The sequence below is a fragment of the Dermochelys coriacea genome, chromosome 10 (genome assembly GCF_009764565.3).
Source record: "Dermochelys coriacea isolate rDerCor1 chromosome 10, rDerCor1.pri.v4, whole genome shotgun sequence".
Lineage (NCBI taxonomy): Eukaryota > Metazoa > Chordata > Testudines > Dermochelyidae > Dermochelys > Dermochelys coriacea.
The window spans coordinates 16,478,227-16,533,590 of NC_050077.1; the positions used below are offsets into that span (position 1 = coordinate 16,478,227).

At 43.1% G+C, this 55,364-nt stretch overlaps 1 protein-coding gene and 1 non-coding gene across 9 annotated transcripts; one reads left to right on the plus strand and one right to left on the minus strand.

Moving 5' to 3' along the window:
• Positions 1-225: 225 nt before the first annotated feature.
• Positions 226-42,535, minus strand: EEF2K (eukaryotic elongation factor 2 kinase). Of its 8 annotated transcripts, none has more exons than XM_038418946.2 (18): positions 42,049-42,535; positions 33,744-34,068; positions 24,990-25,090; positions 23,200-23,260; positions 22,226-22,263; positions 17,896-18,067; positions 16,543-16,692; positions 14,321-14,453; positions 13,322-13,449; positions 12,607-12,802; positions 12,222-12,289; positions 11,508-11,585; positions 10,535-10,597; positions 9,061-9,195; positions 7,660-7,848; positions 7,055-7,179; positions 4,255-4,433; positions 226-1,780 (listed from the first exon to the last, which is right to left on the minus strand). In XM_038418946.2, the coding sequence occupies exons 2-18, from the start codon at positions 33,987-33,989 to the stop codon at positions 1,671-1,673; spliced, it is 2,172 nt and encodes a 723-aa protein (XP_038274874.1). In that variant the 5' UTR covers positions 33,990-34,068; positions 42,049-42,535; the 3' UTR covers positions 226-1,670. The 8 variants fall into 8 exon arrangements, with proteins under 8 accessions (XP_038274874.1, XP_038274873.1, XP_043349375.1 ...); XM_038418945.2 differs by having other exon boundaries at positions 42,011-42,348; XM_043493440.1 differs by lacking the exon at positions 42,049-42,535 and adding an exon at positions 39,601-39,690.
• Positions 42,536-51,520: 8,985 nt separating this feature from the next.
• Positions 51,521-51,602, plus strand: TRNAL-UAG. Its single transcript has one exon. It is a non-coding gene; the product is annotated as a tRNA-Leu (tRNA).
• Positions 51,603-55,364: the final 3,762 nt, after the last annotated feature.

Below are 55,364 nucleotides of genomic sequence, written 5' to 3' on the forward strand. Positions count from 1 at the left end.
CAGGTGTGCAACTACAGACTGTGAATCACTAGTACAACAGAAGATGAACTTTGTACCTTTATGGCTATTATTTAGAGGATCAGTACACTCAAATTTTATTGAGCTGCTGAACAGATTATTAAGCAAACAGCTTAAATCTTTTGTACAGTAATTATAGTCCGAGTGCTTTTTACATAACTTACGCACAAAATTATTTAGAACAGAGGGGTAATAAATGTACATGCATGTCAGTTTCTCTAACCTCTTTAAATGTCCCTATTTAGAAATGGTTGGGAAGGGTATTTCCTAATGTTAAGTGCACTGCGAATGGAGATTTCACTATAAGAACTAAATGATACCAAGAAATCAGTATACTACAGACTTTTTTAAGGTACCTTATGGGAAGCAAATCATAAGTCCAGTAGGGTGATATGCAACTTAAGACTATTGTATTAGGACAATAAGATACAATACAAAATGTTGCAAAAAAAATTTCCATTTACTATTGTGCCTGGTCTACAAATGAAATCAGCTTGACCCAGCTACATCAGTCAGGAGTGTGAAAAATCCACACCCCTGACTGATGTAGTTAAGATGACCTAGCCCATCGGCATAGGTAGTGTCTACAACGAAGCACTACAGCAGCAGTTGTGCCACTGTAGCATTTCAAGTGTAGACTAGCCCTCGGTGAAATGTTGGCCCCATAAAAGTCAATGGCATTTTGCCAGAGATTTCAGTAGACCCAGAATTTTACCCTAACACTTTTAAAGTACAGGTCTACTACATAAAAATTGCACTCCTATATTCAATGGACCTGCTCTCTCTGTGTGTATTCAGAGTTATGACTGAAATAAGTTTTTACTTCTTTTCAGAGGCCATACAGATATGGGAAAGGAAGCTGGAATGCCTCATCAAGAGAATTGTTAGCTGAGTTCTGATTGCGGAATTTGCATTGTTGGTGATGAGCGACCTAAAGAGAAACCATTTGGACTTTCAAGTCCCAGCTTGATTTTCAGGGCGAGTACTTAGAAAAAGCATTTTTTCATTTGCAAACTGAGAAGACAGCATCTGGAATCAGTAAAGGAAGAAAATAAACATGGTGCCCCCAATGATACCATTTTTATAGAGAAGTGCATTGTAAAGAGTATTATTAGCATAATTCCATTCCCGATTGCTGCGGTTCTTGGGTTTATTTCACAAGGGGAATTAAAAAGGAATTTCTGCATGTATGTTTACATGGAAAATGAAGACGTGTCTGAAATAAACCAAATACTGATGTAAAAGTGCTTTGAACTTAGAAATGCGCGTTTTTTGTGGGGAGTGGAAGAGGAGGAGGAGGAGTAGTAGTAGAAAGAAATAAACACACTGATACTCTGCTACATAAAACAAAAGTATGCAATGCAAGCTGACATCAGCTTCATTTTTCTGAAATTAATCAGGCTCCTCACATCTAACAGTTAAAAGTTATAAAAGATCAAGTTCGTAGATACTGCAGCTTTGAAGTATAGGTAAAAGTACATTATAGCGCCCCCAAAATACAGCCTACATTTGTATATTTTTTCCCCTCAGAATAAAGTTAGAAATTAAAATATGAAAAACATAAATCAGTAACACAAAAATACATTTTTTTTTTCAAAGTAACAGTCCATAAAAAATTATTTTTATATACAAGAGCTGCCTCATTTGAAGTTTCATTCCTCCATCATTGCCCAAGCTTCTTCAGCTTTCTGGTAGTATTGATTTGCCAGTCTGCCCTTCATGGCTTGTATTGCCACTTCTGCTGCTTCTGTATACAACTCTCCTAGGAAAAAAAGTGTGAGAGTCATGTCAGTAGGCCAAAGAAAAAAAGTTTCTTCCTCTCTACAAACAGAACAGGTGCCGGAAGTTGAAGAAAAAAAAAGAAACAGAGGTCAAGTTACAGGGCCAGACCTCAGCTGGTATAAATCCAAGTAGTGTCACTGACATCAATAGATTATACTGATTTATACCAGTTAAGAATCTGCCACATAATGTTAAAGTTCAGAGACAGGGCTAACTACTAATATGGCAGCAGAGTGACATTTTCTGATGTCCTTACAAGGATCATAAATGCAACAGGCCAGTAACCAGCTAAGAAAAGTCTTATGAATTTTATTTGCAAACATCAAGATGACACACAACCAATTCGAATGTCATGCACCGAGATTCAAATGTCTGCTCCTGCGAGGTGCTGAGCACCCCAAACTCCTACTGAAGTCAATGATCTTCAAGGAAGCTGAGGGTGCTCAGTAATGCCAAAAGGGATTTGCCACACTGGACCGAACCAGCTCTGATCTTCCACTGTCTAAGGTATCAGCAAAATATCACTTGCTAGTTTTGCCTCACATTAGCTGGAGCCATTACAGTTTCACCTATAATCCTACAGCAATGTTCTTCACTGCAAGGCCCACGAGCCAGTGGCGGCTCCCATGGACCCTAAATCCAGATCCCTGTCGATCGCACTTTCCGGTGGCAGTAGGCCTGCAGCTAAGGCAGGGGGTGTTGGCTCTGGGAGGGGGCTCAGGGCTAGGGCAGGGGCTTAGGGTGCAGGAGGGGGTATTGGGGGCTGGCTCTGGGAGGGGGCTCAGGGCTGGGAAAGGGGCTGGGGTGCAGAAGGGAGTATTGGGGGCTGGTTCTGGGAGGGGGCTCAGGGCTGGGGCAGGGGCTGGGGCTTGGAGTGCAGTAGAGGGTGTGGGGGGCTGGCTCCAGCAGGCTGCAGGTTGGGCGGTGGAAGAGCTATTCAGAACCTGACCATTGAAGGAGACGGCACTTACTTCGGGTGGCCCCGGCCTCACGCTGCTTCTGGAAGGAACCAACGTGCCCCTGCGGGGACATGTGGCTCTGCGCTACCCCTTTCTGCAGGCACCACCCACGTAACTCCCATTGGCCACAGTTCCCCGTTCCCAGCCAATGGGAGCTGCAGGGGCAGTGCTTGCAGGCAGGAGCAGCATGTGGAGACTTCTGCTCCCCGCCCCATATCCCCCTGGGGGTGTGCTGGCTGCTTCTGGAAGCAGCGTGGGGCCGGGAGCATACCCCTTCCTGCTCCCCAAGCCCCTGCCCCAGCCAAGCCCCCTCCCAGAGCCCACGCCATACCCCCTGCGGCACCCAAACTCCCTCCCAGAGCTTGCATCCCTCACTCCCTCCTGCACCCCAAGTCCCTGCCCCAGCCCTGAGCCCCCTTCCAGAGCCACCTCCCATACCTCCTCCTGGACCCCAAGCAATATTACCAATAATGGTAATATTACCATATCAACCAACAAAGAACTCGGAGTGTTCAACCACCTGTGTTGGGTTGACGTGGCTCTCACATTGAAGGTTTTTTGCCAAAGTAGCCCCCACTTCAAAAATTGCAAAGAGCACTGTCCTACAGCATTGGCTAACACACAACTGTTTTATAAGTTGAGAGTAAGCCAGTTCCTAAGTGGTTTTGGGGAGCTGGTAGGAAGAAAGAAAGTTGCTGGCTCCAGGAACCAAATCAGGATTCTTGCCAGCAGTGAGTCCTGACTGAATCTGCCTACCCATTACTGGCACGCTCTCTCTGCGAATGGCTTCCCTTTCTTCTGTGCCCAATCTCCCACTACTACAGAGAAGGGGACACAAATGAGATAGAGAGGAACCAGTTTAGAACTCAGAATAACTACATGCAGGGAGAAAGGCTGCCGGGCTGGCGGTGTGAAGTTGCTGGGCTGCTTGGGTGAGGCCTGGAGCAGACAGTTGGCCCACTCCACAGGGATCCACCAGTGTTCAACAGGGCAAGGTTAGGGATCATTCAGGTGAGAGGGGGATGTGGAATTCCTTCTGGGTGAGGTTGCAGATGAGGAAAGGGACTTGATGCTCAGCTCAGGGCTCAGAAGACCCTGGAACTTGAGAGATCAGCTTCTGCTCCACCACAGAGTTTCTGTGTGTGCCTCAGCTCCCCATCTATAAAATGGGGATAATAGCATTGCCCTACCTCACAGCAGTCTGGGGAGGATAAATACATTCAATACAGTGAGTTCCTCAGATACCTTTGTGGGGGGGAGGGGGCACATAAAAACCTAAGATGGATAAAGAGCTTAGAGCCCTCAGGATGAGTATTGCATTTTAAGGCCTAGCACAGCAAATCCATGTCCCCTAAACCCAACCTTCAAAGACCTTTGCAATGGCATGTTAAACATCACCCAATGTGTACCTAGATTCATTCACATATTAAGGAAAATGGACATACATGGCACTGCCACAGCACACCAACAGAACTGGACCAAGTCAACATCCTACCTGATCTTTGTGGATCCTTGGCCAGGTGGAATCCTCCTGTCATTAACATCTCAGCTTCCCTTGCCAGGAGCAGATACCGGGGCTCGTCCTGAGTTCCATCGTATTCACCCCCTTCGTCATAATCGGTCATGTTTAGTGCAGCATTGTACCAGTGCAGGGCTTCCTTCCAGTCTAGGATTCTGATTTTTAAAATAATTTTTAAAACAGGTTACCCTGAGAAATGAAGAAGTTTTAATTTGGAGCTATAGAGCTCAATCCTGCAAAGTGCAGAGCACACTGACCCAATCCAGCAAAGCACTTAACCATGTGCTTACATTTAAGCAGGTGATTAGTCCCACTGAATATGCATTACAGGATCCAGCCCCCTAGTGATGAATGGGGCTAAATTCACTTTACATCCATTGAGGATTCACAGGGATGAAATGATGGATTGCAATGGCTCGACAAGTTCATATAGTTTTTGGAGGCTGCATTCTTGTACTCTAGAATCTCAGCTTTCTTTAAGAAAAAAGAAAAGTAAGTCTCTAGCCTGTATGCTTGTAAAGATAATATTAAAACTGCAAATCAAGTGAAAACTGATGTCTGTCTGAGCCTTAAGAAATAGCTGTGGTGTGAATTGCCCCATTCATTTCAATATGGTATTAATTCTTAAGCCTAATGATAATTTTATATCAGTTTTGTTAAGTGTTTCATTGCTGATCAAAATATATAAGAAATAAAAGGGATTATTATTATTAAAAGGGATGATTATGAAGTTCTGTGCAATCGACTGAGTGGCATCTTGTTTTGGCATCTCAAGTGGTCAGAGTTTGGTTTGAGGTTGGATCTTGGAAGAGTATCACAAATACACACACATGATCTCCCTGGATTCTGAATTGAATGGCTATATTAATATGTCCCATTCAAGACGGGCATTATTAATAAGACAAAAGGAAGAAGGGTGTAATCCCTTATCCATCACCTGGTGTGTTTGGTACTTAGGAAAATTAATCTAATGTTGTAATTTTTTAAAAATTATGTCATTTTAAAATATACAAAATTAGTGAACAAGATGTGGTGTAGTTCTTGGCAAACCACACCTTGTATTTTTGAGTCACAGCCATCCTGTTGTAATTTTGACTATATCAGCCTTTTCCATTATAAACTCTGAATTTCAGAAGCTTGCTTAATAGCCTAGCTATAAAAATTGTAATTAAACTGTTCCAAAATGAGACCAGCCATTTTAAAGTTACAATTAGAGCAGTGGTTCTCAACCAGGGGTACGCATACTGCTTGGGGTACGCAGAGGTCTTCCACGGGGTACATCAACTCATCTAGATAGTTTCCTAGTTTTACAACAGGCTACGTAAAAAGCACTAGCAAAGTCAGTACAAACTAAAATTTCATACAGATAATGACTAATTTATACTGCTCTATAAGGCTCACTGAAATGCAAGTACAATATTTATATTGCAATTGATTTATTTTATAATTTTATGGTAAAAAAGAGAAAGTAAGCAATTTTTCAGTAATAGTGTGCTGTGACACTTTTGTATTTTTATGTCTGATTTTGTAAACAAGCAGTTTTAAGTGAGGTGAAATTTGTGGTACGCAAAACAAATCAGACTCCTGAAAGGGGTACGGTAATCTGGAAAGGTTGAGAACCACTGAATTAGAGTGCTTGCCACTTGAAAAGAGATTTGCCAGTTTAAGACATTTTTCATACATCTTAAAACTTCAAATCATCCTTGATTTAAAACAACACCATCAACTTAAAAATCAGTCTTCTCTGACATCTTTTGCTATCATTATTAAAAGTAACTAGAATGACAGTGACTGAGAGTGATTAGAAAAATTATTCTTCTTCTATCTTTTTCAACGTATTTACTTTGTACATTTTAGAGCACATTGTTTACAGGCAGTTTCAGTACTTCCCCTGTGTCAGCCTGTCTGTTTCCCATGTTGTTTGGGTCTTTCACAACAGGGAAGGAACAATAATGTTTTTTAAAATAGGAAAATGCAATAGTAAAACCTCACCTGAAGTGACTTTTAACTCAATTTTTAAGCGACTACATTTCACACTGACAGTTTCTTATAACTAATTTTTTCACTGACCCTTACTTTTTGAGGGCTTGGCTCTACTCCCATTAAAGCCAATGGCAATTTTACCATTGACCTCAGAGGAGAAAGCCTCAGGCCTTACCATAAGTAAGGGGGAAAGTCGCTATAGTGCAGCGAGCTTGTGCAAGCCTCACATAAGCCTTAGTGGAAAATCCTGCCTGCTCCTTTATGGCGAGGAGTGCCCCATAAAGCAGCAGAAGTGGTATGGTTCCAATGTGCAGGGACAATTAGATTGCTATGTGGATTCATGAGCCATTGCCCCGGAGAGTGACGATATGCATCCCAGGGTTGCTACAGCTACACTGAGGTCTGGGGACAGCAATCTCTTAGCCTTATTCACATATGTACCAGTGTGACTTGAATATCAGGGCCAAATTCAAATATGCACACACAGCTCCCATTCACATCAATGGGACATGCAACACAAGTATCCAAGAGCAGGATCTGTCTCTCAATCTGTGTAACTCTTCTCTTCTGTGGTGATATAATATTATAGTCCAAATTCTGTTCTCACGTACACCAGTGTAAATTTGACGTATCTCCATAAAATTCAGTAAATAATCATAAATAATAAGAAGCACTCATGTAAGTGAGAGCCCTGCAATTAAAAAAAAATCTTTTGCATGGGCAAACATTCTAACCTACAATAAGTTATTCTCTCTCTCTCACAATCACACACACACACACACACACACAGTACCTGTTTGAACCAAGATTTACACCTGTGTCATATGCTCTTGCTACCAGAATCATGGAAGGCCGGTCTCCAGCTTCTGCTGCTCTCAGTAAATAATCAAATCCTTTTACTCGGTTTTCCTCTGTGTTCTTTGAGAGCAAAAGCAGAAACAAATACTAAAATGGATACATCTAAAATTCCATCATTCCTTCCCTTAGTTGTAGGTACAACCCCCCACAACCCCAAATGAAGTCAATAGGAGTTGCAGGTCTTCAGCACTTTTTGAAAAATCAGGTCCAAGGCCTCCAAGTTGGGCACCAAAAAGTGAAGGACCCAAAATCAGAGGCCAGTTTTGAAAATATAGGCCTCAGTAACTTATCTAGAGCCATGAAATTAATCTGCGGCAAAGACAGAAATAGAAGCTGGCTATATTGTCCCTAGTTCTAGGTCTTAATCACAAGACCACCCTTCTTCCCTCCAAATGCATGCCTGGGATTGTTGGATATCTCAGTGAATATAATATTAGTATTATCACTGGGCAGGATGATTTGCTGCTCCTATTCTAGACAGGACACAGACAATCCTAGGATGCTTTACTTTGTATTTTGGTATTTTCAGTATTTCTATACCTCTGAAGTGACCTCTGAAAGAATGTGATGTGGCAGCTGGGAATATATGAGTCCTAACCCAACGATGGCTTCCAGTTCTCCACAATCAGCAGCATGCACCAGGTGAAAAAGAGCGGATTCCTGATCCCACTCCTGATCCTTCTCACAGAAACGTCCAGCTTCGTGGTAGCGAACCATGGCCAGATGGACCTACAACATAGCATGAGTGACAATTTATTAAGAAAATTTAAACAAACAGTCATACCAACTGTGGCTCTACTGCAGTGGTTTTCAAACTTTTTTTTCTGGTGACCCAGTTGAAGAAAATTGTTGATGTCTCGATGCAACGGAGCTAGGGATGAGGGGTTTGGGAGGCGCTCAGAGCTGGGACAGATGGGTGGGGTGCGGAGGTGAGGGCTGAGCCCAGGAATGAGGGGTTCAGACGGAGGTCAGGACTCTGGGCTGGGACAAGATATGAGGGGTTTGGGGGGAGGCTCAGGGCTGGGGTGCAAGAGCAGGTCATGGCTCTGGGCTGGGGGTGCAGTCTCTCAGCTAGGGATGAGGCATTTGGGGTGCAGGAAGGGGCTCTGGGTCTGGAGGGGCTCAGGGCTGAGGCAGGGGCTTAAAATTAACCATGTGCTTAACTGCTTTGCAGACAAAGTATCCGGGGGTGGGGGGGAGGAGGAGATGAAGAAAGCAAGTGATTGTACACGAGAGTGAATTTAGTGCTTGTGAAGGGAGCCAGTTCGATAATCCCGAGGACAAATAGACTCTGTTTTGTCTATAAAACAGACATAGGCTGGCCAGCAGCAACTGTAAACCCCACTTACACAGTGTCTTCCTCTAGTGGCTAGACCACATAGCAGTTTATGAGTCTCTACTGCCTGAGCTAAAAGACCAAGGTCTGCAAGAAGGCAGTTGTCACAGAAGCTTCCACCACCTTGCCTCATCAATGTGCCTTTAACTGTGACCTGGTGGGACTCTAACAGAGCACTGGGCCTTGGAGTGCATGTGCATGTCCTAGTGCACTTATTACGGCCCTTGGGCCCTTTAAAACAGGGAGCTTTGCTTGCAGGGTACATGACTAGGAGAAAGCACTGTCCTACAGGAAATCAAATATAAGGCTTTTTGCCTTGTATGTAGGGGCAGCAAACAGGAGAGGCCCTAGCACAGAATCTCTAGTTTGGAACACTATAGTAGCTAAGAAAGGTCTATCTGGGGAGGGGAGTGCAAAGGAGAGGGAGATGCGTCATCCCCCTCCGCATCTGCAGAAAGTGGGAAAGGTCTCTTACCAAGGTTATCAACATTGCTCTTTGCCTGTCTGCACAGTTGCCCCCTCGATGAGCTGGCGTTTGTTACTATATAAACAATAATAAAATATACTTCAAGTTGAAAAGAACAGATTAAAAAAACCATTAACACCTTCCCAAGGATGGATTTCCCAATTTTCTTTTCAAGTTCCAGTGCATTGAGTCTCTGAACTTCCACTGCAACACAGGATGGTCTATGGATGTGGACTCTGGAAGAGTTGTAGAGATTCCACTTCTCCACACTGACCTAATAAAACCCACAAACTTGTATTTTAAATAAAACGGTGTCAAGTCATTTAACTATGTTACCCCTCAGAAACTGAAATGTCTGTTAAAGCTATAGTTTGCTAGCAAATCTTTTAATTTAGGGTACTGATTTAAAAAGGCATGTTAATAGTTACCCAAAAATATAATCACTTCTCTCACAAAAATCTCAAAGCAGCTTTCCCTTTCTAAGCACACTAAGGCAGTAAACAAAATTACCTTCACATTTTGCAGCCTTAAAATCACAGCAGCTAAAACAAGGCACCACAGTTAGGCCCGTTCCAGCAAAGCCTATGCTTAATTTCAAGCATGTGAACAGTCCGTTGCAGTCAATGGGGCTACTCATGCTTAAAGGTAAGAATGTGCTTAAGTGCTTTGCTGGACTGGGGATTGAAATAATAGCATTTTAGATATGGCTCATTCTCAGCAGTATCGGGGAAAACTGAAAACATCTCAATCAAAATGCTATGGAGCTTGGGCAAACGTGTGTTGGTGTTTGCTGGATTGGTCCAATGCAAACTGTAACTCCATAGCTGTAATGCTTCTTAATAAACTGCGTTTTTCAAGACCATGGGTGGATGGGAATCACTAGCACAATACAAAACCATGCAAAATTATCCCTATTAAAGAAAACCTCATAATACATGTTTTATGTAGAATTTCAGTCCATTAAAGTTGTTTTAATTTCCTCCAACTAAACACATTGCAAAAACTCTGAATTTTTGATTAGAACCTTTAAAGTAATTTTTGATTGCTGTCAAAAATCTCTTTTCCTTTTTCTGCTCGGTATATGACCTTGGTTTTATTTCCATAACCACAGAATACCTTTAATAAACGGATTATTCTAAAAGTTACATTTTTAGAAAGTGTGAAAACAGATACTTTTTTTAATCACAGAGAAAATGCATAGCACTGACAGCTATTTCAACATTCTTCAAGAATTGTAGGCTTTACAAAAAAAGATCATCCAACCATGTTTAGGGCACATTGCAACAAATATAGCACAAAAAGGAAATACATCTTGTTATGTAAAGGAAACAAAAACATAATAATTGTGTAAGTGAGAAATTCAGGCAGAATCATTAGTTTACTCAAGGGACTGTTTTTAGTGGTCACAGAGGGTTTATTTACAACTGTGTTTTTCTCTCATTGAAAAATTTAGAAAAGGGAAACAACAGATGAAAATTATTAATATAAAATTTTATTAATCAATTAAAAGGAAAGAAAATTAACTTTTGATGTAGTCATGTGAAGTTCGGTGACAGATAAAAATTAGGCCAGAATGGTAAACTATTGTCTGCAGAGATTTCTGCTCTATTTACCCTTGCAGAACTTCCCAAACTGTCTTCATCAGATTCACGTCTTCGGTTGTAGTTTGAATGGCCCTATGTTAATGTAAAGATTTGTATCATTTAATTTATATCTGGTGTGGTCCGTCCATTGCTAAGGAATAATTTTTTTTTACCAGCAAAATCAACAGTGACTATGATGAAAAGAACTTATTTTGTTTTCCCCCCAATTATGTTGCAATCTACGACAGAAACCTGTTGAATTGATAAAACTTACAGTTCCAAAACTTTAATCCTATAAACTGAATTATTCCATTAGACAGACAAAAATGTTATCTTTGTCTCCTCAAAGAAGACATTTTTGTTGCAAAAGATCTGACAACATTTTAAGCCCAGTCATATTTGCTCTGCTCTCCACCAATCAAAAAGCTATTTAAAAAATTTAAGACAGGAATGAGCTGTAGCTCACGAAAGCTTATGCTCTAATAAATTTGTTAGTCGCTAAGGTGCCACAAGTACTCTATTTCTTTAAAAGAAATCAGAGTAACCAACAGCCCCACAGAAATTCTGAACAAGTATGTTAATAGTTGACTGCAACATTAACCTGTGTAATGCCTCAGGTTATATAACATGCAGCAGACCTGGAAAGCAGGTGGTCTTTGAAAGTGAGCCATACTCATAGATCTTCATTCTAACAGGTAACCTTTCCCAGTGCATGATTGTAAAGCACAATACAGAGCACCTCAAGAAACAACATGCAATCACACGGAGTATTTTTAAGGCGATACTGGAAATGCTCTTTCCCTGCAAGCAACTGCAACAACACATTCGAGTTGCACAATCTATTTTAAAACATATGGGAACGTCTTTCCAATTGTTGTCCATTCACTCATTGCACAGGTCAGATCAACAGGATGAAAAGGAAATGCAAACTCTTTTACTAAACTGCCTTCAATTGGGGTGGGGACCCAATGGGCCTCGTTAAATCCAAAATAAAGATCTTTACCCTTTCTCGATGATCCATATCTTCCAGGTCACTTCTCTTTTCACTGGGGCACCCACTGTCTCCACCATTTTCAGAGTCCTACAGAACACCAAAATAAAGGCACAGCATCAGAATATCAGTACATTCTCTTGTAAGGGTCTCATCCTGCAGACCCTCACTCAAGCAAAACTTCCACTAACTTCAATGAAGGCCAAGAGGGAGGTTGACTTTGTTTTTGTGTGTCCTCTCTTGGATACTTTGTGTCCAGTTAAGGAGGAATAGCAGTCTCAGTGGTGAAGGCCCTGCCTAGATTAGGGAAATACCCTAAAAAGCCTATAGTTGTTCCTTCAAGTGAGTTTTTCTAACTGGCATTCACAGAGACAAAATCCATGAGGCTGTTATCTGGCTTTCATACCACAGAAGCATGCACAAGCCCCTGAAAGATGACATTGGTGCAAGGAAATGGATAGACACCTTTACTTTGCATTAAAATGTGTTGGACACAAATGAACTTCTAGAGGAACAGAGAATAAATGGTCATATTTTTGATTAAAATATGAAATGTTCTCCCTTTATTATGGACAGCTGGTGCATACAGCTTATGTGGCTTACTACAGCACTGAGGACAGGCACATAGCTTTTATTGTTTTTACTGAATGATGCCCACAGGCAGTCCTTTAAAGAGTCATTTACTGAAGCAAATGCAAACTTATCCTTTTTCAGAAAACCACTTACCCTTTGGTTATCAAGATGGTCGTGGTCTTTGTGAACCATGTTATCCACTTCATTGAACACCGGCCAGTCTAAGAAGAATAAATTTTTGTTTGTTACTCTGGAAATAGATGATGATGTGTCAGGAAGGAGCTCTGGGTAATGTAATCTTACTTCTATTAAAGGGTTTTCACAAAAACTCCTCATTAAGATGAAATACAGACATATTTTTGGGTCTATTATTATTTAGCAGAAATATGTTTAGACGTGGCAATGGTGGAAGAGGAGCTTTTAGCATAAATAAAACTTGACACTCAATAAAATTAAAATCAGTTTTTGTTAAAACGCCCAGGAGCCCCAAACTAACTTTCACAAAGTTGTATACAGAGAAGGCAGATGGCTCACTTACGAAGCATGTCCATCTTATATGGTGTTGCTGAGGAGGGAGAAGAGGGTAAGGAGTCAAATGCCACATCACTCATGCTCTCATCTCCAGAATTTTCAGACAGGCGGAAAAGCAGAGGAGGCCGACTACCAGAGATTGTTCTCACCCGGCTACTGCCACATTTGTCCTCTGTGCCACGTACAATTGTCTGAGCAGATTCCTTGGTAAAGGAACATGAAAATCCTATCACTCACACCTTCCTTCACTATATTCTGAGTATGGTGTATATAAGAACACACACAAATATTTAGTAATGGGCTCATAATATAAATATATGTATATATGTGCATGCATATATGTATGTATAAATGAAAAACACACAACTGATGAAATCCTAGCCCCACTGAAGTCAATGGGAGTTCTGCTATTGATTTTAGTGGGGCCAGAATTTCACCCCAGAACTACAGTCCGGATTCTGCAGTCCTTAACCAAATAAAACTCCTGTAGAAAACATTGGAGTTTTGTTCAATTAAAGAATGAGCAATTTGCATCTTTGTTCCCATAATTATCTGTTGTCACCACGATCTTCTGAAACTATTAATGGTTTGGGTGCTTTAAAATCTATTTTATGAACATGCTATAGGGTTTTATGCTCATATCTACTGCATCAATTTAGAACCAGTAGTGGATAACTCAGCATCAGACTACTGTATTTTAAACTTAGCACAAAGAAACTTACAAGCAGTTTGTTACTATGATCCAAGACATGCTTCTCTTTACGTGAAAGATCAAAAGGTGCAAGTCCCATACTTTTGCAAATCTTGTTACAGGCATGAGAATGAAAGAACAAAGCCATACCCCGTACACCTGGGGATAATAAAAGAATTTAGTGAAGAAAGATTATATCAACAATAATTTAGATTTTAGAAGCCCTAAACGCCTTCCTTCAAATTATTCATGCAGCTATGCCACAATATTCTGGATCACCTTTCGATTTTAAAATATTACAGGCCTAAAATGAAACTACCCCAAAATAAACACACACACGCACACTTACTTTCTATTTTAAAATCTCTGCTAGCTTTTCTCTCTAATCCCTTTAAATCAATGTCTTCAAAAATGTTAAAATCTTAGAAGCTCTGGCTGTAATGCATGCAAGATATATTGCAATAAACAATTAAAAAAACGGGGCAAAATTCATTCCCATACAAAGGACTCACACAAACTCTAGGCAGATCTGAATGTGAGAGCTTAAATTGTAAACAAGGTTATACCTCCATCCACTCTGTTGGATGCATTCTAGTGATTTGGCGGGGAATTTACTGCTCTCAAACTGCAGGAAGCTTTTACATAACTTTGCTCTTTTAAGACTCTGTGGCCTGCGTTGTGCAGGTGGTCAGACTGGATGATCATAATGGTCCCTTCTGACCTTAATATCTATGAATCTATAAGCCTGGAGCTGGCAGGATGCGGAAAATGTTTTTCTTTTTAAAATAGGCATCCTGAGTCAAGACCAACTTTTCTATTTTAAATCCACCATTTTGCAGAGCTTGGGGTACCTTCCGATACACAATGACACAAATTAGCAGGCACTGGAGATGGAAGTTTCCCAGCCTTTCGCATTCTGATCATCAGGAGTTTGCCTGCTCTCCTCATATCCAGGTTTGTGCTGCTCAGCAGACTGCTCAGAAGGAGAAAAAGCATTCATAAAAATATTAACTAGCACTATTGATTTCACCTAGGTTGCCATCTCCAAAGTCTGTGCTACTCTCTGTGTGGATCTGAGGGTCTGTATAAAGATCGCCAACTCCCTGGATATCAACAATAATGAGCTGGTGTCCTGAACGCTCAAATGTGAAGTGACTAAAGGCCTGTAGGGAAATTGTAAAATTAATTAAGTGATGGAGAAGGAAATCAAGACAATATAAATGGGCGAACAGGAGGTGAAGGAGGAAACTTAATCCTCATTTTACTGCGAGCAACAAGATACCTGACTTTATTTTTCTATTTTAATTTTTTTCATTGACACTTTAAGGGCAATTCATTAGGATATCCTGGGCCTGATTCACCGCTGATAAACCTGATAAACCAGTGTAAAGTTGGAGTAAGCTACTATTGAATTAGGCCCAGTGTAAATAGAAGGATAATAATAGCTAGAGATGGAAAAGTCCTATTACATCAGAGTCCATCCCTTGCAAGTGCAGGGTACAGCCCTCTGAGAGGGAATCAATCCAAGACCACACTTGGTGGCAAATCCTGGTTGCCTTACTCATGGGAAGTCAACAGGACAGCTTGTGTAGAAAAGCCAGAAGGATTTGGCACGTGGCCTTTAATTTTAACTCAAAGGCCAGAAGGAAGCACAGTTTATTGTTGGCAAACTATCTGAGTGAACATTACTCTGCAGATTGTATGTGAAGCTGCATTATCCTCAATGAAAAATATTAACTAAAAACAATGGTGTAAGCCTAAAATTAAATACTTGGGGGGAGGGGAGTTGTTCCCCAGAAGCCACATGGGGAGGGGACCCTTTGTAAGCAGATCTCTAACATGGAAAAGGGGAGGAGGAGGTGTCTTCAGCCTGGACCCCACACAGTAGGGAATGGATGGGCTGTGGGGCAAGAATAGGAAGGCCAAGTGGGTGAGCTGAAGGGGATATGCATCATTCCCTCCTTCCATACTGGGAATTCTATTTTCCAATGGAGCCCCATTCCTTTAAAAGTGGAATTCAGAGACAGCTATTATGAAGGACAGAACTAAGGAGAGCAGCAGCAGGATGTGGAGTCAAAGAGGCTCAACAAACAGCCCCCCACCTCAGGGCTACGACGTTTGGGGGCCAGACCCCTGTGTCTTCTGTCGGTAGGCAGAGTCCAGTCCCCAACTGCCAAAGGGAAATGTAAACATGTTCACATAGCTTTCCTTTCTCTAGGGCCTCCTTGTGTGAGCTGTCCTATAAGGTGCAGTGATCTGGCTCTAGGAACAAAATTAAGACTGCAAAATGTATGACTGGGCTCTTTAAATATTGCATTTAAAGTGTGCCAAACACAAAAATAATCCTGCTCTTTTGCATACAGCTGGGACATTTGGCACCTCCTGGGAAGGCCTCCAGAAGGGCTCTGTATTTAATTTTAGGCTTACACCATTGTTTTTAGTTAATAATTTTCATTGAGGATAATGCAATTTGTTTTAGATAAACATTTTTAGTGCAGCAAATCTTATGAAACATTTTGTTCCCAACCTCTGAAAGGATAGTGCTGATTACACAACGTGCAAAAAGTCAATGAGGACATAAAACCCTCCATCCACATTCAAGCAAGGAGGTGAATATGAGAAACATTTAAAATGTTGCTTGTGTGGTGCTTTCTACCTTTTGTTTTAATCCTTTTATTAGAACCATGAGATTTACATGGATCACATGGGTTGTTTGTCTATTTGAGTAAGCTGCTTTATTGCTACAGAAACACAACTCCTGGTTCACTTATTCAGAGGTTGGAATTAATGGACCAGATCCTCAGCAGGTGTAAATTGGATAAAGACAATAGAGCTAAGCTGATTTACACCAGCCAAGTATCTGGCCCCTTGTTCTTATCTATTGTACTGATTTAGTAGAATACCATTCAGAATCTAAAGCTTGAACCCTTTATTTCTTTAAAAATCTGAGTTTGCAAAATCTGCTCCTGCTAAGGTTGGATGCTAACTAAAATAAGGTTCAATATTACACTCTCAACTCCCACTGAAGCCTGGGTAAACTGAGTATTCTAGGCAATCCTCACGAAGCATTCAGAATCTTGCAGGATCAGGCCCTAAATGACAAAGCCTGTGCTGTAACTGGATACATTAATTCTGTACCATCCTTGAAAATCTGCAATATCTTTTCTTGGCAAAAACAAGTGGATCGCTCAATAAAGCCAAGCAAATCCCTGCAGCAAGCAGAGAGCACTCTGAGCAGTGCTAAAGTCTCACTTGTGGGGTAAGTCGAATGTTGTCATCTCGTACGAATCCAGAGTTTGAGTTGTATTTGATGTATTTGCCCTCTATGTAATGTTCCAAATGAAAGAGGGGCTTTCCAGGTCTGTTTTTCATTTCGATAATGCTGGTCTGCACTATGTCAACCTGGGAAAGGAAGCAAGAAACTTTGACAAAGAAGCCCTCCGTTCAAATCAAGAAGAAAGCATGTGAATTCTGCAGCTAAGCAAACTTTGGCAATGAACAGTTGCAAAGACTTGTTTATTTAACAATGAGAGTGGAGAGTCATGTGCTTTCGGGGTTGCTGGCAGAATTACAAAAAGCAGCAGCAGTCCATGAAAAACAACTCACTTCTATTTTTGCTTGGAAGAACAAAAGACAAATCCTTCGAAAAAACTTTTAGCAGACATTGATTTTTGAATTTTACTGGGGACTTCTGAAGTGTGTTATGAACAATCTGTATACCCGCACTCACACACAGATGGACATGGCATACAATTTGCAGTAACTACTGCATGCACTACAGCAATGGAATGAAGTCCCGCCCTTTGTCTTTTAGCATTCACAAATTCAGGGTGATTTTAGAAACCCCTACCTCCAACAGAGAAACCATAACAGGTCTCTTTAAGTGATTGGATCTAGCTGATTCATTTGCAGAGGTTGAAGAACCTCCTGATGGCCAGTGCATTTGCAGCTCAAAATGAAGATCACTTGGAAGTATGGGGGAAAGATCTCTTTAGCAATAAAGGGCTACTGCACCCTCAGATATGCATGATCTACTCCTCAAAAAGCAAATTCAGAGCCATACATGTGATTCCAAAGCCAGAATATGACTCTTAATTTTCATTGCTGGTAGATCCTTTTTCCATTCCTCAGACATCTATGTTTGGGAAGTTCTTGCCTCCTCTGAAATACCATCTATTAAGTATTTGCTAGGCAAACACAAATGTATTGCAGCTGGCAGTACATTTTGTAGCATTCCTGGTTCTCGCTAAAGCAGGGATATCCCTGGAGTACATGTCTAGAAATCTTGACTAAAATGCCTTAACTTTGCTTTTGGCTGTTCTCTGTTGGTAGGTTAGGTATTTGCATACAATGCCTTTAGAAAGCATGAACGCAACCAATGATATTGCACACACATAGCACTTTTTGTTAAAATTCAACTACCATAAAACAATGAATGAAAAATGCTCAGCGTGGCTTCACACAGCTTCATCTGAGCAATTAATTGGCATTAACCTTAATGGGATTTGCACAGATCAATCCCTGTGAACTGGATTTGAAAACTCACCCCTTAAAACAGAAAAATTGAATTTCTTGCTCATTGGTTCTCTTGATGCTTTGTGGTACCTGTTTTGGTGGCTTGTGCCGGTTATACTCCTCTCCCCAAAGTTTTGCTTCCATTTGAAGTCGGACATCCTCAAAGTATACATCCCTGTCTACAGTCTCGATGTATTGCTTGGCAACATAGTTAAATGCACCTTTCCAGTTTTGAGTGTGTAAAAAATTGGACAGCTTTTTCCTGCAAGGCAAATCAATTGCAGATAAAAGGGAAACTCAGAACTTTGATTCAATATTCCCCATTCCCTCGCCTCCCAAAACACCAAAATTCAATGTCAAATTCTTCCCTCAACAGCAACGTACAACGGGATCTGACTGATGAGACTGAACAGATATTCGAGCTGAAAAAGACGCCTAAGCACATATCAGGGAGGAGGGAGAAAGCAGCATCTTGCATGAACGCTTTGCAACATGCTAAAAGACAACCTGTGACACAGCAGAACAAACATAGCTTGGCTGCTGTAATGTAAGTACTTCTCCCTACCCTCTCACTTCCCTTCTGATCTCACACCAATGCATGAGTCAGTGGTGTTTGTCTCAAGCACTTGTTCTAAGCCAATCGCTTTGGCTGGCAGAAAATTAAAGGTGATTTAAATCTTTAACAGAGAGGAAACAGCCCTTTTCTCCTCTGATAAGGGTAGACTACTGCTTATATAACACAAGAGTAGCAACTCAATCACCCTATGGAGAGGAACAGGTGTTGCAGATTAGAGTCCTTTTGCTGCACCTCTGAAGCTCTGTCAATATATAAGAAGTCCTTAAGACATAAACACTTAAGAGTGAAGAAAGAAAGACTTTGACAGCAGAGGGACTGCTGGATGCCAACTAATGCAAGTTGGGAGGCTGCAGGGACACCAAAATACAGGTCAACTAGAAAACAATAGGTTTCTAGACCTCAAAGGCAATACTTTTGAGTTTGGGGACCTCTATTCCACTCACTCTCTCCTTTCACCTTTCCCAGCAGGCAGGGGTGAAAGTAACTTAAAGGACTTACCGGTACTCCAGAGTCCTTAGGAGGGGGCGGGGCCTCAACTGAAAGAGGCAGGCCCTTTAAATCCCCGGGCCCTTTAAATCACCCCAGAGCTACCAGCTGCAGATGCGGCTGGGAGTCCCAGGGCTTGGGGGTGATTTAAAGGGCCTGGTGCTCCAGCTGCCACTACCACAGCAGAGCCCTAGACCCTTTAAGTAACCATCAGAATCCTGGGGGCTCCCGGCTGCCACTGCTACCCCAGGTTCTGGCGGAGCTTTAAAGGGCCCAGGGCTCCGCTGCAGTAGCGGCAGCCGGGAGCCCCTGGCCCTTTAAATCACCGCCGGAGCCCCACTGCTGCTGCCTCCCAGGGCTCCAGCAGCGGGGCTCAGATGGTGATTTAAAGGGATCCAGAAGGTAGCAGCAGTGGGAGCTCCGGGCCCTTTAAATCACCACTCAAGCCCTGCTGCCAGAGCCCCAGGGTAGCAGTGGCAGCCGGGGGCTCTGGCAGCGATTTAAAGAGCCAGGGGCTCCCAGCCGGTGCTACTGCAGCAGAGCCCCGGGCCCTTTAAATAGCTGCCGCAACCCCCAGGGCTCCAGCAGCAGGGCTTGGACGGCAATTTAAAGGGTCCAGGGCTCCGGTTGCTGTTACAGCCCCAGGTCCTTTAAATTGTCCCCAGAGCCTGCCGGAACCCTGGAGGTAGCAGCGGCGGGGCTCTGGTGGCTATTTAAAGGGCCCGGGGCGGTTACGATGGCCAGAGCCCCTGGCCCTCTAAATCATCCCCAGAGCCCTGCTGCGGGAGCCCTGGGGAGGTGGCAACGGGGTTCCAGTGGCGATTTAAAGGGCCCAGGGCTCCGGCTACCATTATCGCCCCGGGCCCTTTAAATAGCCGCCAGAGCCCCGTTGCAGCTACCCCAGGGCTCCGGCAGGCTCCGGGGACGATTTAAAGGACCTGGGGCAGTAGCGGCTACCGGAGCCCCGAACTCTCTAAATCGTCCCCAGAGCCCTGCTGCTGCTCCAGCAGCTATTTAAAGGGCCTGGGTCAGTAGCTGCAGCAGGAGCCCTGGGCCCTTTAAATCGCCGCCTGGGGAAGTCGATCTGCCCCGGTACAACACACAGGCTCTTACTGATACACCGTACCCGGGCGTACTGGCTTACTTTCACCTCTGCCAGCAGGCCAACAATACGGTGTGCTATGCCTATTCATATGGGGCTTAGGGAGAAAGAAGGTGCACATGGTCTTTATGTTGGGTGATTTAATTTAACAGAGATGATGACAAAAGCTCTGAAGACAGACCAGAAGCAGAAGCCCCTGGCAAAATTGGGGCTGAGCAGCAGCAGTCTCGAGGAGGAGATGGGAAACGTAAAGTAGTGTCTGAAGTCATGTCCAGCTAGCTCCCGGTGGTTCGCAAACCATGACCAGTGGTCAGCAATGGTACAAAGAACCTTTTTTGGTTATCTGCAGAATGACACTTTTGGGAAGCAAGCAGTGTCAGTTAAACTCCTCTCCTTCCCAAGACATTGGGAGTGGAGGGTGAGCCCATGAGAAGATCGCCTACTTGCCAAGTAGTGCAGAGCGAAAATATTGCAGAGCTACTGCTGCCCAGGAAGGGAGTCCAGCATACTCCTGCTGGGGCAGACAGTGGCTGTGACACAGGCCCTCAAAGGAAGGGGTAAACAGGCAAAAATGAAAGATTCTGAGAGTTCCAACAAGGATTTCAGAGCAGCTTGGCTCTCCAGGGAATCGATCTCTTCCTCCAAAGAGAAGCCAGCTCACATGCTCTCCTGCAGCCAGCACTCTCCACTGCTTGCTAAGCACCTTGGAGCCATTCTGCTGAGTGAAAATTTGGGTGGGGAGGGTGGGAAGAGAAGAGATCTCAATGCAAGTGCACAGCAATCAGAAGAGAGCCCCCCGAGTTATAAGAACATAAAAGAGGAGGCTCATGGATGAGAAATATCAACGAACCACTGTAAATGAACTCTACAATCCAGGAGAAAGGAAGCTAAAGAAACACACATGAAACTTGTTTAAGTACAAAAGTTTGAGATAACATCATGGATGTCATTACAGTATTTTGGGCTAGGGACACAAAAAGGAATTTGGTCATTTACAAACAAGAGCAGATAGCAAACAGGACAAACTAAGGGTTGTTGCTTCAACACTGCATGTGGTTTTGCATGAACAGAAACTGTTTTCATTGCTTCTAAATCCACTCAGGCCCAACCAGCGGGCTTAATGGTTACTTTGTCCTATTTACCGGTATATTCAGTACATTGGGCTGCTACCATTCAGAAGCGTCTCTCTCTCCCCATAAGTGAAACCAAATGTTAAATCCCAATCATCTGGATCCAGGAGTCAGAGAGAAGGGGGAGCTGCTTGAAGCATGCACATGTGTACTTTCTAGGAGACTTTGGCATCGGGAGACTGGAAAGGGAGGAGATTCTTTTCTAGTGCAAACTGATCTACTGCAAGGTGCTGGTACATATAGCTGTATCTTCAAATATTCGCTGAGCAAAGAGAAACCCTCCCCATCCAACAATTTCACTTACTGGAAAGAATGATTCTTCTTCTTCCAGTTCCACCTTGCTTAGAACACAGTCATGGTGATTATTCTCTAGCATCTGATTCACGTTTAACTCTCAGCAGCATAGGCTTCTGGTTAGAACTGGGCATTTCTGGTATCTCTTTCACCTGATTCCAGCTATTCCTCCCCCTTCTATCTGCATAACCCTGGGCCTGCATTTGGCCCTCCAGGAGTTGCAGACCCCTGTACTCCCATCACATTCAGGACTGTTCCAGCAAACTGGTAACCCACTGTTCTAGGAACATTTGTGTCAGCAGTTGAGCTACAGCAGACAGTGGAAGAGGCAAGTTCCAGCCCTAACTTTTATGGATCTAAGTATCAAGCAACTGACTATATTCAAAGCAACTGTTCCAAGAGTGCTCCAGGAGAGATCATGTCTCATTTCCCAGCATTCCCCAAGCACGCTCACACTACTATTTCTTAGGAGAATGCAGCATGCTGTCCCTTCTGTGGAGTTCCCTATGCTGTGGCTAGTACCCCGGCAGGATACAGGGAGAAAGAAACAACTGCAGTTGTGCCTGGCCTCTGTGAGACAGCATAGTTAGGAGTTTCCTTGCATCCTCCTTTCCTTGCACATCCATGCAAAGGCCAGCACAATTTGGCCCACGCACTGGGACTGTAATGTAGTTCTCCACCCAGCCATGCTCTCACCCAGCAGGGAATTTTACTCTTTCCCTGCGTTCCTTCCCACATGTCAGAGAGAACAATTATATTCAAACTGCTGCACTCACAATTACCCGGAAATACTACAAGAAGGCCAAAAAGAAAAAGCCAGTGGACGCTTACGTTCTGAAGCACTCCCGCATTGCTCCACGGCCAAAGGGCTGAAAAAAATCCAAAGACAGTCACTGCCATAAAGTTAATCTTTAACAGTATTTGATATTTCCACAGCCCCTTTCCTCCTGCAAGATACCCAAGCACCTCACAAATTACCCACATACAATATAGCTTGAAATGCATCCTTCTCCAAAATGGAAGGTGGTAACCAATTGGCCCAAAGTAGAGGGGAAGGGGAATTTGGGGAAAGGCACCTGGGGCAAATAGGTTTTTGCACTTTAAGGTCTGATTCAAAATATCTGTCCAGGCCTGAGTTCACTTTTTTGTGATTGCCCAAAACTGCTGACTTCAAAATTCTCAAGCCCAAATTTAGCTCCGAGTGTCCAATGTGACCTGCAGACTGACACCACTCTAAATACATGCACTTCTTCAGTAACACGTACCAAGCAGTTCCCAAAACTTCTCAAGTGACTCCTTGTTTTAAGCTGGAGGTGATGGTGGTCCTGCCCCCATCAGCAGAAAACCCAGATAGTTTTTTCCCTAAGAGCAGAAATTATGTGGAAGCCTCAAAAAGACAAGGCTGGCCAGACTGCCAGGCAGCGGGCTGTGGTTTAGAGTCCTAAGCCCCCATGCCGGCAGGAGCGGGGAGTGCTGAAGGAGGCAGCATGCTGAACTCCTGGAGGGGAATTTATGCCTCACGTCATTTGTCTCTGGTTGGCATTTGCATGGCTGCTGCTGGTCTGGGGAAGAGCTGCCCCTACATGCTGCTCTACTCCAGTGAAGGGAAGGGTACTGTGCACAGACCCTTAATGGAAAAGCAGAGGAATAAAATGAAAAAAGGGAAAGATCCTGAGACTTGAAAGCCTCTGTTAAAACCTCTGTTAGGTACCTTTGCCTAGCTTAGTCTATATTAAGAAGGAACTAATAAATACCCCCACTACTACTACTATTAACAGAAAAAACAGAGACACATGTGCTCTTACTTGTGAAGCCATTTTGATGAGAACTTCATCTTCGACCCACTCCCCAGTAACTGCATTGTACCTGCAAAATGAGAATTCACACCTCTTAGTAAAATGCACAAGGAACCAAAGACTTTCCCCCATGTCACACCTGATCCTAGCTGACTGGGGAGTTGATGTAAGGTTCTTCTCTCTGCTCTATCCTACAGAACTCTGAGCCTCTCCACTCTCCAAATCTACACGGCTGCCAATATACGACTTAGGAGAGAGCACTAGCAAATGGCCTCCTCAGAGGGCCACCCTGTGGCTTGGCCAGCAAAAAGCCCTCTACTCCAGAGCCCATCTCAACTCTGCAGCAGAAACTAAGACCCTGTCCACACTTAGATTCATAGATTCATAGATACTAAGGTCAGAAGGGACCACTCTGATCATCTAGTCCGACCTCCTGCACAGCGCAGGCCACAGAATGTCACCCACCCACTCCTATGAAAAACCTCACCCATGTCTGAGCTATTGCACTTCAACACACTTGCCTGATTTGCTGTTATGTTAAAGCTCCTCCAGGCTGCTCTTGCAGTGTAAAGAGGGTGGAAATGGTCCTCCGAGAATATCTGCTGCACAGGGAGCCTCCCTGGCTGGTGTAGAGTTGGCATAAGATCTCTACACCAGACCTGCTCCCAGGCCTTGGCATAGGGGTGGATTGGAGGCATGATGGGGGCACGACCTGAGTGCACTACATTATGGATATTCTCTGCCTCCCAAGGTCCATAGGGGGCCTTAAGAAGCAAAGCATAAATTAGAGTAGCCCTGAGGCTACTAAATCTTACACCAGGAGCTGGGCATGCTTCTGCACAACCCTAAAATATAGGGAGAACAAAGGTGGTTTTGCGCCTCCTCTCCTCATCCCTTTCCCAAATACAGGAATGGATTAACTAAGAATCAAAACTGTTGTATCCATAACACACGATTGTTTCTAGCTTGCCTTTCTTGACCAGCATGGATAGATTCCCTCCTCCATCCTCAGAAACCAAGCCATTCTATCTACAAATTACTTCCCTTGATAGGCTGTACAGCACAGATTTCAGGGGAAGCAAAACCAGACCCTGCTCCTTTTATTGGGCTATTTCAGTAACCCTAAAGCAGCACTTTCATTATTAAAAATGCACGAGAAGTAAATAAATGTCAGTACCTCAAATTTCAAAACATACAAAACACACAAAACACTTCATGGCTGTGCAGTGTAAATACTTTAGGAAAGCATGTGCCCCAAGCACCAAATGCGGGTCAGGGGCCAGGACTGGTTTCAGCACATATACTATGCTGTGCTATTCTGTTTCTGTTAAGGGTTTACATTCAGCCTCATGGAGTACTGCTGCACGTCCACATAAAGAAAATGCTTTTTCAGGAAAGGCACAAAGTGTTTCAAACAGGCAGAACTGTTTATAGCTTCAAATGCCATAATGATTTTGTTTCCTTCCTTATTGGATTAATTCTACAGAATATTTATAAATCAATCAGCAACAGCTTCTCATTTACTTCCTGTCTGTTTCTTGCAATGCTGGAACTTTTAGACATGGCTAAAGTGGGAGAGATTCTAAAATGTTACACTATTTCTTGAGTGAGTATAGTCTTTATAAATGCTAGTTTGTGTCTAAAATGAAATTTTCTTGCCAGGGATATTGCTTTCACTTATATACCTAGATAATTATGCAGACTGTATGAAAAAAATGAACATAATCCTTTGAAATATACACATGTAACCCAGTGGAATCTGCTTAACATCACTATTAGAAGTAGAAACATCTACAGACCTATAACGTGTGGCATATTCTGTTTCAATGTCCTCAAGATGAAATTCTGCCCAGGGATCAGGCATGTGTTTAGCTTTCTGAATGGCATGTTTCCAGGCTTCCTAGAGAAGTTAAAAACTAGCAGATTATTTATATTGAACAACCCCCCAATGATTACAAGCTTTATAATCACATTATCTACTATACCTTTGGACCTCAGTGTTCTAAAGGAAAAGATGCAGGCAGACCGCTGTGCTCATGTTGAATCAATGAGCTGGGGTGGTGGTGGGTGCACGGACCAGCCCGCATCTCTCTCTTTAAGGATGAGAGCCATATTTTCTAGTTTCATTCCCCTCCCCTTTCTCTAATTCAGTGGTCCCCAAACTTTTTCTGCCATGCTCCCCCTTACCCATAATGGATCCTGTACATGCCCTCCCCTTGGGAACTGTGGCTGGGAGCCGAGGCTGCAGTTGGGGCCACAGTGAGGGCCAGGAGTTGGGCTGGGCCATGACCGCTCCCCACCTGCCATGGGGGCTGGCCTAGGCCCTGCCCCCCAAATGTTCCTCTAGGAGGGCGCTCCCCATTGCTTGGAGACCACTGCTCAAATTGGTATTGGTTGGGTGCAAAACACCATTCAACATTTTACAGTTTCAAGTGCAATGATAAAAAGCACAGAAATGTAAAGCACCAGATTCTGATTTGATTTTCACCACTGTAAATCAAAGTGAGAATTTGGTCTAATACACACACAGATATGAAATGAGCATAGCTTGCACGAAATGCAGTAATTTTATAATTTTCAGTGTCTATAGCAGCTATCTGCAATCACATTTAGTAGCCAATGTTAATGTTAGAGAAATTTATTTAAAGAGAATTATATTTTAATTGGAACTAACATGTCCTATCGGTGCAAGTAAAGAACAAGCCTGCTTTGCACAATAATATCAAGGAAAAAAAGCTTTGCAAAAATCAAGTCCTCAAAACTGAGCTCACCACAAGATGCAAAAGCAGAAGAAAGTAGTTACGTAAGGAAAATGGATGATTATTATAGTTCCAGACAAGTAGCTATTTCAGTCTCTATCAAGTCACCGTAACTCTGAAAATGCATATGTTGAAAATTCGATAGTTGTTTCCACAAGCCACTCTAAATGCTTTTCTCTTGACACTTATCCTGTCCCCCATTTTCACATTACACTCTGCCCAGAGACACTGAGGTCCAATCCTCCAAAGTGCTGAATGCATTCTGCAAGATGCAAGTACTTTCAATCAATACTTATGTGAATGAGTAAAGGGTGCTCAGCACCTTGCCAGAGTTACTCAGCACCTTAACAGCTGGGGTCCTTTGTGCCAGCTCCTATCTGAATTTGTTGTAGGAAATACTGATTTCTGGAGCACTGTTTATCACTCCTGCAACTGAATTTGCAATTTAAAAAATAGTTTTAATTTTGTTTTAGAAATTAAGTATCAATAAAAGCTAAACAATTACAATACAAATAACTATCAACACTGAAATTCCTTTACAAATGCTTTATATTGTATAATAGCAGGGACCTTTATAAAAATAATTTACATTTTCATCAGGCAGGTCCATTCTATTACAAAGCAGCATATTCTAAAAGCAAATAAAAAGCCACACCTTCTCCATCCATAAAACCCAGTCATACACAAAACACATTAAATGAAATCAGTTAGAAAATATTCCCTTTTGGTCACATGACAATGTGGGGCTGCTTGATGTCACATGATCTGATGAGCTACATGGGAATTTCCATTTGTAAGCTATGTAAAGGAACAAGTTGAATAAAAACAGGGACACACCCTTATGCTTCACTGAAATATACCTGATAATTTCCAAGGAATCATGTGGTCATGGGGTGTATGTAGAAAGCTGGCCTTTTTGTGCTGTTTGGAGAGTGGCTTTATCCCCTTGTCTATGGACTTCACCCTGGAAGGTGCTGAGAGCCCCCGAGAGGTACTGAATGAAATTAATGGGAGCTGAAAGTGCTCAGCACCTCGTAGGTTTGAGTCCTACACTTGTATTCTGGTTTTCAAAACAGAGAATCAGCATTAAGAACACCAATTATGCAAGCATGACATTTCTTGGGTTTTAGATTACACAAGGGTGACAAGTTAGAAAATATAAATGAAATAAAAATACTCTAACATCCTCTTTGTTCTTGTTAACAATAGGAAATAATGTGAAAAACAACTACATACACATTTTTAAAAGTAAATGACTATTTATGATGATGAACAAAAGATAAATTACAAAGAACAAGTTTCAGAGTAGCAGCCATGTTAGTCTGTATTCGCAAAAAAGAAAAGGAGTACTTGTGGCACCTTAGAGACTAACAAATTTATTTGAGCATAAGCTTTCGTGAGCTACAGCTCACTTCATCGGAGCGGTAGCTCACGAAAGCTTATGCTCAAATAAATTTGTTAGTCTCTAAGGTGCCACAAGTACTCCTTTTCTTTTTTACAAAGGACAAAAAATTCTTAAAGGTGATGTTCTACTTAAGTGATTTCTATGGGTGGAGATGCATCAGTTCTTCTACAGTACAAAATAATGAATCAAAATATCATTTTTTAAAAAATGTCTTACAGCATCTACTATGAAAGGTTCCATTTTAACCTACTCAACTACAGTCAACCACAGAGCCATGCTTAGATTGTTGCTGTGTGTTAGTCTAAAGAGTACACGAGAAACATTAAAATAGGGAAATGCACATAAGAAAAATGATCAGTTAAGTGCTTCCTTTTTGATAAATGAAAAATGTGCCTTTCCCACTTAGGATATATCTCCAGTGCAATTAGATATTCAGCTGGCTTGTGCCAGCCTTGTGATGTGGATATCAGGCTGGAGCCTGATCTCTGTGACCCTCCCACCTTGCAGGGTCCTAGAGCCCAGGCTCCAGCCTGAGCCCAAAAGTCTACTCCACAATTAAACAGCTCCGTCGCCCAAGCTCCAGAGTCCGAGTCAGCTGGCATAAGCCAGTCACAGGTTTTTAACTGCAATATAGACATAGCCAGAAGCTGTTTTTCAAAATGTGCATTCCAGAGTAAAATACAACCTTAGAGTATATGTGCACAAATCTGCTCAAGTCAATGGAACAGCATATGTAAGTACAGGTTAAAGCACTGGAAACATTATTTGGTAGAAAGATTTGAGGGGTCTGATCCTGAGAAGAACTGCATTAATTTGAAGTCAATGAGAATCTGCCACTGACTTTGGTGGGAACAGAATCAGGCCCAATGGGAGTTGATGTTACTTTGCAGGATCAAACTCAAAATCATAACAGAATTGGGCTCAATATATTGTATATACATGGAGACAACAGCAGCGTTAAAATTCCCTCAACCTCCACAAATCACCAAATGGCACATGATTCTATTACCATTTTTGTAATAACTGATATCTAGCTAGCTTGCAAAAATTTCCACAGTATTAGAACATCAAATACATTACAGTTAATCAGCTGTGGTGGGTAAGTCAACATGTCTACCACGTTCAGAGCCATAGCATATTTGTACATACAGAACCTGTTAGCTAATTATCTGCCCAGAGCCCTGGGCAGATACAAAATTTGTATCCGGATCGGATCTGTGATCCGCAAACATGGTCTGCAGATATCTGTGGATATCCACTGATTTGCAAGGCTCTACTAGTTACACAAGGCCAGAGCATACTTTTTTTGTACGTTGCTGACTGCAAATTTAAAAAGTTACAAAACAATGTCTATTGAAGAACAATTTGCACCAAGCATTCTACAATGCCTAATCAGTTTGACCTTCAATACATGAACCCTGTAGCCCACTAATATTACTATTTTCTGTTACTAAACCAATCATATTATAGGCTAGATTTAAAGATCCTGGAAGATGACAGGTACCTCTTGTGAGGTGCCAAGTGACCTCACCTTGTAAGAGCTTCAACGGAGACATTCAGCTCCTTGCAAGATTAAATCCTCAGAATGGAATTTTACATATAATCTTTTGCCTGAAACACCTTGCACTATTAGCAAATGTTGAATCTTCTGGGATGTTGAATCTGCTAGTGGTTTCTGCTTATTCACGGAGACAGATGATTGGTTAGCCCATGTAACTATACAGGATGTGGGAGTGGCTCAATTGAAAGAGCATGAGGGTGTAGGGCGAACAGTTTTGGGGTAGGAATCTAGTGGCAACCAAGCCTGGGGAGCTGAATTTGATATCATCATCGTTATTGTTAATTACTTTGCTAAAAAAGCTAAGCACCCAGAAAGCATGTGGACTTTGTTTTAGAGCAGGTTGGGAAGGACAACTCTGCATACTTAGTTAGCCTATTAACTAAATGTCATGCTCAGGATCACTTATAGTTCAGTAAATATCTATTTGACCACAAGCTTATTAAACTATCTTCAAATCCCAAGGACAGTATTATTGCAAAAAATAAAAAACAAAAAAAAAAAAATCATGCTTTGTTGAACCGTCCTGTTTTCACCACCCAGTGATTTATCACATATAAAATTATATTAATGCAAAATTACAGCTAGCATTTGAAATGCATAAAAATCAGGAAATTCAAAGTTATGGTTCCTACAGCAATTTCAGCTGACTTCTTTATCTGTAGACAGTATTTTGTAATGCTTAATATATACAGTGAAGATGGGTAAAAGTAGAAACTCAAATTCAAACCTTCAGTTTTTGGAGATCAGGGCATTCAATCTGAATCCCTGAATCTAAACCTGTTCTTCTGGTTTTAGTTTCAGGTCAGATCCAGTTTCTTTTTCAGGTGAGGCCAAACTCTTCCAAGAACTGCCCTTTCACAAGATTTTAGCCACAGGGGGAGAAGCATAAAACAACAGCTGATCTGGCACTATTTCTGCCATTTTGGATTGAAACCGTTCATAAACAGCCTGCAAGATTTCAGCAATGTCAAACCTAAAACCCAAGCCCTAATCCCATACAAATTTTACTCTGGATGTGGACCTGAACACTGATTCCTGAGCCCATCTGTAATATAAGTAGAATCTTTTAAACTGACACCAGCCTAATATCCGGATGAAGAGGCCATTAAAAATAGCATGAAGAGACTTATAAAATGTGCTGACTATAGTTTATACATATTTCATTTCATCTTCACTTGGCAACTTCTTCATTGACAGACATGAACTAAAAGTCTTTCACCTACTAAATTTCTGGTTAAACACCACTTAATCCAGGGGTGGGCAAACTTTTTTGCCTGAGGGCCACATCGTGGTTCTGAAACTGTATGGAGGGCCAGATAGGGAAGGCTGTGGCTCTCCAGTCAGCCTGGCCCCTGCCCCCTATCCGCCCCCTCCTACTTCCTGCCCCCTGACTGCCCCCCTCAGAACCCCTGCTGCTCCTTGTCCCCTGACTGCACCTTCCCGAGCCCCCCCCAGCACCTAACTGCCCCCTGGGATTCCACCCCCTATCCAACCCCCCTGCTCCCTGTCCCCTGACTGCCCCAACCCCTATCCACACCCACACCCCTGACAGGCCCCCCAACTCCCACGCCTATCCGACTGCCTCTTGCTCCCTGTCCCCTGACTACCCCAACATTTATACAGAGGCAATTTAATACACTACACTGGCAGCTCTCGCAGCCGTGCTGCCCAGCAGGAGCTTGCAGCCGGGAGCTCAAGGGCCGGGCAGGACGGTACTGCAGGCCAGATGTGGCCCGTAGTTTGCCCACCTCTGACTTAACCACTTGGCACTGAACAAATGGGTCCCCCACTACATGGATTTTATGCTAATTCTGTCTCATTGAAGCACCAGTCATTGAAATTTGCTACCACTGGGTACCGAAGGCTTTGTCTAAACTAGGATTTAAAGGTGTGGGGTTAGGATATGTTAGCTGACATGTGCTAACTAAAATGTGGAAGGGGGGAAAGCTGCAGACGTGATCTATTTTGATTTTATTAAGGTGTTTGACACAATTACACGTGATATTCACATGAGAAAATGAGGAAAATGTGGTCTTTATTAAATTACTATAAGGTGAGCGCACAAATGATTGGAAGACCATATTCAAAGAGCAATTATCAATGGTTTGCAGTCAAACTGGAAAGGCATGTCTAATAAGGTCCTGGGTCAGGTGCTTTTCAATATTTTCATTAACGATTTGGATAATGTAGAGGAGAATATGCTTCTAAAATTTCTGAATGACCAAGATGGGAGGGGTTGCAAGCCCTTTGGAGGACAGAATCAGAATTCAAAATGATCTTGACAAATTGGAAAATTGGTCTGAAAACAACAAGATTAAAATCATTAAAGACAAGTGCAAAGTACTACCCCACGGAAAGAAAAATGAAATGGTTGGGATAACTGGCTAATTGGTTGTATGGCTGAAAAGGATCTGGGGGGGTCATGGTGGATCACAAATTTCTACAGGAATTAACAATGTGATGCAGTTGCAAAAAAGGCTAACAACATTCTGTATGTATGACAGGAGGTAATTGTCTCTCTCTATTTGGCACTCGTGAGGCCTCAGCTGGAGTACTCTCTCCTATTCCAGGCACTCCACTTTAGGAAAGTTGTGGATAAACTAGAGATAATCCTATGGAAAACAACAAAAATGCTAAAATGTTTAGAAAACCTGACCTAGGAGGAAATTTTTAAAAAAATAGGCAAGTTCAGTCTTGAGAAAAGAAAACTGAGGGGGAGATCTGATAAATCTTTAAATATGTTAACGGCTGTTATGCACAGGACAGTTCTCAATTGTACTCCACGTCCACTGAAGGAAGGAAAAGAAATAATGGGCTTAACCTGCAGCAAGGGAAATTTAGGTTAGATATAGGAAAAACTCTTCTAACTATAAGAGTAATTAAGCTCTGGAATAGGCTTCCAAAGGAGGTTGTGGGAATGCCCATCATTGGAAGTTTTTAATAACAGGCTGGACAAATACGTGTCAGGGATGGTCTAGGTTTAGTTGGTCCTGACTCCTGTCTCAGCACAGGGAGGTAGATGTAATGGACTCTTGAGATCCTTTTCAGCCCTTGATTTCTATGATTGTATGTTCAACTCCTCCAGTTTAAACACACATTAAATTCTAAGCTGCATTATCCACACTAGAATTTTAGGTCTTGTCTTCACTAGAAAAAAAAAAGTATATTTTTAACATTAACACATGTTAAAATACTAGTATAGACATGGCAGTTGTAGCTGGTTGAAGTTAACCGTGTTTGTGAGCCGAGGGATTACGTCAAATAGATAACATGTTAAAAACATCTACACTAGGATTTTAACATGTTGTCATTGGGTGCCCGCCTCTCAAGCGTGCCTTCATAGCCCGAGGTCAATTTGTAGGCAGCTTGCTTCTGTTCCCCTTTCAAGGGGCTTCTCGAATAGACTCCACATGCAGGCTTTCTGTCCAGTACCGCCCCTCCTTGGGGTCTGGTATTATTAACAAAACAGTTCGAAATAAGAAGTCTCCTCAAGTCCATTTGTCTACCCTCTTATTGGTCACTCTCAGGCCTTTTCTGCCTGTAATCTCACTTGTCTGTAGTCTCATTCTCCAGTCCCAGGGTCCGCTCTTGTGGCATACTTGCTCCCAGTAGCCTTTGTATTCCAGTGTGGTCTCCCTGAACATTTTCCCCTCCTCCCAGATTCCTGCTGCTCTTTATATGGAAATCAGCTAATCCCAGCTCAGGCAATTACCAATTGCCTCCTTGGTAATTAGGGTAGACTGGCTCCAGGCCTCTACCGCTTAGGGACAAGCCACCCCATTACACACCTGTTAGCTAATGTGTGTTAAAAATACACCCTTTTTCCTACTGAACACAAGGTGTTCGCTAACACTTGTGAACAATACACATTTAAATGCTGGTGTAGACAAAGTCTAAGAAGTGTCCCAATTTAGCAGAGTCCTCAGTTAAATGGAGTACATTAGGAGGGTCTATAACCTGAGGACAGAGAACAGTTGTGGTTCTTGAGGCTCTGAACTGTGACACTACCCTCCCCACCCCATCCCAAGGGCAATCAGGAGGGCAGCTATGGAGACTCTATACCTGCTAGGGAGCCTCCAGATTAGAGGGGTCTCCAGTAAGAGATTTACAGGTGGATTCTGTTCCCTTTGCATTGTCTGATTGGTGCAAAGAGAGCAGAATGGGGCAGAGGATCTGCCCCACAATATGCACTGACTTTGATGTTGGGGGCAATGTAATATGTTTGGCCCTCAGGCTGAAATGGTTGGATACCACTAGAGCACATTGTCTGGGGCTGGTGGTGGAATTTACCGTAAAATTTAACATCAGAGCTCTATTATAAAAATGTAGAGAGCCCTAAGAAACGCATCTAAACTCAACTGTCTAAATGATGTTCATTTATGTTATCTCAAAAATTATGATTGGTTTTGTTCAAATAAAGATGCTCAACTCAGGCACATTGCTTTGCTTGATATCATTCATGACAGAACATCTAGTCTTATACCCCAAGTTTTTACATTAATAATATTGCATTAGAGTCACAACAAACATCATCTTTTAAAACAGCAAATCCATCTGTTTGGGTTTTTTAAAGCAGCTGAATTACAACAGCTGTGCAGTCTTAGACTCAAACCTGCTAGTGTTCCATGTATGGAGTTCCCACTGAATTCAAGTGGAGTTTTGTAAGTGAATCAATGACAGGATCAAGTTATTGGCTTAACTGACTTAACTACAAGTCTGGAAAAATAAAAGCTGTAATTTTCATGGAAAACTGTTAGTTACAAGAAATGAAGCAGCTAGAGAGATAAATGAGATTAGAAGCCTATTTAGGCTTGAGTCCAATGCTTACCTTAAAATTGAATGAGTTTCTAGGAGAAGAGCTAGAACTGTAATGTTCATCTTTTGCTAAGTTGCTGTAATAATTGGCGACTTTGTTGTTTGCAGCCTTGTTAGATACTGGGTCATCCGTTATTGGGCAGATATAATAACTATCCTCATCCTCACTATCAACATCAGGATAATTTCCAGAAACCGCTTTAGTTGATCTGGCATCATCAATACCTTCCATACGAAAGATAAGGTCCTCGTCCGCCATGTTTGTGGGAGGTTGGTTTAATTCGTGCAATGATTAAAGTAGCCAGTATTACAATACGCATTTGAAATGAGGGAAGAACCTGGGAGAGAAAAATAATGAAATTAAAGAAAATCAAAGGTCCTGCTCTTTAAAAAAAAGCATGAAGCCAAAATTTATGCTGGCCAGTATTAGCAAAAATTAGTCAATAATCTGTACATGGATGTATAAAATGGGTCTCTCAACACCCAAACGTAGGATCTGGGCTCCCAATTTAGGTAACCAAGTTTGAAATGGTCATAGGATATAGAAAAATTGGCTGAGAATAAGAATAGAAATTTAATATAAAACCTTAAGAACTGCAAACAACATCAGATTACTCTAGTTTACCTTTAGTAGCATTCCAGGCTCCATTTATCAACTTCCTTCTTTGAACATATCTACTCTTACTTGTTTAAAAACTTTGGGCCCGATACTACAGTTTTTACTCAGGAAAAGCTCACACTGACTTCCCCATAACTTTGTGTATTTTGCCCAATCCAAGGACTTCAGGATCAGGCCCTCTGTTTTCCAAAGGCAGCTTTTCCATCAGGGGATCACGTACAAATGGAAAGCACAGAATAGTATCAACAGACTCCAGGGAAAGGGGCTAGAGAATATTACTGGGAGTGGATGGGGAAGGTGAAACCAGAACACACTTTCTGTGCCAGGAAGTTTTCGTATTACTTGGCCCCCAGCTCACATGGGCTAGTCAGTCCAAAGTAAATCACTATGTGTGTGCACCCAAAATGCCACAGGTATCCTCTGAAGTGAGGACAAATGAGGCCATCAGACAGTTGCTGCTGCTCTAGCCATTAAAGTGAATTAAAGGAGTCCAGGTGGGGAGGGAATGCACAGGAGAGTCACACTTCAGTGCTCTTCTCTGGCTTCAGATCTCATTCTGATTCCCTTCCCAATAGGGATGCTCTTGCTGTCAGTTCCTGTAACTGAAACTCTCCAGAGAACTGGCTTGCTTGCTCAGTGCTAGGCCCTTCCCTTTGGACGATCTACCAGAGACTGGAATTGGCAGCCTTCAGAGAAGAATATTTATTTAAATTATTTTTTCTTTCCTCTCTTGATTTTGTTCATTCCCAGCTGGTGACAAAGAGCCTTATCCAAAATTTATTGAAGGCAACAGAAAGGTTCTTGCAGATTTCAGTGGTCTATGGAACAGGCTCAGAGTCTGGGATGACACTAGTTCACACGTACCAAAGTCTCTGTCTGGCAAAGACAGGCCCTGTGTTGAAGCAAAACAGTCAAAATCTTTCTACTCTATTCACCCAAAAAACTGTCCTAATCCAATGACTTTTAAAGGCCAATTTCTGTTTTCTCCCCAGAGCTCAGAGGTTGGTAGATAAAATGCTATATTTTAGCATTCTCTCTTTGTTCGCCACTGTAGGTAGTTTGTGCATTTTATCATAAAGACATAGGATGGGAAGAGACTTCCTGCCTCACTGAGTCCAGGTCCTTGCTATTGCAGGCAAAGCTGTCATATAAATCACCTTCATAATTTTAACCTGGAGCTTGATAAATTTAAGTAAGTCTCTTTCCCCCACCCCACTCCTACTGGATGGCTGTTCCAGAGCCTCCGGACCTATCTATCATAGTGTTTAGACACAATGCATCAATAGGCACTTCAACCATAAATAATAAATTGAGCTAGTTCTATCAACTCCCTGGTGCTCCCTGCTTCAGCAACCTACTCCATTTGTTCATTATGTGATGAAACCATGAGCATCTAGCTCATATTCCCTAATTTCTGCCCCTGGTTTTGTATTCTTTTGTAACAAACAGGCCTGGGAGACGATTGTCAAGCCCCTTCATAGCTAAGGAGAAAACGAAACAAAATGATACCCTGCTGGAAGATCACTATGAAGTCATTTTTCTTTTCTCCCTAGTTCCATGATCTTTCCTCATAACCAATACTCGATGGTCCAAAAACTTTGCAAAACCAAGGTACCTTCCTGAATAGTTATCAGGATCCCAAGGGGTATAGCTAGCTTACATAAAATGGCATAGTCTGCAGACCACCTTTAGTCTCCTGGGCGCAGATGTAACCCCACTACAGGTATCAGCATGTAATAGGCTATCTTTATCTGAACAGCCTCCACTCAGATTAAGATGGAGCATCACATACTTGCTTAGACTCCACTCCCATGTGAAAGATGGGGTGATGGCAGGATAGATCATAGAACTCTGTCTGTCACACTGAGCCTGTGAGATGCATTTTGGCCACACCTGACAATTTTTTAAATATTCCAGTTATTTAATTTCCTCTGCATTGTCTCCACAGTAGGAACTCTGTCTTTTGTGAGGAATACAACATGAATCTAATCTAGTGTTACATTTTTATTACCTTCTAAGTAGGAAAACTCTGGTTTCAAAGTTTCAATTACTTCTGCAGAACTGTGTAATACAGGAACTGACATCACAACAGCACATGCAGAGCTGGAATGCACAGTGATCTACTTCTGTAAACAGTCTGACTATGGATTTGGGGTAAGGGCAGATCATCTCCCATCTTTGCTCTTAATTTAGCCTGCTTTCTGCAATACTAGGGGTGTTTTGCATGAAGAACAAACTTATTTCAAGCCTACCTCCCCCTTTTTAAAACTTTGCTGAATTTTTTAAGAACACTACCCATCGCAGCGCCTGCTCCTCTTCCTAATAATCTTACACAAATTGTTGATATTCTGAAACAATAGTAGGGCTCTTTAATTATGTCCATCAGAAATTTCACAGAAGGTAATTATTCTAGAGGAAAATAACTGTCCATCCCATAACACTTTCCACATGAGCTCTCAAGCTGCAAAAGTTTGAAATTGTAACTCTCTCACTGATACACACGGCATAACCTTTAGGAGGAAAGATTTAAAATGCCCTTAAAATTAATATAAAAGGTCCAAAGCGTGGCACATAGCAGTTGGCCTGTGTAAGGAGCAGTGTGAAGCCACACTACCCTTGGAGAGCTCAGCCAGGCACAATTGCTCCTGATGCACCATCCTTTGGGGCTTGTCTACACGGGAAAGTTTTACCAGTTATACCAGAATAATTATACCAATAGAGTTATATTGGTATATCAATTTAACTTAGTATTACTCCCTGGATGGATACTCTGATGGCATTTTTCAGTTAGCGGAGACTCCTTCCAAACTGACATATGCTAAACCAAAAAAAAAAAAAAGACCATCTCCTACTGCAATAAGAGTATCCAAACAAGGAGTGATACCAATAACTACAGTGGTTTAAATTCACACCTTAGTTTACACTGGTATAACTTTTCTGAATAGACAACATTTATTCTAGAATGTATTAGGCATGTCACAATCCAGCCTGAAATGAAGTGTCTTTCCAATGGTGAGAGAGAGAGAGGAGAGACTGATTTTGGAAAGTACAAGAGAATCCTGCCATATTTTCATTCGTGTTAAAAGTGCAGACAAATGTAGACCATAATTTAGTCAACAGCAACAGGTCAAAATCAGGAGGACTCTTTAACAAAGTATCTTTGTTTAATTTAATTCATCACTATGACATGGCCCTCTCCCCATTTAAACTCCTATGTTCTCGCTTCGTACAATTCCCTGCTACAACGTGGAGACGTTTCCTGAAAACTGCCACAGTCAGTGCTGAATCATTCTCTCTGTTATTAACTGCATTAATTCAGCAATCCAGGCCCTTGCAAACAGTGGGGATAGAGGAGGACAGAAGGTGGCACCGAGTTCCAAAATTATAAAAAAGCAGGTACAATCTGATCCATCACTCTTGAGACTAGGAATCAACCTGCTACAAATCTTCCTGTTCTGACACATTAAAGCACTTCACCATCTGATTTCACATAGGTCAGTTACTGGCTACAATTACAATTGGTCTACTTCTATTGCCAGCTATACTGTATGTATCTCAGTTAAAAATATTCCACAACTAGTTTATTACAGCTCATTTAATGGGATTAGTAAAATGAAATAAAAATATGACACTTCATCAGTTTTTAAAACTTTGGTAAGTGATTGTTAACATTTTAAAAGGTACAGAACAAGTAGGAACTGTACCCACTACTAACAGAACAGTGCAGAAAGCAAAAATTCAGCAACATGATGCAATAACATCACATGTTTATATTAAAATTAGTTAATCTTTTTCCTATAACTCCAGAACAAGTCAGAGCAAGTGTCTCTCAGAGGCTTTCTATACATATAACTGCTAATAGAGCAAATAATAATGGACATCATGTGCACATCAAAAAGAGAAGCTATGTGTGGCCTCTTGTCTTACTATAACTTCACATGTCTAATTACATCAATTCTAGAGAAACTGTATGTGGACAGCTGAACACTGAAGCCCTCAGAGCTGTGTTACCCACTAGAGCAATAGTGGAACAATGGAAAGCATGTTTACTGAGGTTCAGGTTCCACCCACAGCGAGGGGTGGAGATTTTCATGCATATCTTCCTTGAGAGACTATTAATGATGATTCAGCAGAAATCAAACAGATACATTGTTATTAATTCAGCTCCATGTTGGGATAGCTGTGGATTTCACACTCTTAGGTGAAGAAGCAATGCACCAGGTAGGTTTTACAGCCCTTGATGATACCCTGATGATTTTCCATGTTTTCCTGGCTTTACGCCCCTCTCACCCTCCACATACGCACTCTTAAAGTCCCATATTAGAAGACTCTTTTCAAAGCCCACTGACTCCAGTCCTCAATAAGCCTGAAAGGGTCAGTCACACTTCTGAGCAATGTGACGTGCTCAGCCCAGGCTGCTTGTGTCTCTAGAATGACAGAGTGAGACCTGGGATCCCTCATGGGAGTGCAGGGTCAACTCTTGGGGTGGTATTGTGCCCACTCACTAGCTGCAGTAGCGTGCCAGTTGCAAGAGTCTATAAGAGCCAACCAAACATAGCTTCTAAAACAGAGAAAGTGACATTTCAGGCCTGGTGTCACACAGGCAGCTCCACTGAAGTAGTGGAATTGCACCTGTTTCTGCTAGGGCTGAATTTGGCCCATCAGCTATATTTGTTGCCCAGCAACCCCAGATTAGGAACATGCCCCTCATTATACACGATCAGATTTCCTCCTGATATGCCAGTTTGTCTCCCCCTCTCAATTTCCTGCCTTTTTTTCATACTGCTTCTAAATTTAAAACAGATTCTCCCTTGCCATGAGCTAAGAGACTTCCTGGCCCCGGTGAAATTAACAGGAGTTTTTTCCACTGACTTTAATGAGGCCAGGATTTCACCCCTAGTTCCTGCTCTACCCTAGCTCTCATCCTGTCTCAAACTGTCCTCCCAAGCGAAACTGACAAAGCTGATGCCCAAGATGCAAAGATCTGGAACAGTGCAAAACAAGCTTCCAAATTTTCACAAGGGGATTAGCTGAGTTTAAACAAATATTTGTTGGTAAATTTGTCAGTGTGAATTTTGGCAGGCTCTTCCAGCATAGGCTGAAAGGATACTGGGCAGGCAGATGAGCAGCTTGTTCTGTGTTCATTTAGAAGGCAGAGGTGAAATACACAAAGCAACTTCCCTCATCTTCTTCCATAGCTGGAAGCCCCTTGGGTACTAGAGTCATGAAAATGACAGTGGTTTGCACTTACACCATGTGGTGCTTTATTCATTCAAAATGCTTCATAAACATTAGGTAAAAAAAATCCTTAAAACACACCTGAGCTACGTATTCCATTTTACAGACCTGGAAAGCAAGACACAGGGAACAGAGATTATCAGACATCTGAGGGATTTATATGCCAAATTTCCCATTTATTCTCATGGGAACTGCAAGTCCAAATCCTTTAGGCAGTTCTGAAAACTCTTCTAGGGAAGTTACAGCCAACATTTTCAAAACCTGATACTGATTTTGGGTTGAAGCTGCTCCTCAGCTCCAAGTCCCCTTTGCTCACACAGCCAGTAAGAGCCACAAGGCTCCATGGCTGGCAGAGCCCTCAGGGGAGCCCTCCTGGCACACAGCCCCAAGCTAGCTCTCTCCCTGCACACAGCCTCGACCTACCCCTCTCCCTGCCCTCTGAGCTACCCCACTGCCCACACACAGCCCCTAGCTACCCCTCTCCCTGCCCCCTGAGCTACTCCCCTGCCCGCACACAGCCCCTAGCTACCCCTTTCCCTTCACCCTGAGCTACCCCACTGCCCGCACACAGCCCCTAGCTACCTCTCTCCCTGAGCTATCCCCCTGCCCACACACAGCCCCTAGATACCCCTCTCCCTTCCCCCTCAGCTACCCTCCTGCCTGTACACAGCCCCTACCTACCCCTCTCCCTGAGCTACCCCCTGCCCACACACAGCCCCTAGCCACCCCTCTCCCTTCACCCTGAGCTACCCCATTGCCCGCACACAGCCCCTAGCTACCCCTCTGCCTGAGCTACCCCCCTGCCCACACACAACCCCTAGCTACCCCTCTGCCTGAGCTACCCCCCTGCCCGCACACAACCCCTAGCTACCCCCGTCCCTGAGCTACCCCCCTGCCCGCACACAACCCCTAGCTACCCCGTCCCTGAGCTACCCCCCTACCCGCACACAATCCCTAGCTACCCCCCTGAACGCACACAGCCGCTAGCCACCCCTCTCCCTTCACCCTGAGCTACCCCATTGCCCGCACACAGCCCCTAGCTACCCCTCTGCCTAAGCTACCCCCCTGCCCGCACACAACCCCTAGCTACCCCTCTGCCTGAGCTACCCCCCTGCCCGCACACAACCCCTAGCTACCCCCCTCCCTGAGCTACCCCCCTGAACGCACACAGCCCCTAGCTACCCCTCTCCCTGCCCCCTGAGCTACCACCCTGCCCGCACACATCACCTAACTACTTCTCTCCCTGCACCCTGAACTACCCTCTCCCTGCATTGTTATGTTTCCTTCTAAAAAGTAGATCACAACTTTTAAGTGTGCTTTTCAATTAGATTCCAGATATTGCATTATTAGGTTTAAACTGAATTATATCTATTCATTATTGTCTGTAATTCTACCCATCCTTTTTCATTTAAAAAAAATATTATTATTCTGTGTACATCAAAATCTGAACTGTTTAGTGACATTTTGGTACATGAATACAGCAAGAGTTTAATAATTTCACTGTGCATACAGCACTCTTCCCCCTTGTGCAAGGCAATGTGTCACATCTCTATGTTGGCAATATATTGATGTGTCAAGGGGAATTTTTTCCCCTCCATCTGTTTGATTTCCCCCCCTCCATACTGTATTCCTTTGGCTATTTGGATAAAGCAGCATGTATGCTGTTGAGAAGGAAATCTGCTGACTAGTACATTTTAGGGTCATTACATCAACAATCTACAAACAAAACAGCCTGGTAACATCTCATCCTCCACTCTAAAACATGCAAAAAGCTCCTTGCGAAGAAACTGTCATCGGAAATACAGTTTTACAAACAGCAAATTACCACTCCCTGATCACTGACAAATTTAACTCCACCCCAACCCACAACTAGCCTTTAATTTCATTAGCCATCAGACGTTTATGAACTTTACATCCGTATATAACTCCCCACCCCCCGCCTTCTACAGTAACAGGCAGCCCTTGTAAAAACATTACAGTATAGTATTGGCCTCTGTAAAAAGGAAAGATATAATATTCTACAGTAATGGTCCTGGTCTAAATACTACAACATATCTGCCAACATTCAAAAGCTGCAAATTGGGGGCATTTACAGAGAAAAACCTTTTAGTGCCATAATGGGAAATTTTTGCAAGACTCAAGTGGGGAAAAAAATAATACTCTAGTATGCTGAATAAGGGGAAGCAATTATTACTAAAAATGGGTGTTGAAAATACAAATGTGTCCATGGGTAATGTGCCACAGTGAGCGCTAGAGCGGGCACACAGACCGAGCAGGGTTTCAGGCCGAGCCGTTTGCCAGCCCTGCCCAGCGAAGCAGCCTCCTGACCCCTTTCCACCGTGCACGGAGAAGATATGCTGCTAACCGGGGAGCCCGGCAAAACCAAGGCGGAGAAGCGGGCTCCACTGCAGAGCCTGGCCTACCTTGTGCAAACGGACACACGGTGCAATGCTTGGCCCACCTTGTGCAGACACGCACGGCTCCCGGAGCAGCGGGCCAGGAAGCACGGTTCTCCTCGCTGCAGCTGCACACAAACTCCGACGAGCGCTTCCCTCCGAGGGTCGCGCGCCAGCTGCTTCCCCGGGGAGCGCAGGCGGACAGCTCGCGTCTCGTCTCGGAATCAGCCCCTCTCGCTCTCCCTCCCCAGTCCCCGCCCCTCCCTTCCCAGGCTGGCGGAGGGCGGTACTGCAGCAGGCAGGCATGGTGCGTGTCTGCCTTACGCTGCACGGCGACGAGAAGCTACAGTTTGCACGGAGTGGGAGCTTCCCCTCCCCACACATGTAGTGTAAAGCTGCCCCAGAGCCTTGCAACAATCTCCCCCCCCCCCATGCCCTCCGCTTGTTGCTGGTGGCATCGGCCCAGCCTCAGCACATACTGCTTACGATTTGGGGGTCTCCTGAGTGTTGAAACTAGAATGTGGCGCCCAGGAAACATTGTCCCTCCGACCTGGTCTCGTGTTTGGAGGAACTAATTGGGGACACATGACGGACACGGCTTTGGGACCCCCAAAGCATCGCCTCCTCCATTCCAGCCAGCAGAATAGTGGGGGGCCGAGTCATCAGCCCCTGACGCGACTGGAGGACCCCGAAGAGTCTTTTCCTTCTCCATTTTTTAATTTTCTTCCCTGTGGATAGTGCTACTTAAAGGTACCAGACAGTTATTGGAGACCTACTCACAAGGCTCAGAGTTCAAAGTACAGATTCCACCCCTGTTCTGAAGGGAACACCCAACATAAATGGGTTAGAATGATCGGTTACAGGCCCACTGTTTATCTTATTATCTGGCTGCACAAGGGTTTACACTCTTTACATTATTAACACAGATATTTACACCATAGAATATTCACCTATGTCCTTTGGCGTATGTTACTGCCACTGAAGGTTTTCCTCTTCTCCCCCCCCACCCCCGCTGGTAATAGCTCATCTTAAGTGATCACTCTCCTTACAGGTTTCAGAGTAGCAGCCCTGTTAGTCTGTATTCGCAAAAAGAAAAGGAGTACTTGTGGCACCTTAGAGACTAACAAATTTATTAGAGCATAAGCTTTCGTGAGCTACAGCTCACTTCATTACAGTGTGTATGATAAAACCCATTGTTTCATGTTCTCTGTGTGTGTGTATATAAATCTCCCCACTGTATTTTCCACTGAATGCATCTGATGAAGTGAGCTGTAGCTCACAAAAGCTTATGCTCAAATAAATTTGTTAGTCTCTAAGGTGCCACAAGTACTCCTTTTCTTTTTGCGAATACAGACTAACACGTAACATGCCATAAATGTTCCTGAAGAGCATTGTAAACAGTATAGAAGGGGGGAAGGAAAAAAATCCCAAACATCTATTTTAATGTTAGTCACCAGTCACAATAGCCACTAAAAATCAGGTAGGAATACACTGTAATTGTAACAGTAATGAAAAGGAAGGCCATGTGCTTACATAAAGGATGTTTCTAATGTGGCAGAGTAGCAGCTGTGTTAGTCCGTATTCGCAAAAAGAAAAGGAGTACTTGTGGCACCTTAGAGACTAACAAATTTATTTGAGCATAAGCTTTCGTAAGCTCTAAGGTGCCACAAGTACTTCTTTTCTTTTTTCTAATGTGGCAGTTTCAAAAAAGCTTCACTTTTTGCTTTGACTAAACCCAACAGAAAAGTATAAGTTACTCTTGACAATGAACTGAGAGACGCAAAGTAAATCCTTCTATGCAATATGAAAATAACAATATTATTTCATATATAGATATATACAAACATTTATATTCTTGGAATATTGCAGATGAATTCTTACCTGAATTGAAGTCAGTGAAATTATGTATTAATTCTCTTTGCCCACTTTACTTGCAAGAACACATCGGAGAAAAAACAAATGGATACAGAAGTCAGTGAAATGCAATATAGTCTAGAGAGACCAGTGTCCAGAAAATACTTTCCTTTATATCTCAAATTCAACAGCTCTTTAAACAAAGTAAGTAGATTTATTCCCTGTGGCCAATTCTTGTACAGATTGGTTTTGTGGAAGAAAGTCATAAGTAATGACAGACATGAATAATAATATTGGTATATTTTAACATAGCACTCTTAAAAATATTGCAATCCAATTTGCTGGACACAGAAGATAATTTCCCCTAGTGGAATGTTCCTGTAGCTTCCTATTCGAAATAACATCCAGCAGGTATAGTCGTGTAATGCAGTAAATAACTAATTAATTACAGCAGATAGCAGATCTACTGCCCTGATCTTTTGCATGTGAATTTCTGTGTGAGCCAATTTCACTTGATTCAATTAAAATTTTATCACTGTTGTGCTTGTTTTTGTCCATTAATTACCTATATTAGTCGATTAAGAGAGTTTACATGCTATGAAACAGTTTCAAATTAAAAAAAAAATTCTTATAAACACAGGACAAAATATTATTGCTTCTTTTCAGAAGTTAAAAATATTATATGCTACTTTAACCATGTACATTCCACACATTTGTATGAAAAGGATGTGTGAAAAAGGACCAGATTGATAACTAATTATTTGTTCACAAAAAGTTATCATTTTGCTGCCTGTATGTGGAATTCTAATCCCCCTGCACAAAGACTAGAGCGGGAATGATTATGCCAGTGCCTATGTTAAGCCTCTGAACGTGCCTACAGGGAAAAATCAGTGTTCCCAGAATCCTGAGATGATTCCAGTCCAAATTGTATGCTTATGTGGTTAATAAAATTACTGTGCCATCTCTGTAATCAAAGTGATTTCTGAATGCAGCAACCATCATAATCTCTCTTTTTTTCTAACTATTTCTAACATGCCCTTTACCACAGTTTCTCAGCACCAGAATACAAAGTTACTAATTGCACTACTTTTTGTCTGTAAAAATGACTTTGCTCTCCCTATCTTTAGTTCAACTTCTAAAATGTAATGTGTGTGTGTGTGTGTGTGTGTTTTTTAATTTAATCCATCCAAGAGAAATGATACAGGGTTATGCATTCTAAATAAAGTTGTAAAACAGTCTCCATTATAACACCCAGTACATGCTCTCTCATAACTTTCTAAAACATTCACTTGGTGGGCTGAAATTTTCCATGTTTGGTCACTGTCCAAAGCTGAATTTTGTGGAATGTTTGAGCAAAACCCCATTTATGAGTTGTGGGCAATGAAAAAAATGCTATTTTCTCCCTGTAAACAAATTCTGGCTTCATTATATTCAGTTGGCATCTGCTAAGGGTCAGATTCTGCAACCCTTACTCATGCTGAGCATTTACTCATGAGACTAATCTTAATAAGCGTTACATATCCTGAGTAAGTTACAGAAGCAGTCCTTACTGCCTTTTGTGATGTCATGTGCAGATGGGGAGAACTGCACAGTATCTGTTCTTCTCTGACAGGCCCAGCGGCTGAGTTGACAGAGACAGCACTTGCTGTTCTAATGCTACTGCTGAGACTAGTATTTCATTGCAATATGCAGAACAGAATCCTCCCCCCAAACACAAATTTAAAAACCCCTACCATAACTGGGAGACGGGGGCGGAATGTCTTGGGGGAAATGGATTTTCTGATTTCAGAATCCCTGCAATTTTGGCTGCAGAATATACCTTTTCATATAAAAAACCAAAAGCAGGAGCAGCTAGATTATGCCATTAATTGATGCAACCCCCTTACAGCCTCTGGCAATCTCATTTCATGCAGAGCATAACCTTTCATTAAAGCAGAAAAATTTCTAGCACTTCTTGTTTGTGAAGAAAACCTTCTGAAGCCCACCTCACGCTATGCTGCATCTGTGATTTCCACCGAATGCATCCGATGAAGTGAGCTGTAGCTCACGAAAGCTTATGCTCTAATAAATTTGTTAGTCTCTAAGGTGCCACAAGTACTCCTTTTCTTTTTGCAAATACAGACTAACATGGCTGCTACTCTGATTCCTGAGATTGCAGAAAATCTGAAATAGCAGCTCCATGAGAGGTGTGAACTAGGCCAGTGTTTCCACAAACACTGAATGTTTTGGCCTCCCCAAAGTAACGTCGGACATTTTATATTTTTTGCTTTAGAATGGTAATAAAATTGCCAGTGCTTCACAACCCTCTTTATAGTCTTTCGTGCCTCCTTGAAGGGGTGGGAAAGTTGCAACTCTCACTTGATAAACACTGTCCTGATATGACCAATTTCTCTCTAACGCTCTCCAGAATAGAGCAACAGTTTAGCCTTCCTTCTGCATGAAGAGAACATCTCTTCACAGATGGATGGATGCATGGATCTTAGGGGACAATCCAACCTAACTGTAGCAGCAAAATACAAAATTTACCCTTCCTCCCACCCATTCTCCTTAATGAGGTGTGAATTTTGAATACTAATTAGGACACTTTAAAAATAAAATATCAATGCTAAGTAAAATTAGAATTTGAAGGATATCACTCAAATTTGTTTAGTGAAAGTCTGAACAATTAAAATACTCAAAAGTCAAAAACACAAAAATTAAGTAGCTCTAACTTACCCATGTTGCACACATATGCAGTATTTTTTATTCTTGGTTTTCAGTTTAAATGTCTTAATATGTTATTAGAAAACAATTTTTTCTATTACAACATAGGAACTTTGCCTTTAATTTATTTGATTCTTTCTTGAGAACATTTAAAATTAATTTCTAGTGGCAGCCTAGCAGATTAACATCATGAAAGTTTAACATATTAACTCCTTGATCTAATATGTTTAGCAATGCAAGCACAAGTTGCTATTTTCCAGTGGCTGTGAAAGCTGTAGAAATCCAGTGCGTTAAGAGTGAAATTAGGTTTTGTTGAGAAACTGGTTTCTAAGAGGGCATCATTTTTTACTCATTAAAAAGGAAAACACCTTGCAGACAGTATCAAACTTGTAGAGCAATTTGAAACTACATTCTTTTAAAATTCCAGGCACAAAATTATCATCAAATTCTTTAATTTCCTAAACATCCTATCCTTAAGGATGCATCCATAAATTTTTCTAAGCAAAACATGCTGGTCCATAAATCTTATTTGATTAATAGGAAAAGCATAATGAACAAGCATATAACTTCACTTGGTATTAATTTCTCTCGCTCTCTTTCACACCACATGCATTTATGCATTTAACGTAGTGGAATTCAGACATTGAGAATACAGACAGATGGTATAGGGATACAGAGAGCTGGTAAAATCTATATTCATTTAATGTTCTAAAACTATGGCATTAATTGTTTACCCCCCTAACCACAAAAGAATAGTTGTATCATTTCCTACTGGCATCACAGCAACCACAAAGGTACAACTGCCCATGTTATGTCCCATGATAAAGAAACTGAAACTTCCATTCACAAACCACATTCAGCTCTGGTTATATTTGGCAAAACTCTTACTGAAGTCAATGGGAGATGCATCTGCTTACACATTGGCTAAATTGGCTCCCCAGGTGAAGACAATAACTGGTGAGGTGCCACAAAATGTCAGATCTTGTTCTGTATAAAACACAGCAGTTAATGCCACCATTCTAATTGGTTTCAATCTGCATGGTTACTCCAAGGCTTCAATTGGATCTTCTTGATTCTACATCAAACAAACAAACAAACAAAAACCCACTCAAAACCACCAGTTTTCACCCAGATTCAGGGGTAACCCTGTGAAACTGTGAATTTGCCATGATATTGATGCAAAGCCATCAGCTCTAGACCACCAAAAGATAGTGAACTTTAGCAAATCTTTTGATGAGCCTGGTATGAGCTGCAAGTGTGTAAAGAGGTATGGAAGCTGATGAATTTTAACTGGTTATGAGTTCAGTTGTGAATTTGCCTAGCTGTAGCTAGGATTCTGTAGTGCATCTTATACAACTTCAGATGTGGCATAATTCTCCAGAGAAAAGCCAAAAGGATAAACACTACACAGAAATGAAAAGAATGGTAGAAATTTACATCCGAGGAGGAGCAAAAGGTAACAAGTGTGGTAACTGCACATTATATATAAAGCTTGTGTAAAAAAGTGTGGCTCAAAGTAATGAGTGGTCATGAAAATATGCATCTGAGAGACTGAAAATACAAGTTTTTAAATACGTACATACATATTTTTAAAAGGCTTCTGTTTCGTTGAGAGGGACCGAGATGGATTTTAAAGCTATGAGGGGGAGAGAAAAAGAGAAGCATTTTTGATATTCCAGCATACAATAGCCTAATATTTTGCTTCAGTTACTCCTATGGGCATTATGTGCCAAAAAATTAAAAATTCTGCTAATTTTATTTGTCAAAATAACACTACATAATCATGCCAGTTTCAATTATTTTGGTAATTTATTTCAAAATACCTGTCAGCAAATATGGAGTATAGAGTTAAAGAAATACCTATTGCAACCCAGTTCCTGTTTCTCTGTCTCCCCGAGCCCAGCTGGGGAGTCAGATACCCACAACCCTTCTCCCACAAAGCCCACATACAGGGGCCCCTGCCGCCAATACACCTGAACCCCCTCCTCTCCAGAGCCCAACTGCAAGGGCCCCCAGCCCAGATACCCACACCCCATCCACAGCCTAGCTGCAGGGCCCCCCAGCCCAGTTACCTGCACCCCCTCTCTGCCCCCAGAGTCCAGGAATCCAGAAGGAGAAACAGCCTGCTCAATCCTAGGCTTATACAGAGTTTGAATTTCTTGCCTACTACCCTCTCCTTCCCTAAGAGCATGCTGGGACCTGCAGCTGCCAGAAACCCTCTAGCTCAGTGGTTTTCAAACTTTTTTTCTGGGGACCAAGTTGAAGCAAATTGTTGATGCTCATGACCCAACAGAGCTGGGGATGAGGAGTTTGGGGTGTGGGAGGGGGCTGTGGGCTAGGACAGGGGGTTGGAGTGTGGGAGAGGGTCAGGTGTCTGGGTGCAGGTTCTGAGGTTTGAGGTGCAGGAAGGGATTCCAGGTTAGGGGGGGCTCAGGGCAGGGGACTGGGGCATGGGGTTGGGGTGCAAATTAATCCGGTGGCTCCCGGTCAGTGGGGCAGCTGGGGTGCAGATGCAGGCTTCCTGCCTGTTCTGGTACTGCAGACCGCGCTGTGCCCCAGAAACGGCCAGCAGCAGGTCCAGCTCCTAGGCGGAGGCACACAAGGAGCTACACGTGACTCTCGCCCACAGTCACTGCCCTCCAATTCCCACTGCCCGCTTCCCGGGCAATGGGAGTGCGGAGCCAGTCTCAGGGCAGGGGCAGCGTGCAGAGCACCATGACCCCGCTGCCTAGAAGCCGGACCCACTGCTGGCTGCTTCCAGGGTGCAGCGCGGTGTCGTCGTCTGGGGATCCAGGAAGTGGGCGGGCAAAGACCGCCCACTGCTAAAGGATCCCCCCCGAGCCTAAGGGGGGGTCCAAGGACTTGGAAAGCCAAATAATTGCGGGGGACAACTAATAACAACAATAGGGACAGGAGTGCGGTCAAAGGGTCAAACGAAGGGAACCAGACAGGGACACCAAGCAGCGAACCCCGGACAGCGCCCACTGCTCCTCGAAGGTGTCAAGGGAGTCAGTGGACACCACCCAGAAGAACTCTACCCGGAGGCGTGAATGGACGGAGGATCGGAAATAGGCCCCACAGTCACAGGAGACTCCATCGGCCAACCTCCTCACCCTGGTTTTATAGATGGCCACTTTAGCCAGGGCCAGGAGGAGGTTGACCAGGAGGTCCCATGACTGGGTGGGGCCACGGACAGGGAGTGCATAGATAAGAAGGTGAGGGGAAAAGTGCAACCAAAATCTTAACAAAATATTCATGAGGAGCCGGAATAGGGGCTGCTGCCTGGAGCACTCCAGGTAGACGTGCACCAGGATTTCCCTCTTGCTGCAAAAGGGGCAGGTGTCCGGGATTGGGGTGAACCCCGCCAAGTGCACGCCCATGCTCACGGCCCTGTGAAGGAGCTGCCAACTGATATCCTCGGTGGGCCTTGGGATCAAGGTGGAATAGAGGCCAGCCCACCGGGGCTTCTCATCGTGTAGGGACAGGTGGTGTCGTAACAGGCAGGCACTAGCCTTCCTTATCTGGGCAGCACCGCCTATGGGATTTTTAATGTCCCGGTCCACAGTGCTGACCAGAGCAAGAAGAAAAGGAGTACTTGTGGCACCTTAGAGACTAACAAATTTGAGTACTCATTTTCTTTTTGCGAATACAGACTAACACGGCTGCTACTCTGAGACCAGAGCAAGGTGACCCAGTGCCTGACATGCCACAACCCAGTACTGGGTCGTGACCCACGGTTTTTCCTCTCTGTAGCCCACCTCAGGAACTAAGCAGATGCTGCATTTTGTTCCAAATTAACAAAAACTTCGCTTTTTTCCAGAACCAAAAAAGCATCTGACATGTTCTAACTTCTACCATTTGCCTCTTTTAATTCAAAAATAATTGAAGGATTTGGTTTAATATCATACAGTAAAACGGTGTTTCCCCGTAGATAATTCGCAGCCAACAGTCATTAATCAGACAGGCTATAAACCAACAAAAACTGTTTGTTTGTTTGTTTGTTTATAAGGGAAATAGTTGCTCATCCTTAAATATAGCCTTGTTAGTGGTTGCCCCAATACATGCTTGTTCCTCCTTTACTGCTGCTTCAGGGAGGGCTTTCTCTCTCCCCCCATTTCTTTGCTGAACTGAATACTCCTGGGAGAATTCTGCGCAGCTGCACAATGCAGAATTTTGCATTAGGGGGTTGGGGCACTCACAGAATTTGCTTTCGCCCACGGGCATGGGCTTGCAGTGCTGCTAGCCGCCACTGGACTCGACAGAGCCCAGCTTGCACATAAAAGACACGGTTGGGGAAGGGAGAGGGAGCAAGAGCAGTTTTTCAAACCGTGGGTCACGACCCACTACTGGGTCGCGGCGTGTCAGGCACTGGGTCACCTTGCTCCGGTCAGCGCTGCGGCCCGGGACATTCCAAGTCCCGGGGAGGAGCTGAGTCCCGCAGGGGCGGGGGAGGCCCCGGGGGGCGCGCGAGGTCAGACGGAGGCGGACACGTTGCAGAGCGAAGCCTGGGAAACGCACGTGGCGGGGCAGGGACGGGCGCGCGCTCCAAGGGCCGCGCCGCTGGCTGACGATGGCTTCGGCCAGGTGCAGCAGGCCGGGGAGCGACGCCGCAGCAGCGCCACCTGCTGCCCCCGCGGGTTAATGCTGCGCCGCCGGACGCGGCGCTCGGCCCGCCGCCGCTCCGCTGCCCGGGTGGCCCAGAGGGGCTCTTCCGTGCTGTCCACGCTCCCGCGGGGTGTGAGCCCCTCCCCGGCCCCACACGCCTTCCTAACCGGCCGGCCTCCTCCCCGGGAGCTCCCCTTCGCGGCACTTGGTCCCTCCGGCTGCTCTCTGGGGGAGCAGACAAACACCGCCGAGCGCCTGGCGAAGCAGCGGGCGGCTTAAACTCAGTGGCAAAAATAGAGGAGGTGAACCAGGAAAGGCAGCGAATCAGCGCCTATCCTCTCTATATAGCCCTCAAGGTCAACGTAGTAATCAGGTGGTAGCGTGGCCGAGTGGTCTAAGGCGCTGGATTTAGGCTCCAGTCATTTCGATGGCGTGGGTTCGAATCCCACCGCTGCCAGGAAAGCTTTTATTTGCAGGTTTGGGCGATTTTAGTTTCCTATCAGTATTTTTAATTTGTTTCTAATGAAGGAGTGCCAGTTTTATGCCTGACGCGGCCTCATGCATAGTGGTGTGCCCGAGGGCAATTTAGAAGGAAGGGGGTATAAACTTTCTCTGCTATTTTATGTCTGCTTTGTATGTCTTCGTGTTTGTGAATTTGTCTCTTTCCCCATAGAAACCTCTTCCCCTTCAATGCATATATGGTTCTGGTGGAGAATTTTCTGCGGCTGGACCTGATGGGAGCATGATTTCTCATAAGTGTTCAGCCAGTGATCATGCAAGCGGTCAGGTGGACAGATTCCGGGTTCTTATGAAGAGATTTACCCTGCTTCTGGGACAGATGAGCTGAAATTAGTGAAAGAGTTATTGGTGCAGGGATAGACAGAGGGTGAAGGTCTGTGAACCAACATTGATAACCGAGCTGCAGCAATGAAGATCATGGATGCCTTGTCCTGGGCTTGAGTCTGAAGTTGACTGAGATGGGCCCCCCAATCTTTGACAGAAGCACCAACCACCAGACATCTGCCATGTGGGGTTACAGACATGCATGATGACATAAGGCTTGGGAACTGAAGGCTCTCACTGTTGTTACAGGACTGAATTTGAGGATGTTGGAAAGGATAATTATAGAATGGAATTTTTCAGCTGGGAGGTAAGATATGATTATTGCTGCATCAAAGGTCTCCCACTACAAACATTATGCATTGAGAAGGGGGTAAGTGGGACTTTTGCAAATTTAACCGCAGGCCTAGCTGGGACAAGACTTGCCTGATGACTAGTTTCAGAGTAGCAGCCGTGTTAGTCTGTATTCGCAAAAAGAAAAGGAGTACTTGTGGCACCGTAGGCTTATGCTCAAATAAATTTGTTAGTCTCTAAGGTGCCACAAGTACTCCTTTTCTTTCTGATGACTAGGACACTGTTCTGGATCTGGTTGCTGCTTGGCCGAGCCAATTGTAGAAGTAGGGAAAAATTTGAATGTCCAAATGGGCTGCCACCGTTGCCGTGCACTTGGAGAAAACCCTCAGGACTGAAGATAGATTGAAGGGGAGCAATGTGTGTGGATAGTGATTGATGCCCACCAGAAATCAAAGGTACTTCCTGTGGGAGGCATGTATTGACACATGGAAGTACATGTTCTGTAGCTTGGGGGCACCGTATCAATCTCTAGTCTCCAAAGAAGGGATCACAGACCATCCTATAATCCTATAATATTAGAACTAGGGGCCACCAAATGAAATTAATGGGTGGCAGGTTTAAAACAAATAAAAGGAAGTTTTTCTTCACTCAGCGCATAGTCAACCTGTGGAACTCCTTGCCTGAGGAGGTTGTGAAGGCTAGGACTATAACAGGGTTTAAAAGTGAACTGGATAAATTCATGGAGGTTAAGTCCATTAATGGCTATTAGCCAGGTGTCCCTAGCCTCTGTTTGTCAGAAGGTGGAGATGAATGTCAGGAGAGAGATCACTTGATCATTACCTGTTAGGTTCACTCCCTCTGGGGCACCTGGCATTGGCCACTGTCGGTAGACAGGATATTGGGTTGGTTGGACCTTTGGTCTGACCTAGTATGGCCATTCTTATGTTCTTATGTTCTTATCCTGAACATAATTCTTTTGATTTCTTAGATCTCAAACATAGTGAAGGCCACCAGATTTCTTTGGGACCAGGAAGTACCAGGAACAAAGCCTTTTCCCTTTGTGTTGGTAAGGAACTTCCTCTATTGCTCCCAACTCTAGAAGAGACCATAGTTCCTGAAATGACATGGTCTTGTGAGAGGGGTCCCTGAAAAGGGACAGGGAGGGTGAGTTGGGAAAGTGGAGGAAAATGAACTGGATAACATATAGCACCTTTACCGTGTCACTCAAAGGAGAGTAGTGCTTACTAAACTTTTTCACACATGATTGCAGCTAGTATGTTGTTAGATTATACAACAGAATGGGGGTTTCAGACACTTTGGTAATATCATGCTACCCCTCAGACCAGAAAGCAGCATTCTCTACATGTCTCGGATCCATACTGGGGAAGGTGGAGGAAACTGGGTGCGTCAGTGCAAGAATGCACATCATACTTCCCCCACCTCCTTCATCCCCACACACCTTACCTGGAAAAGGTAATATAGCCACTGACTGTGCTACTTTTAAGCCCTCCTCAGGGCTTCAGAGATTGCTGTGGTCACAGGGGAGTCCCTGTTAGTGAGTCTCCAATTAAGTCACATTGCCATGAAGCCATTGGGTAAGGATGGGGGCAGATGGAGGGGGCTTCCACTTAGATGTCAGTGGTCATCAGTGGATTCTGGGATATCCAGCAGGTTTGTGGTCAACCAAACAACCCCCTCGTTTTGGGAAAGCAGCCCAAACGATCTTCTGAGTGTTCTCAATCTACCTGGCTCTTGGAAGAACTTTGAAAAATGATGCTAAACTATATATAAGTTTTTGCATTTTCATCTAGTGGTATATTTTCAACGGGCTGTATTCAGATGAGAATATATTACTGAAAATATATGAGTTTTAGACGCCTATTTCATTCTAATAATCTTTCAATAAACATGTTAATTTTAGCAGCTGAAAGGACCTATATAACCAAACAACTGACACATCACCTCTCTTAATAATTAAGTGAAAAGTAAATTTAAAAGAGGTTCTGCAGAAAAAAATCCTATTTCATGGGCTGGCTAAATGTATAAATACAAGGTGATCTCAAAATTCATACACACCAACCAAGGACTAATGAAAATAGATGAACTATTAAGTATCATTTGAAAAAGAAAAGGAAATGTAATACCATTGTTATTATTAAGTCAGGATTATGTCTCCATTCTGCTAGATCCTGTTTGGTCACATAGGAAGACACAGCCTTAGTAACTTGCAGAAAGCAGAACAAAGCGGGAGGAATTGTCCTGGTCAGTGTATGTGTGTGAGCTTTTCTCAAAGTTTCCTTCTTGTTTAAATAGTTTTTATAATATGCTTATTTGTCCAATAACATAACATTTGTATCACTTTCAAAAGACAAAGGACACACACAAACAGGACATCAACCTTTCATCTTAAAAAATATCTGGCATAAATGCAGTACAGGATGATAACATTTCCTTAACTTAACAATGTTATTTCATTAACGATATTCAATATAATTAAGGTACACAGGTGTTGTACCGGTGTCTGTTGGCTCACAAAATTAGATACTTTAACTATGGACCAGAACAAAGTGCATCACCAATTGTACACTACTTCTGGAAGTCCTCAGAAGTTTGATGGAGCCCAATTAGAGACCAGTGACCATTATGCATTGCTACTAAGCTTTGTAGCTGGTATTGTGGGAAATTATGAATGAGTGCTAATAAAGGTCACTCACAGTATGTGAGAGAGCCTTAATACATGCTGAATTTCAAGTACACTTTTATTTCACCTCTTACGCAGTGTCACAATACAGCTAATTCACAAAAAAAATTACATTGCATGCATTTTTCTGTACAGCTTGTGTGCGTTGTGTATTGTTTACATGAATCTATTTTTCACTTTTGTTGTTCTATTTTCCAGCTTCTCTGTATTCCTCGCAATAACATGCATTGGCAACAGGTCTTGTCAGTCTTTCTCCTTATTCTAGCTGTGCTTGTCTTTGTTGAAACAGTATTGCAGATTTACTGTAGTTCCTTCCAGTTTATCATCCACTTCAACAAGCAGTTTGGAAAGAAGCCCTTTTGGTGTGAAACAAATAGATCAAAC

Excerpts from the sequence above, each read along its gene's own strand:
- EEF2K (XM_038418946.2), bottom strand. The coding sequence starts at position 33,989 with ATGGCGGACGAGGACCTTATCTTTCGTATGGAAGGTATTGATGATGCC. Across the intron at positions 12,803-13,321 it reads ATCATAGTAACAAACTGCTT|GAATCTGCTCAGACAATTGT; the intron begins GTAAGTTTCTTT and ends TCCTTTACCAAG. Across the intron at positions 1,781-4,254 it reads CAAGGATCCACAAAGATCAG|GAGAGTTGTATACAGAAGCA; the intron begins GTAGGATGTTGA and ends TTTTTTTCCTAG.